At 45.8% G+C, this 70,523-nt stretch overlaps 3 long non-coding RNA genes, 1 other non-coding gene and 2 pseudogenes across 7 annotated transcripts; 1 reads left to right on the plus strand and 5 right to left on the minus strand.

Annotated features, from left to right (window-relative positions):
• Positions 1-5,535: 5,535 nt before the first annotated feature.
• Positions 5,536-10,006, minus strand: LOC138987181 (small ribosomal subunit protein uS2-like; annotated as a pseudogene).
• Positions 10,007-11,175: 1,169 nt separating this feature from the next.
• LOC138987179 (epithelial splicing regulatory protein 1 pseudogene) lies at positions 11,176-14,084 on the plus strand (annotated as a pseudogene).
• Positions 14,085-16,166: 2,082 nt separating this feature from the next.
• On the minus strand, positions 16,167-23,213 carry LOC138987180 (uncharacterized). Its single transcript, XR_011463580.1, has 3 exons — positions 21,418-23,213; positions 16,885-17,049; positions 16,167-16,363 (listed from the first exon to the last, which is right to left on the minus strand). It is a non-coding gene; the product is annotated as an uncharacterized lncRNA (long non-coding RNA).
• Positions 23,214-47,263: 24,050 nt separating this feature from the next.
• Positions 47,264-62,873, minus strand: LOC138987182 (uncharacterized). 4 transcript variants are annotated; one of them, XR_011463583.1, is made up of 6 exons: positions 62,334-62,873; positions 54,670-54,806; positions 53,102-53,336; positions 52,400-52,622; positions 51,987-52,072; positions 47,264-50,677 (listed from the first exon to the last, which is right to left on the minus strand). It is a non-coding gene; the product is annotated as an uncharacterized lncRNA (long non-coding RNA). The 4 variants fall into 4 exon arrangements; XR_011463582.1 differs by lacking the exon at positions 51,987-52,072 and having other exon boundaries at positions 62,334-62,864; XR_011463584.1 differs by lacking the exons at positions 51,987-52,072; positions 52,400-52,622 and having other exon boundaries at positions 47,264-48,212; positions 50,008-50,677; positions 62,334-62,535.
• TRNAC-ACA (transfer RNA cysteine (anticodon ACA)) lies at positions 57,784-57,855 on the minus strand. The gene has a single exon. It is a non-coding gene; the product is annotated as a tRNA-Cys (tRNA).
• Positions 62,874-65,870: 2,997 nt separating the features above from the next.
• On the minus strand, positions 65,871-70,510 carry LOC138987183 (uncharacterized). Its single transcript, XR_011463585.1, has 2 exons — positions 67,568-70,510; positions 65,871-67,127 (listed from the first exon to the last, which is right to left on the minus strand). It is a non-coding gene; the product is annotated as an uncharacterized lncRNA (long non-coding RNA).
• Positions 70,511-70,523: the final 13 nt, after the last annotated feature.

The following is a 70,523-nucleotide window of genomic DNA, read 5'->3' on the forward strand; positions in this document are numbered from 1 at the left end:
AAGTGAGAACATGAATGAATGTAGAACTTCTGGAACATCTGATTTTAAAAGTATTTGTTTATCTTTAAAGTCCAATAAGAAAATTTTACTCATGGTTATCTTGTCTGAGGAATAAACATGGAAAATACTTACTAAAAAAAAGCTACAGAAGAAATGGACAAATTCTTAGAAAAGTACAACTTCCCAAAACTCGACCAGGAAGAAATAGAAAATATTAACAGACCCATCACAAGCATGGAAATTGAAACTGTAATAAAAAATCTTCCAGCAAACAAAAGCCCAGGTCCAGATGGCTTCACAGCTGAATTCTACCAAAAATTTAAAGAAGAGCTAACACCTATCCTGCTCAAACTCTTCTAGAAAATTGCAGAGGAAGGTAAACTTCCAAACTCATTCTATGAGGCCACCATCACCCTAATACCAAAACCTGACAAAGATCCCACAAAAAAAGAAAACTACAGGCCAATATCACTGATGAACATACAGGCAAAAATCCTTAACAAAATTCTAGCAATCAGAATCCAACAACACATTAAAAGATCATACACCATGACCAAGTGGGCTTTATCCCAGGGATGCAAGGATTCTTCAATATCTGCAAATCAATCAATGTAATACACCACATTAACAAATTGAAAAATAAAACCATATGATTATCTCAATAGATGCAGAGAAAGCCTTTGACAAAATTCAACACCCATTTATGATAAAAACTCTCCAGAAAGCAGGAATAGAAGGAACATACCTCAACATAATAAAAGCTATATATGACAAACCCACAGCAAACATTATCCTCAATGGTGAAAAATTGAAAGCATTTCCTCTAAAGTCAGGAACAAGACAAGGGTGTCCACTTTCACCATTACTATTCAACATAGTTTTTGGAAGTTTTGGCCACAGCAATCAGAGCAGAAAAAGAAATAAAAGGAATCCAAATTGGAAAAGAAGAAGTAAAACTCTCACTGTTTGCAGATGACATGATCCTCTACATAGAAAACCCTAACGACTCCACCAGAAAATTACTAGAACTAATCAATGAATATAGTAAAGTTGCAGGATATAAAATCAACACACAGAAATCCCTTGCATTCCTATACACTAATAATGAGAAAACAGAAAGAGAAATTAAGGAAACAATTCCATTCACCATTGCAATGGAAAGAATAAAATACTTAGGAATATATCTACCTAAAGAAAGTAAAGACCTATATATAGAAAACTAAAAACACTGGTGAAAGAAATCAAAGAGGACACTAATAGATGGAGAAATATACCATGTTCATGGATTGGAAGAATCAATATAGTGAAAATGAGTATACTACCCAAAGCAATTTATAGATTCAATGCAATCCCTATCAAGCTACCAACAGTATTCTTCACAGAGCTCGAACAAATAATTTCACAATTTGTATGGAAATACAAAAACCTTGAATAGCCAAAGCGATCTTGAGAAAGAAGAATGGAACTGGAGGAATCAACCTACCTGACTTCAGGCTCTACTACAAAGCCACAGTTATCAAGACAGTATGGAACTGGCACAAAGACAGAAATATAGATCAATGGAACAAAATAGAAAGCCCAGGGATAAATCCACGCACATATGGACACCTTATCTTTGACAAAGGAGGCAAGAATATACAATGGATTAAAGACAATCTCTTTAACAAGTGGTGCTGGGAAAACTGGTCAACCACTTGTAAGAGAATGAAACTAGAACACTTTCTAACACCATACACAAAAATAAACTCAAAATGGATTAAAGATCTAAGTGTAAGACCAGAAACTATAAAACTCCTAGAGGAGAACATAGGCAAAACACTCTCTGACATACATCACAGCAGGATCCTCTATGACCCACCTCCCAGAATATTGGAAATAAAAGCAAAAATAAACAAATGGGACCTAATTAACCTTAAAAGCTTCTGCACATCAAAGGAAACTATCAGCAAGGTGAAAAGACAGCCTTCAGAATGGGAGAAAATAATAGCAAATGAAGCAACTGACAAACAACTAATCTCAAAAATATACAAGCAACTCCTGCAGCTCAACTCCAGAAAAATAAATGACCCAATCAAAAATGGGCCAAAGAACTAAATAGACATTTCTCCAAAGAAGACATACAGATGGCTAACAAACACATGAAAAGATGCTCAACATCATTCATTATCAGAGAAATGCAAATCAAGACCACTATGAGGTACCATTTCACACCAGTCAGAATGGCTGCGATCCAAAAGTCTACAAATAATAAATGCTGGAGAGGGTGTGGAGAAAAGGGAACCTCTTACACTGTTGGTGGGAATGCAAACTAGTACAGCCACTATGGAGAACAGTGTGAGATTCCTTAAAAAACTGGAAATAGAACTGCCTTATGATCCAGCAATCCCACTGCTGGGCATACACACTGAGGAAACCAGAAGGGAAAGAGACACGTGTACCCCAATGTTCATCGCAGCACTGTTTATAATAGCCAGGACATGGAAGCAACCTAGATGTCCATCAGCAGATGAATGGATAAGAAAGCTGTGGTACATATACACAATGGAGTATTACTCAGCCATTAAAAAGAATTCATTTGAATCAGTTCTAATGAGGTGGATGAAACTGGAGCTTATTATACAGAGTGAAGTAAGCCAGAAGGAAAAACACCAATACAGTATACTAACGCATATATATGGAATTTAGAAAGATGATGGCGATGACCCTGTGTATGAGACAGCAAAGGAGACACTGATGTATGGAACAGTCTTATGGACTCTGTGGGGGAGGGAGAGGGTGGGAAGATTTGGGACAATGGCATTGAAACATGTAAAATATCATGTATGAAATGAGATGCCAGTCCAGGTTCAATGCATGATGCTGGAAGCTTGGGGCTGGTGCACTGGGACGACCCAGAGGGATGGTATGGGGAGGGAGGAGGGAGGAGGGTTCAGGATGGGGAGCACATGTATACCTATGATGGATTCATTTTGATATTTGGCAAAACTAATACAATTATGTAAAGTTTAAAAATAAAATAAAATTAAAAAAAAAAGCTACAAAATTTGAGGCTTTTAAGAAGGGAATTAAAAGAGAGTGGGTCATGAAGAGTAACTCCTTTCAGATGGAGAAGCTGAGAGGAGAAAGAAATTGATTTAAGAAAAGATCTTACTATTAGAGCTGAGGCCATCTGTCATTTAGTCAAATTTGCTTTTCTGCATGCAGGGTCACCTTATACAGACTCATACAGACACACAATACAGCTACCATCTCCACTGATACGCAGAGGGGTGCCCTGGCCACTGCTTCAGACCACCTTGTGGGCACTCAGGATGCTCAGGACTCTGTCCTGTGTGTCCCTGTGAAGTGACTTCCAGGAGGTCCATCCACTGAGACGAGTTCGTCTGTTTTCAAGCAGCCCTTTAAATCCCTGAGGCCAGCGCCCCTCTCTCTCACCACATAAAACATCCCCCCATGTGTAAGTGCTCCTCATCAACATGGCTGCTGCTTTTATAATCAGTCTTCAGATATGGTCACCTGATTCTGTTATTTTTTATTATGCTGAAATCAGTCAAGTGTCGTATATCTTACTAGCATATTAATGTGTCAGATTCAGAGAAATAATTCAAGGATGAAATCAACTGATTATCCTCCTATCCATATGAAGTATATAAATATAATCTCTCAGAGTTGGTGAAGGACAGGAGGGCCTGGTGTACTTCAGTCCATGGGGTCGCAAAGAGTTGGACATGACTGAGTGACTGAACAATGATAAAATATTATCTCAATTGATAAAGAATGTACAGTGCATAGGGGAAAGTGGGAGAAAAGTATTTTGAAAACTGGATCAAGCTTAGCTAATAAAATTAGCAGTTGCAAATGCTGTTTGAGGGAAGAACATAATGAATTATGAATTAGGAAATTTTCCTCTTATGTGAAAGGAAAACAGCAAAAGTCACAGAACATCCTCATGAGTAGATATATTTATTTATTTAGAAACTGCTTATTTTCTGTCAACCAATTTCCATTTTAAGAGCTTGTGGGGTTTCCATAATGGCTCATGGTAAAGAATCCTGCCAATGCAGGAGACATGAGTTCAATCCCTGGTCCAGGAAGATCCCACGTGCCTCAGAGGAACTAAGGCCATGCACCACAACCATCGAGCCTGTGCTCCACAGCCTGGGGGCCACAGCCCTGAGCCCACGCTCTGCCACTGCGGGAGCCGTGAGGCATTCCCCTCGTGACAAAGGTCATGAGGAAGGAGGCTCGGCAGGCACCACAACCAGAGGGATCGACTCACCTCAGCAGTCCCTGTGCAGCCGGAAGGACCCAGCACAGCCCCACCCCCAAAAAACCAGAGTCTGCCTACTTTATTGCTTTGTGCTCTCACCTCCACTTTACTGGGGCTGTCCCCTACCACCATCTCGCTCTCTCTGTCAAAGAGTTAACTTACAGCTCCAATTAATAAAGTTCCTGGGCAATTAGGAGTGTTTAAATCCAAACCCCTCTGATGGCTCTCTAACTCACCTGACAAGTTTACCCGGACTCCTGCAGCTATGCATACGATTGTTTACAGTCTCCCAGCTGCCAGAGGCTCTTCCCTTTAAGATATTCAAAATTAGAGCCTCTCAGAGAGTTAAAACTGTCAGAATAAACTAGTAAAGGATTTCATTGATGAGTCAATGCTTGTTGGTGAAGTTTCCACATCCCCTGAATTGTATCCTTGAATATGTATGTCATCTCCAGTGGGTATGTAGAAAAAATAAGTAGTGGCCTTGGTGTTAGTAACTTTATGACCCTTAAGGTAATAAATTCTTTCTTTTGTTGTAAACCCATTACACATCTTGGCCTATAGGAATGCAATTTTATCTTTGGAAGATGGTGCCAAACCTTGAAATAATTACTCTTAGAGAAAGTAAGTCTTTGTTGATAAGTCCTTGTCAAGAGTCATAAAATGTTAGTAGGCCTTCTGGCCAGAAGATGATGTAAATCACCTAAACCATTTGTATACGATACATTTGCAGGAAAGAAACCTTCTTTTTGATAAGAATCAAAGACTGCTGACTTTGCATCCCCTATTATCCTTCTATAGATGTAACTTTGGGAATAAAAGCCCCTGTTGAAAATAAAGCCACTGGGCCTTGTTGACCAGCCTTGGTTCCCCATGTCATTCTTCCTCTAACCTCCAGCTGAGATTCCATCTGTTTGAGCGAAGAACCCACCAGTGAATTACTAATTATGCCTGGGCTTCTAAGAAAACCCGAGAAGATGTCTTTAGGTGAGACACCTTCCGCTATTAAAACAAACTTGACTTTCATTCAGTTGGTGAAAATTCTTGTCTTTTAGTTTTATTGGTTTAAATTTTAAAGAAACCATGCTACTCAGGCTTTTCTCCACTGAATTATCCTACTGAGCTATCCTCATTCTATTGTTCCCTAGATCTCTAATTAGCATATAAATAGTCGCCAGGCCATTCTCTGGATCAGCTGGGGCTGGTCCCCAGCATGCCACCACTGAAGGGGCCCTGTTTTGTTCCATAACAAGATAGTTAACGAGAAGGCCAGGAACCACAACCAGAGTGCTCCCTGTTCACCGCAACCAGAGCAAACCTGTGCAGCAGCAAGGACACAGCACAGCCCCCACCCAAGAAAAGAGCCTGTGAAAGAACAGCTGAAGCCCACGCAGTGTTGTGCCTACCAGTCCAGTGGCCTGAGCAGTGGGCGCTGCAGGCCAGCCTTCAGGGGGAACTGTGGAGTGGGCAGCAAGTTTGCCTGCCCGCCTGTGGACTAGGCCAGCACCTCAGATCCAGTAGCGTTGCACTCAGCTGCTGAAGTGACCCATTCACGGTGAAGTCCTCCTTGGTCAGAGCTTGCTCAGCTGCCACCTGCTCTTCCCTTTTAATCTCTTCAGAATCTGCAGATGTAGAGATCAGGCACGACCTCCCAAGAGTGTTCACAGGAAACGGTGCGCTGGGCAGAACTTCCCAGGTGAGCATCCGCCAAGTCAGACCCACCGACTGAGCTCCCTGGTTGCCGGGAATGGGTCGTCTCCAGAGTGCAGAGGAGAGTCCGTGTCACACAGACCGATGGTAAGAAGTTCACATACATGCCTCTGGGAGAGGCTGGCGGTCAGCCCTGGGCTCGTAACCACCAGGAGTCTTGGCTCCTGGAAGCTGCCTGGGTCTGGTTAGTGGAGGCTCCAGGAGCGAAGCGGCTGACCAGAGGAGTGGTGGCAGCAAACTGCAGCTCAGCTCGCTGGCGAGGGTTCCTGGAGGACGCAGCAGGGACAGCAGCTGGGTTTTCAGTGGCAACGATGGCATGAGCTGCCTACAGAAGCTTCTCCCAGGTTCTCTTCGGATTCCTAGTGTAGACGCCGCCACTTTTCCTTCTGTAGATGTACTGCTCCATTGGGAAGTAAAGGTCGGTGCTACCTAAGTGGGCCCCTGCTGCAAGGAACGTGATGACGTCGTCCTTCATTTGCCGGACATCAAGGACTGAGGATAGTGTAAAAGATTCACTTCAAGTTATGACAAAAATCCAGACAGTGCCCTATGGACCACTGTCTGGGTAGCGTGGGAAAAGCCTGAGAAGATATGTTAGAGAAGCCAGATAATCTGATAAAACAAACTTGACTTTCATTCAGTTTGTAGAAATAACGCTGTGAGTTTTATTTTTTAGAGGTTTAAAATTTTTTCGTAATGTCTTGGCATTTCTGAGAAACTTATAATACATGTACAAGATTCAAGAACCTAAAAATATTTCATATTACATTGTTCTTCCTACCCCCTCCCTTCTTGTCAAGGCCCTGCTGCTTCCACAGTCAGCCACGTGTTTTGTTTCTCAGGAATAGCTTCTGGAGGCTTATTTTTTTTTTTTCTAAGTATTTATTTGGCTGTGCCTGTGGGACCTTTTCCATGGGAACTCTTATCTGTGGCATGTGGGTTCTAGTTTCCTGACAAGGGATTGAACTCAGGCCCCTACAATGAGAGTGCAGAGTCTTAGCCCCTGGATCAGGAGAGACGTGCCCAGAATGTCATTTTATGGATACACAAGCAACTATGAATATCTATTTCTTCTTCACTCCACATGTGGTGCTAATGGTAAAGAACCCACCTCCCTGTGCAGGAGACATAAGGGACTCAGATTCAATCCCTGGGTCTGGAAGATCCTCTGGAGCAGGAAATGGCAACCCACTCTAGTATCCCTGCCTGGAGAATCGCCATGGGCAGAGGAGCCCGGTGGGCTACAGTCCATAGTGTCACAAAGTGTGGGACGTGACTGAGTGACTGAGCACAACCACATTTAAAACCATACATGGTCACACACTGTGCACAGTGTTTTATGGTATCTTGCTTATATTCAGCTGACAATATCTTGGGAATATTCTCTCTTGGGACACTATTTTCCACAAATCAGTCCAGTGAATAGATGATGTACTATAATACGCTTTACTGGTCCACATTGGAAAAACACTAATATAAAATGACATCTTGGCATCACAAAAAACAATGTAATGCATAACCTTAGCCTAATTTATTCCATTGCAGGAAAATGTATCAATTTCTAATGCAATAGGAATTTCACAAATCTAACGGATTTGTAGCCTAAAGTACTTCTAACTGAAATACAGCATCTGATAGGATGTTGCTGATAAACTAGCACGTTGCTGGATTCCTCACCCCGTTACCCCACCCCACTGAGGAGCTATGCAATGATCATTTCTCTTTCCTTAAGACTCGACCTCTCCTCTCCCAGATTTCTCCCTGATCTGTTTTCAAAAACATTCACCAACCTCTTCTGCCCTTGTGACTTCTCTATAATCTGCTCTTCTTAGCACTGTCCTTCATTCTCACACCCTCATTGCCTGGTCTGGTCTCTACCTGCCATCTCAACATTGCCCATCATTGCTCCACCCACTCCCCTAGAGATGCTATCAATACGGCCAGATAGATGGTTGAGTATAGAAAAATGGTTCATGGATGATACTGAATCACTGAGCCTGGATGAGAAGGAGACATCCACAGGGGAGTCTAAGGTAGCTGGGGAAGAAGGAGAATTTAGGTTTTATCTGTGGTCTTCACTCAGGGGAAGATGCTACAGGGCCCACCAGGGAAGGAGAAGTCAGAGTCAGAGGTAAATACTTGGGAGGTGGTGTCCAGAAATTCCAGCAGGAGCTCTGGAGAGAAGAGTGAGGGAGAGCACCTGCTGTGAGGCTGCTGTGAGTGTCGGGCAGGGACACACACGGGGCAGCAGAGAAAGGAGCAGGAAGGTGATAACAGGCTTCCCAAGGGAGGGAGGGTGTCACGGTGATAGTGATGTGCACACAGTTACACATGTCACGGAGATGAGGGAGGATGAAAAGAGCCAGTGAGAGGGAGGGCGGATGCAACTAACACATCCTGTACGCTGTTTCCTGAGAGGCCAAGAGCAGAGGCCAAGAGAGAGGCTGAGCCAGAGCACAGGACACAATGAAGGAGACATGAAAGTTGATAAATAAAAACATAGGTGTTCAAATCAAGATTGTGTTAAAACACTCTTTTAAGGAATACAATTGGGATTTTAAGGAACTCCTTTTAAGGAATACAGAAATAAAATTGCAGGTGAGATGATATTAATTCTTAGATGATGATTCACAAGAATGACTCCCCTGCCTAAAGAGTGACACCATCAGAAGCAGTTCTGTGCAGAGGTGAGTGGGGAGATGGCACAGCACAGTGGTGGAGACACGTGGTCGATGGAGACTCTGGGCCTTCACGGGAGGAGGGGGGTCCTGTAGACCCCACATGCCGGTGTGCTGAGAACATCGAGCAGGAGTTACTTGAGCCATTGAGAGTCACTGTACTTGAAGGGGTTTTTGTTTAAATATAATTTTATTTCTTTTGGCTGCCCTGGGTCTTCTTTGCTGCCTGCAGGCTCTCTCCACTTGTAGTGAGCAGGGCCTGTGCTCTAGTTGGGTGGTTGGGCTTCCCGCTTTGGTGGCTTCTCTTGCTGTGGAGAGCTGGGCTCTAGGATGCCTGGGCTCAGTCTTGGCGGTGTACAGACTTAATTTCTCTGTGGCATGTGGGGTCATCTGGGACCAGAGATCGAACCGGTGTCCCCTGCACTGCAAGGTAGATTCTTAACCACTGGACCACCAGGGAAGCCCCTGTACTTGAAGTTTTCATTGGAGCTACCTAAAACATGATAAAAGTGACCTCAGCAAAAGGAGCACCAAGCACACGGCCTGCCTTCCACCAAAGAGAGCCTGCTGGGTTTGCACAGACCCCTTTCCATTTCTGAACCACAGTTGCCATTTACTCACTTCCTCTTTCTCCACCTAAAAACCACACATCTCTTAAATTCTCCAAGCAATCTTCCTGGTGGCTTTCTTCCATGGAAGTAGAATTTCTAGGCAAAAGATTCTGTGCAATCTTTCTATGTGAATATCAGAAGAAGGTGAACATTTTGTTTGAGGTTATGGTTCTGGAAATTCAGAATTAAATATGTTTCAGCTCACATTGGCCAAACGTGCTGTACCTGGCCTCAGCCTCCTGTATTTTAGTTGGCTCACTGGTGTCATTAAGGTCCTGGGATCCCTCTAGCCCCTCAACTACTGCATCCACCTCCTATGGCATGGCAAAAAAAGGCTCTCTGGTACCATTAAGATCCCTGTTGATTGCAGATCCTGTGATCTTGCTGGTGCCTTGACTTACTGCAGCTTCCTAAGTCCTTACCTAGGATTTGTTGGCATAAAGTTCAACCAGGAAAAACAGAAAACAAAACCTGTTTTAGTGTGTCTCTTGATATTTGGTTTTGTTTTTACATTTGCAAGAGCAAAACAGAGAAAATGAAGCAAAAGATACTTTCAAACATATATGGTTAACTGATTTAGAATTACTGATTCAAAGAGTGTCTGTAAAAATAAAATGTGACTTCCACTCCCAGCTTTAAGAGGAACAGTATCTGAACTTCCTCACCTGGCACTGGTAATTAGAAAGCTGAACAAAATACTGGGAACAACTGTTTTCAGATCCTGGACAGCAGGCCATGCAGGACTAAGTTCCTAGAGTGAAGATGGATACACAAATCCATCTGAAGACTCCTGGCTGTCTGCCTTCAGGCAATTTCCATGCTGCAGGTACAGGGAGGGGAACCCAGATGCAGCCCAGCAAAGCCCTGATCTGAGAACACAGGTGAGCCAGGGAGGTGCAGAAGGTGATATGTGTGGGGCAGGGCATCGAAAAAGAGAGAGCTACTCAGACAGAAAGAATGATTCCAAGTGCCTAATGAGCCCACTGAGTCTCTGTCATCTGATCACACACAGGTGAAATTCCACAAGGCTGGGCAGGAACAACTTTTGAGGAAAGAATTATTACTGGAGAGCTATGCATTGAGTGGGACTGGATGCCATGATCTTAGTTTTCTGAATGTTGAGCTTTAAGCCAACTTTTTCACTCTCCTCTTTCACTTTCATCAAGAGGCTCTTTAGTTCCTCTTCACTTTCTGCCATAAGGGTGGTGTCATCTGAATATCCGAGGTTATTGATATTTCTCCTGGCAATCTTGATTCCAGCTTGTGCTTCTTCCAGCCCAGCATTTCTCATGATGTACTCTGCATATAAATTAAATAAGCAGGGTGACAATATACAGCCTTGATGTACTCCTTTTCCTATTTGGAACCAGTCTGTTGTTCCATGTCCAGTTCTAACTGTTGCTTCCTACAGGTTTCTCAAGAGGCAGGTCAGGTGGTCTGGTATTCCCATCTCTTTCAGAATTTTCCACAGTTTGTTGTGATCCACACAGTCAAAGGCTTTGGCATAGTCAATAAAGCAGAAATAGATGTTTTTCTGGAACTCTCTTGCTTTTTTGATGATCCAGTGGATGTTGGCAATTTGATCTCTGGTTCCTCTGCCTTTTCTAAAATCACCTCAAACATCTGGAAGTTCAAGGTTCACATATTGCTGAAGCGTGGCTTGGAGAATTTTGAACATTGCTTTACTAGTGTGTGAGATGAGTGCAATTGTGTGGTAGTTTGAACATTTGAGCATTCTTTCTTGGCATTGACCTTTCTTTGGGATTGGAATGAAAACTGACCTTTTCCAGTCCTGTGGCCAGTGGAAACTGCTGAGTTTTCCAAATTTGCTGACATATTGAGTGCAGCACTTTCACAGCATCATCTTTTAGGATTTGAAATAGCTCAACAAATAGATGGGGTACCGACGGGCAGCTTCATGTCAGGCAAATTCTGCATCCTGAGGCTTCTAAGAAGAATGTATTATTGCCTGAATGCTTCTATTCCTTTTTGATCTTGAAAAAGAATTCAAGAAGTGTTGCCCTGGTTCACCTGATATTGATAAACTGGATGTGGCAGCAATGACAGAGTGTTTAAATTTTGAGAAGAATAGTTCAGCCTCCCGGTATGGAGCATCTCAAGTTGAAGATATGGGAAATATAATCTTAGCAATGATTTCAGACCCTTATAATCACAGGTTTTCAGATCCAGAGAGAGTAAATTACAAATTTGAAAGTGGCACTTGCAGCAAGATGGAACTTATTGATGACAACACAGTAGTCAGGGCACGAGGTTTACCATGGCAGTCTTCGGATCAAGATATTGCAAGATTCTTCAAAGGACTCAATATTGCCAAGGGCGGTGCAGCACTTTGTCTGAATGCCCAGGGTCGGAGGAACGGAGAAGCCCTGGTTAGGTTTGTGAGTGAGGAGCACAGAGACCTAGCTCTGCAGAGACACAAGCACCACATGGGGAGCCGGTACATTGAGGTTTACAAAGCAACAGGTGAAGATTTTCTTAAAATTGCTGGTGGTACATCCAATGAGGTGGCCCAGTTTCTCTCCAAGGAAAACCAAGTCATTGTCCGCATGCGGGGGCTCCCCTTCACGGCCACGGCTGATGAAGTGGTGGCCTTCTTTGGACAGCATTGCCCCATCACTGGGGGGAAGGAAGGCATCCTCTTTGTTACCTACCCGGATGGTAGGCCCACAGGGGATGCTTTTGTCCTCTTTGCTTGCGAGGAATACGCACAGAACGCACTGAGGAAGCATAAAGACTTGTTGGGTAAAAGATACATCGAACTCTTTAGGAGCACAGCAGCTGAAGTTCAGCAGGTGCTGAATCGATTCTCCTCGGCTCCTCTCATTCCACTTCCAACCCCTCCCATTATTCCAGTACTACCTCAGCAGTTTGTGCCCCCTACAAACATTAGAGACTGTATACGCCTTCGAGGTCTTCCCTATGTAGCCACAATTGAGGATATCCTTGACTTCCTGGGGGAGTTTTCCACCGATATCCGAACTCATGGGGTCCACATGGTATTGAACCATCAGGGCCGCCCGTCAGGAGATGCCTTTATCCAGATGAAGTCTGCAGACAGAGCATTTATGGCTGCACAGAAGTGTCATAAAAAAACCATGAAGGACAGATATGTTGAAGTCTTTCAGTGTTCAGCTGAGGAAATGAACTTTGTGTTAATGGGGGGCACTTTAAATCGAAATGGCTTATCCCCACCGCCATGTAAGTTACCATGCCTGTCCCCTCCCTCCTACACATTTCCAGCTCCCGCAGCAGTTATTCCTACTGAAGCTGCCATTTACCAGCCCTCAGTGCTCCTGAACCCACGAGCGCTGCAGCCCTCCACAGCGTACTACCCCGCGGGCACCCAGCTCTTCATGAACTACACGGCGTGCTACCCCAGCCCCCCAGGTTCGCCCAATAGTCTTGGCTACTTCCCTACAGCTGCTAATCTTAGCGGTGTCCCTCCACAGCCTGGCACGGTGGTCAGAACGCAGGGCCTGGCCTACAGTACTGGAGTTAAGGAAATTCTTAACTTCTTCCGAGGTTACCAGTGTTTGAAAGATGTATGGGAATCCTGAAACCTTCAGACATAAGACAACTTCCAGCAACTTCAGGAGAAGTTTGTCTACACTCAGGCTGCAGTATTCTCAGCAAACATCATTGGACGGTGGGCGAATGCCCTATCTTTTGGTGGAATGAAAAATTTGAGCCAGTGAAGCCAAATTCTCATTGCAAGCAGCATGCTTGGCTCCTTGCTCACTGCAAACAGGCATTTAAAATGTGAATTTGAAATCGGGTGTCTCCACTACTACCAGCTAATATGGCATCATAGGTGTTTCCTAAGTTTTAAGTCTTGGGGGAAAAAATACTCCACTGACATCTGCCATCTCCACCAGGAACTCTTTTATGGAAGCTCCATGTTTGTGTGTTCCCACTCTTCTTCCCATCTTCTGCACAATCATGTGCTCTTCTGAAGTAAGAATAAGGTCTTGGAGTATGTAAGTCCCAGACTTACAGCAAGAAATGGCTCTTGGCCATCACAATGTCTTACAGTTAAAAGCCACCAAAAACTATTTTTAAAACACCTTGGAAAAGTGAGAAGAAATGGCACACCCATCACAAAACATACATAGTTTAAAAGTTGCATTTTTTTTCTCAGTGGGTATCAGTTGTAAATAAAAATGAACTAGGGGCCAAAATATAAAACCAAAAATGAAGCAGCTATGTGTAGTTATTAATTTCTAGTTTGAACTGTAACTGAATACTGTGGCTTCGTATGTATTATTTTATACTGTACTTTCCCCATTATTGATGCTTCGGACTTTAATAAGAAATTCCATAGTTTTTAATATCACAAATGAGAATATTTGAACAATGTATTCTAGAAAGCAATATACTAACTGAAGTGAATGCTTGTATATAATAAGATAGCCTTAATCCTTTTTCTCTAATGCCTTAACTGTCGAATAATTAAAACTTTTAAAAAGCCTAGGGTTATAGTCAGCATGCTAGACTGAGAGGTGAACACTGATGTGATGAGAACAGGTGCTGCTGTCGGTGTGTGGCACTGTGGCTTAGCTGTGTTTATGCTCCAGAAGTGCAATATTAGACACTAGCTACGTAGTACTGCTGCCTCGTGTAACTCCAAAGAGAAGAACCGAATTTGATTAACCAAGTGCACATGTTCCTTTAAGTTCCTCTTAATGTCCTTAGCTTGAATGCAATGCCATACAGATTTATGTGGCAGCTATTTTTATTTACTTTGCATTATTTTGATTAATACCTTAAATGGAAAGCCAAACAGTCCCTCTTCACTGACCAGTAATGTCCATTTAACTGCAGTAGGAAAAATAAGAAAAACCATGTTGTGTGAAAATTGGGGATAACTGGCACTTAAGATCATAAAAATAGTTCTTTATACTTGGCTGCCTTAAGATGCTGTTTGCCCAGAGCTCTGAAAGACTTTAAGATAGGCAGTAATACTACAATACTACTGAATTTTTGTAGAATTGTTACATTTGATAATAAAACTTGCCTGTTTAATCTCAAAAAAATAAAAATAAAAAGCAGAGACAGTACTTTGCCAACAAAAGTCCTTCTAGTTAAAGCTATGGTTTTTCCAGTAGTCATGTATGGATGTAAGAGTTGGACTATACAGAGAGCTTAGCACAAAAGAATTGATGCTTTTGAACTGTGGTGTTGGAGAAGATTCTTGAGAGTCCCTTGGACTGCAAGGAGATCCAACCAGTCCATCCTAAAGGAGATCAGTCCTTGGTGTTCATTGGAAGGACTGATGTTGAAGCTGAAACTCCAATATTTTGGCCACCTGATGTGAAGAGCTGACTCATTTGAAAAGCCCCTGATGCTGGGAGAGATTGAGGGCAGGAGGAGAAGGGGATGACAGAGGATGAGATGGTTGGATGGCATCACCAACTCAATGGTCATGAATTTGAGCAAGTTCCGGGAGTCGGTGATGGACAGAGAGGCCTGGCATGCTGCAGTCCATGGGGTCACAAAGAGTCGGACACGACTGAGCGACTGAACTGAACTGAGTTTGTATTTGGGCCAGGCCTTTTGCAGGGCTAAAATTTCCAGTTTCTGAGAATGTAGCCAAGGGGTGAGTCTGAGAGAGGCTCGGGATGTACCAGAGCTCACTCTTAGACTATCTGCCATAGAATGGGGTACTGAGAGTCAGCGGCTGACAGAAAGGCGTCCCTTTTGTCCCAGTGATCTCCCCGTGTGACTAATGCATGAAAATGGCCGACCGACCCAACAGTCATGCCCGACAGTGAGAGGTGACCCCTAAGAACCGTGCAGCTAGGGCACCTGTGACCTGGGCAGAGATAGATTTCATACTTTTCACAAGTGCACGGGGAACATTCTCCAAAATTGACCATATGTTGGGCCAGAAAATAAGTCAACTCTAAATAGACTCAAATCATACAAAGGAACTTTTTCCTGTCACAAAGCAATGAAACGAAAAATCAATAGTGGAAGGAAAAGTGGGAAAATCCACAAGTATGTGAAGATTAAACACACTCTTAAATAACCAGTAAGCTAAAAAATAATTAAAAAAGGAACTTAGAAAATACCTGGAGACAAATCAAACTATAAACAGAACATACCAGCATGTATGGGATTCTGCAAAAACATCACCAACAATGAAATGTAAAGCTGTGAATGCATACATTAGAAAAAAGCTCAATAAGCAACCTATCTTTACCCTAGGCAGAAAAGGGAGAGCAGACCAAACTCAAAGCTGGAAGAAGGAGTGAAAATAGTAAAGATTAGCTCTCAAATAAATATTCAGAAGAGGAAAACCAAAGAAATCAATTTTAAACAAAAGTTACTTCAAATAGGTCAACAAAAGTAACAAATCTTTAGCTATATTGACTAAGAAAAAAGACAACTAAAATCAGTAACAAAGAGGAAACGTAACTGCTGATAAGACAAAACAGAACAGTAAGGGAGAGCTCTGAGCAGCTGAGCACTGTGAGATGGGATAGTCTGGAGAAATTCTGTTATTTCAGTCTCAGTCTGTGATATTCTATTCTGGCAACCCTAGCAAACTAGCATAGCTTTATCCTCTTTCTTGCAAGTAAAAGTTATGAAAATGATGCCAAAACTCACAAAGTATATAAAGTATCCAAAAGGAGGAAAAAAGAAAAGGACGAACTACCTAGGGTGTTGAGAAAAATCTTTTTGTTTCTTACCACAGTTAAAATAAAAATGTCAAAACCACTAGAAAAAACTCATGAATAGACATTTTAGAGAAGCCAAACAACAACCATGGTAAAATAACCAGAAAGTCATTCAGTTGGTAAAAACAGTAAAATAATATAGTAAAAAAAAAAGAGTAAAATGCATTTTATTCTTTGGAGGTTTTAAAAATTCAATTTACTGAAAATCCCAAAAGGTTATAATACAGGCACATGATTCAAGATACTGAAAATACACTTTGCCTTAATCTGTGCCTCCCGTCATTTAGCCTGTGTGTCCAGGGCCATCTGCCTCCACAGGTAGTATTTTGTTTCTTATGGATCCTTCTAGAGTTCCTTATAAGCAAACATGAAAATATATTTCTCCTTCATGCCCTAATTCAAAACATACATAGTGGTATATTAAGCATGGTGTTTTGTACATGTTGCTTTTATTTATTTGACAATGCCTTGGAAATTGTCCTCTATCAGGACATAATTTCCTGCAGAGCTGTGCACTGAATGGATGATGTACTATTTAATACACTTTGCCCATCCACAGTGGGATGAACACTGATATGCAGCACTCTGTTTATATTATGAACAATGCTGCAATGGAGAACTGTGACCTGTGCTATTCTGCTGCTAGCAAATGTGTAGGATATATTTCCAAAGGATTTGTAACCTGGAATATTTGTAACAGAAAGAGCATTTGATAAGATGCTACCAGTAAGATCCTTCTGAGCCAGCAATGAGCCTTTGTCTTTAAACTGCAACTTCTCCATCACACCACTCCCCCACCTGTGTTTAAAACTGCTTTCCAACGTTTTCTAACCTTGAGAAACCCTCTACAGTCTGTTCTATCATCAGCACTGCCCTTTATTCTTGGTGCAGTTACAACATCACCAGGTACGTACCTGTTGTCTCCACTCTTCTCTGGGTCCATCACTGCTCAACTCACTCCATTAGAGCTGGAGCCAACGTGGCCAGATAACTCCTTGAGTGTAGACAAATGGGTCATGGATGATCTGAACCAGGGAGCCTGGTGCCCAGGAGAGAGGGAGGGTCTGTAAGGGGTGTAACTGCAGAGAAGGAAAGGTATATTAGGTTTTATCCATGGTAATTATTCAGGTGAAGATTCTACAGAGCCCAGACATGGGAGCAGGAGTCTCGGTTGGAGATACATAGTTGGGAATTTGTCCCCAAATATCACAGCTAAAATGGGAGGCGGGGACTCCAAAGGGAACAGCATGTGAGTGAGTCTGCTGTGAACCTGCTGTGAGTGCCAGGGAGAGACACACACGGGCAAGGATGCAGCAGAGAGGCAGGAAGGCAGCAGCAGGCATTCCAAAAGGAAGGGAGCATCATGGCAATAAGGACGTGCCACAGAAGCATGTGCCACAGAAGGGTGGCGGTAAATGGAAAAGGGATCAGAAGTCATTCATAAGTCCTGGCAAGTTGCTTCATGAGAGACTAAGGGCAAAATCAGACCATAGTATACAATGAAAGACAGATAAAATTTGGCAGGTAAAACCCACTCATGTTCAAATTGAGATTTTGTTAAAATGCTCTTTTAAGGAACATAGAAATACAATCTCAGATGGGAGGACGATGACGTTTAGGTGATGGCTGACAGAATGACTCCCTGCCTAAAAAGAGATCCCTCCCTCCCGCCGGCAACAGTTCTGTGCAGCGTCGGGCAGAGAGCCCATGACACCAGTGGGCAGATGTAATAGGAGACATGTGTGGAGAAGGGTGGTGACTGCAGGTCTTCAGGAAAGAGGGGGTTCCTGCAGACTACATGTGCCAGTGTGCAGATAACATCAAGGGGGAGCTATTTGGAACACTTAACCTGAAAAAAATTACTTAAACTGAATTTTAAATTGGCACCATGTAAAGTGCAATGGCTTCCCTGGTGGTTCGGGTCGTAAAGAATCTGCCTGCAATGCCAGAGGCACGGGTTTGATCCTTGGGTCAGGAAGATCCCCTGGAGAAGAAAATGGCAACCCACTCCAGTATTCTTGCCTGGAGAATTCCATGCACAGAGAAGCCTGGCAGGCTACAGTCATGGGAAAGCATGGTAGGAATAATCCCAGCAACGTGAGGAAGTGTGCTGTGTGCTGGGTAGCCACCTTTTCACCTGGACAAAGCCTGCCAGGTTTGGTTTAACCCTTTTTGTCTCAGAACTTTTCTTGTATTTTAGTGTCTTTCTCTTTTATAATTAAAAGTCACATTCCTTAACCTTTCCAAGCAGTTTTCCCGGTGGCTTTCTCCCTTGGAAGTAGGACTTCTAGGCATGGGTTCTATGTATCTTTTCTACATAAACTTTATGAAAATCCCTTTTTTTTTTTTTTGAGGCAACAGTTCTGCAAACTGTAGAAATAAATTCATTTTGGTTCATACTGGCCAAGACTACAAAAATTGCTCTTCAGTCTCCTGAGTTTAAAATAGGCTCTCTGGTACCATCAAGGTTCCTGCTGATCTCAGATCCTGTGATCTTGCTGGTGCCTTGACTTACTGCATGCACTCTGTCTGACTGCCAGGGACCTGTGTCATCCATCTGTGTGGGGACGGGGCATCAGTGTTCTGTATTTATGTGAGAAGTATTCAGAGCAGGATCAAATCCCGGGATCAGGGACTGGCAGCACTGAGCTAGCACTGACTCCGCCCCTCTTCTCCCCGCCCCTCCCTCCCGCCCCTCCTCCCCAGCCCCTCCTTCCCTTCACCACGTTTGCACTCACTCATGTCAACTCAGCCCCCATGTGTTTCCACCCTCCAAGTTGGTGCCCATCTCAGGACCCTTGTCCCTGCTCTTCCCTCTCCTAGAATGCCGTTGTCCTAGAGCTTAAAGTGGCTGCTGTTTTCTGCTCATCTGGATGGCAGCTCAGATATTAACCTCTCGGATGGGCATTCTTGGACCAGCCTGTCTAATGCTGGTGTTTCCCCTTTACCATCCCTCGTGACCCTGATGTTTTCCATCAAGTGTTGTTTTTAGTCACTAAGTCATGTCTGGCTCTTGCGACCCCAGGGACTGCAGCCTGCCAGGGTCCTCTATCCCTGGGATTTCCCAGGCAGGAATACTGGATTGGGTTGCCATTTTCTTTTCCAGGGGATTTTCCTGACCCAGAGATTGAACGCATGTCTCCTGCTTGGCAGGTGGATTCTTTACTGCGGGGTCCTGCCCGGCTGATCCAGGGTATTGAAGCGGGAAGGCGTCGGCGACCTATTTATTTAAATATTTTATCAAAGATATAAAGAGTAATAGGATGAGGATAGCTCAGTAGGAAAATTCAGTGGAGAAAAGAGGCTGAGTAGCTTGGTTTACGCTGGGAGACCAATAAAACTTCAAGACAAGAAGTTTGCACCACTTACCAGGCCGCAGGCGTCCTTCCGTTCTCCCGAAGGAGAGGAGACACTGAGGCCTCCCGGTCGGATCTTAGAAGCCCAGGCATAATTAGTAAGCATGGTGGGTTCCAGGCTCCAGATGGAGACTCAACCAGAGTGAGAGAGAGAACGACATGGGGAGACCAGTATTTTGAGAAACTGATCCCAATTCTTTATTTTCCATGGTCTACTTTTATACACTGAGATGTTATGCAAAAGTCACGAGGGGTCAGCAGTCCTGACTTTTATCAAAGTCAGGTGCTTCATACAAATGTATACAGAGGTCTTAGGGGTGTTACATCATCTTCTGGCCAGGGGGGCCTGCTGACAATTTGACCCTCTCCTTGTGACAGCGGGTCAGTCAATCAGGACACTTATTTCTCCAGGGCTGATTATTCTCAAAACAGACGCCACCCAAATAAAGTTACATTCCTACAGGGTGAGGGTGTAGTGGGTTTTAGTTAAGGAAAGAATTTACTTAGCCTAAGGTCTAACGTGATTAATATCAAAGGTTAATTCTATATATTCATTAATGTGTGTAAGGGCAGGGGATATGGAGACTTAGCAACAAACATTGGCTCAACAAATGAAAAACCCTTCACCAATACAATTTCTAATCAGCCCATTATACTTATACTAATAGTTTTCTAACTTTTCTAAGGAACCTGTTTTTAGAAGGTTTAAAGCATCTTGTGCCTCTCACGGTTGGGAGGCTGTGAGGATCACATGTGGCGGACAAGCCTGTCAGGCAGGCCAGAGAACCTTCAGAGGAGTTTGTAGGTTAAAACACTCTTATCACGCCCAGGAATTATTATAAACTGGAGCTCTAAGTTAACTCCTTCTCCAAAGAGGTGGTCAGCCCCGTAAAGTCAGAGGTGTAGGTGAGCACAAAGTAGTAAAGTAGGCAGGCTCTGGTTATGGGGGTAGATGCTCGAGGAGTTCCAGGGGACTCCTGAGGCTCTATCCCGCTTTGCGTATGTCGAGCCTCCTTCCTCATGACCTTTGTCACAGGCGGAGTACCTCACTCTGGCTACCGGCAGTGATAGAATTCCAGTTGAGCTATTCCAGATCCTGAAAGATGATGCTGTGGAAAGTGCTGCACTCAATATGCAATATGCAATAGGAACTCAATATGCAATATGCGGCTCCCGGCACTTTACCACTGTGTCACCTGGAAAGCTCAGTTTTTTCTTTATAATGCTAATCAAAACATTTTCCCCAATTAAAATTTTTATTTATAAGAGTCTGCATACTCCAGAAAGTCACATGAAGTCAGGGTCCCTATCTGTTCACTTATTAATGTGCCTCCAGTGATTACAATTCTCAGTTGATAAGTATTTATTGAGTAACAAATGTAAGAGCCTTAAAGTCCCTTTAATTCAAATTCATGGATTAGAAATGAGATGGGAGCTGCCAAGTGTCACACAGGTGGTCACCTCAAGCCAATCCAGAGACAGTGAACTGCACACTTTAGAGCAGAATGAACTGCTAGTGGCTGAAAAAGAAGATGGACACTGGGATTTGGGAGAAAAAATAATTCTCCACAATATAAGCCTTGGGAAAATTTAGTGTGACTTATTACACTAACAGGTCTTATGAAAACAGAGCAAAAATTGCCACAGTGACTTGATAGTACCTGAAGGATTCAAACTCAGAGACTCTAAGACCTTACCCAGGATTTATTGGCATAAAGTTCTTCTAGGGGGTGGGAAAAACCATCTAAGTGTGTCTCCTGATAGTTCATTTTATTTTAACATGTTCATGAGCAAAACAAAGAATATGAAACGAAAGACACCTTCAAGCATGTGTGGTTAGGTGATTTTAAATTATTGATGCAAAAGTATAATTTTCTCTTAAAATAAAATGTGATTTCTGCTTCCAAATAAATACAAAGAGTGTCTGGACTCTCTCACCAGTATTAACTGGCAATTAGAAAGCTGAGCAAAACACATGAAATGAACCCTGAGTCAGAATGCTTGGCCAGAGACAACCCGGAAACCAACCCCATCACCATAAAACCTGAGACTGCAGGTCACATGGCAGAGAAGTCCCCTGGGCTTCCTCACCCTGCTGCTGTCCTCCTGGGTGCCCCTTTCAATCAAGTCTCTTGCCTTGTCAGCACGTGTGAGCCCACTCTAGGGCCCTGGAAAGGGTTCCGCTTCCTGCAATGATAAGAGGAACAGCGTCTAGACTTCCTCACCTACCACTGGGAATTAGAAAGCTGAACAAAATAGGAAACGGTTCTCAGACCCTGAACAGCAGGCAGTGTTAGGGTTCCAGGACAAGGTTCCTCGAGTGAAGGTGAGCACACACATCAACCTGATGACTCCGCAGCTCTCTGCCTTCAGGGGGTTTTCACGCTGCAGCTGCAGGCAGAGGAACCATAAACATTCTGGCAAAAATCTGAATTGAGAACACTGGTGAGCTGGGAGGCCAGGGAGGCTATAATCTGTGTGGCAGAGCATCAAAAAGGAGGGAGCTACCCAGAGAAAAAGTTCCACCACTGCTTAATGATTCCTTTGAGTCTTTATCGAATATCAATCTGAGGACATACAGGCGAGATTCCATAATGAATAAAAACACAAAAACATAAAATATTGGTCTCACAAGCAAAAAATAAAACAATTCCTTCCACATTAATTTTTTTCAAAGTATGGCAATTAAATGAAGGCTAGTGCACAGTACACACATACATAAATGGATATGTTTCTAGAAAGCAATTTTTAAAGATGTCAATAAACCTCTTGTCATTCCAATTTTAGAATTCTACTAAAAAAGTGAAAAAAGTAATGTGGAAATATGTCTTTGCATACAAAAGGCATTCGAATAGCTTTAGTATTCTTTCTCAAAATTTTTTTTAATTGGTGGAAAATTGTTTTACCATTTTGTGTTGGTTTCTGCCATACAACCATGCAAATTAGCCATAATTATTTATATATATGTATATCACTTGCTTCTTGAGCCTCTCTCCCCTCCTTGAATAGCTTTAGTTTTGGAATGGAAAAGTTATAAGGAGCCCTACATGTAATGTCTAAATAGTAAGGAGATCGTTAACAATGTCACACATGTTCCTGACTCAATATTATGCTTCCATTACCATGTTTATGAAGATTTTAAAATACAGATCAGTAGGTAAATTTAGCAGCTACTATTTGCATTGCAAGGGGTCAGCCAGCACCACTTGCATTAGGCTGAGACTAGGAGTACGCATAGGAGCGGTAGCAAAACAGGAAGGCAGGTCCTGCTCAGAGCTTGTGATGTAAGAAAGCTGGAAGCAGGCTCATGGGACGAGGGGCACTCATGGGATTGCTTAGAGGAACCTGTTCCCACTGATTTGTTTCTAACTGGAAAGGATACAGAAGGAAACAGTCACTGACCCAGACCGGACCTTGAGGCCTATTGCAGCAGAGTTTGGGGGTGTGGATTGCCAGAATGGTTGCTGGGGGGTATGGCCTCGTGGGTTGTAGAGTTCCCTCTGCTTTGAAACAAATATTTAGACATACTGAAACTCCTCTTTGGTCATCTTCAACTGAGCAGCTGGTTTGTGGATAAACTTTATAATTACAGACAACGGTAATAATTACAGTAACGTCGAGTAACAACGATAATAGTAATTTTCATTATTATAGATTTCAGTACTTTCATCTACTAAAACCTCCTGCTGCTGCTGCTCCTAAGTCGCTTCAGTTGTGTCCGACTCTGTGCGACCCCATAGATGGCAGCCCACCAGGCTCCCCCGTCCCCGGGATTCTCCAGGCAAGAACACTGGAATGGGTTGCCATTTCCTTCTCCAACGCATGAAAATGAAAAGTGAAAGTGCAGTCAGTCGTGTCCGACTCTTAGAGAACCCTGAACTGCAGCCTACCAGGTTGCATTTGCATTTCTCGCTCCCGCGTCCTCCCTTTCACGCGTGTTCAGAGGCTCTTTTGAGACTAAAGATGCGCCAGGCTCGCGTCTCCCCAAGACCCTCACGGGACGGCCCCGGACGCTTTCTGTGTCTCAAACATTTGGCGCTTCTGACCGCCGAGCCCAGGCAGGACTGGAGCCGCGCATTGGGCGACCTCCTTGCTCGCCTGCCACGTTCCCTGATGTGACCCTCGGTGAGGGGGCACGTGTGTGGGGTCCACACAGCCGCCGAGGCCGCAAGGGGAACAGAAGGGACCACAGGCGATCCCCACGAAGACGCAGCCCAGCCTGCGGACGATCACAGAGCTTGGAGAAACGACAGTGGCTGTCGTGGAGCAGCTACCCCGCTTCCGGCCCTGGTGCGGACCTGAACTCCAGGTCATGAGGCCCCGTGCACAGGGACTGTGGTGCCGCGGGGATGGCCGGGCGCTCCGTCCAGCGCCACCTTGTCCCGCGCGTTCGGCCCGTCCCCACTCCAGAGGAAGGCCGGGATTCAGGGACGGCTGGCGGGAACCCAGCGCCGTCCGCCGACTGAGACACACGACCACTCCCAGCCGAAACCGGAAAACTGGACAATGTGGCCTCAGGACACCGCTCGGGGCACGGTCACTCTCATTCGCGAGCTATAGCCCAGCGCTGACCACGGGCAGAGGAAACGTCCCGACCGCCCTCCCGCTCCTAGAGACACGGCCCGTTCTCACCACGCAAGCCTGCACGTTCGATTCAAGCGGGAGCAGGGCGCGTCCAGGCCCGAAGACGGGGCCCCGGCGCGCACGGTAACGAGCTCTACGAGCACGGACTCTGGCCGGCTGGCCAAGCCCCGGAGCCTAGAGCGGGTGTACCGCGGAGGGGAAACGAACGCCCTAAACGGTGACCCAGGAGCCTGGCCGTTGAGCCACAGGCGCTCTGGCGCTGAAGACCCTCTTCCTGCCCGCTCCGAGGCCCCGCGGATGGAGGGACGAGGGAGATGCTGGTCGACCAGAACAAGCAGCCACCCACCACCGAGGTACGAGACCGCCGCCACCCCGAAAACCTGCGGTCCAATCTTCAGCAGGAACAGGCAGGCCCAGGTCTCCGCAGCACCGCTGTTATCGCCGCCCTTGTGATGCCGGCCTCTGGAGCTCTGCGCCGGGTTTGCCGGCTGAATCGCAGCCCTTTGAAGGTCGCCGAAGGAAAGGAACGCTCTGAAAGCGGCCGCCAGGGGCGCCCGACAACCGGTTCGAGTGTCCCCGGGACGAGGCGCCGTCGCCGGCAGGCCGCAGCGGCGACGACCGCCCGAACGCCCGAGCTCGCCGGGGGCCTCAGCCTCGGAGGGAGCTCCCCGCTCAGGGAGCACGGCGCGGAGCGGCCCAGGCGGCAGAGGCCCAGGTGGCCCAGGGCGGGTGGAAAGCAGGAGGCCGCGGCGGAGAGGCCCTCCCCGCGAGATTGCAAGGCCCAGGCCAACCTGAGCAAGGGAGATTCTGCAGGGGGCTGGGCTGTGTGAACTGTGAGCTGGAACCGTGAAAGTAAAACAGAAAGAACAAAAGCACGGAATACGTTTTATTCTGTAATTTCAGAGTTGAGATGTTGCTAAAGCACAAAAATACAAGGCTCAGAAGCCATAAAGGAAACGACTGAAAACTTGACTATGTAATTGGACTTTTAGTCTTTACCAAGCAAAGCCAGGTGACAAAAAACGGGTGTGTGAGAACATTTGTGCAACTAAATATATATTAAGAATGTTGATATCAGCATTACGTAATAACAGAATATTTAGAAAACACGGCAAGGGACCAGTTAAGTAAATTTTCAGTGCATTCACATAACACAAGATTGTCAATTTGCTTTTTGGTTTATTGCTGTTATTTAAATGAGTTAGATCCATAGGTATTGACTTGGAAAGATGTCGATGGCAAACTGTCAAATGAAAACAGAAAGTTTTAGCACTTCCAGTGGTATATATATATACCTTTTTAAAAAAGTGAAGTGGAAAAATAAAGAGTTAGAATAGCTAAAGCGGTTTTAAAGAGCAAGAATCAAGTCTTCCCTGTAGCCTGGTGTCTGGACAGAAAGACGTGCCAGAAACAAAGATGGGCCACACTACGTGCTTTTCTGCTCCCTCCTGCTATAGTCTTGGGACAGGCAGCTGGCATCTCAGCCCCTCCACGTCTCTGCTCCACTAACACCCACAGCCCCTGCAGGCAATCAGAACTCTGACTCTGCAGGCCTGGGATCCCTATGTCCACAGTCTCTTCCTTCACATCAGAAGCCTCGAGCAATTCACTTGGTTTGCCCAATCATCCATGCCCAGAGCTGCTGGCTCTAACATACACCTGTGTAGTCCTTCTCTCCATAAGCTTTGAGCTGATATCCCAAGGGAAGACCATTCCCCTCACAAAACAGGTATGAACCACGGGAACAACCGGAAGTTTGCACCTGGACCCATTATACAAACTCTGTGTGCACACTCAACTCCCAAAGACACTACCCTTTTCACTGTGCTGTTTGCATGGCATGACCATTGCTTACTTGAAGCATCCAGGCTCACTTATGTGGCAGGAAGAAATACACACACACACACACACACACACACACACCCACGTACAAACATAGAGGCACACACACACCCCAGGAGCTAATCTGGACTCCTGCTAGGGCTGGCAATGGTGGGAGCAGAAAAGAGATCATTGTTGCTGCTTCTCGGGTCCTCTGCGCTGGCAGACCCTGGTTGCTTTGCTGACTTCACCGTGGGGAGTGCGGGCTTGGGGCGCCCTAGTCTGCAGTTTGCTGTCCAGCGCCCTGCACTTTATTCGGTCCACTCTACCCTCTCTCCTCAATGCACAGTCACCATTAAGAAATAAGAATCAACACATATTGCATTCAATTTTCAAACTTGAACAAAGTTTAAGAACAGAGAGAAACTGAGTTATTGTCAAGAAGGTAGTGAGAAAATTTTATTTATCTGTTTTATAGCTACCAAAATGTTCAAATATAGTCTATAAAAGCTTAATATTTTTTAAAATTAGGAAAAATAAATAATCCCTCATTACTCCTTCTTGCCCATCACCACCTCTGCCCCAGCTTCTGTCACACTGGGCTCACCTGATGACATGCCTGTTCTCCTGGTTTGGAGACTTCTTTCACACTCATCACTATCCTCTATGCTCACTACACACCTGAGGCCATTGTAGCCATTCACATGGTAAGTCAGGGGATTTTTCTCTAGTGAGCCTGAAGGTTGTTTTTTTTTTTTTTTTTTTAATAGAAACCTCTCCCATCTGTCCTCTAAAGTCACAACCTTTACAGATGCTGTAACAAGTGGGTGTGAATGACAGAAAGAGGGTGTTTCCATATCAGTCCCTGAGCTGCCATATGCCTAACAGAGTGGTGGATGTTACTGGCATTAGTATTTCCTGGGTGGTGTTAGAAGATCCAAGCTGAAAGGAGAAACCGGACAATTTGGCAAGACACAGATCAAACCTGGACTGAGAGCAAGTCCCTCTCATTGTTTCAAGGTCAAGAACTCAGCCACCACTGTCCTCCTCTGCATCCTCATGCAGGATGGTTGAAACTGACCAGATAAAGCTGGGGAGATGGAAAGAAGTCATGAGAGCCAAGCCTTTAAAGCCCTGCTAGATACTCCAGGCATGAGTCCCCAACCATTCACCTGGGGGTGACTCCTCTCACCAAACCACGGGCATGCAGAGAAATAGGGAACCCTCCTTTCTCTGGGGTCAAAGGTAAAACACTAGGGGCTGCTGCTACTGCTGCTAAGTCGCTTCAGTCGTGTCCGACTCTGTGCGACCCCATAGATGGCAGCCCACCAGGCTCCCCCGTCCCTGGGATTCTCCAGGCAAGAACACTGGAGTGGGGTGCCATTGCCCTCTCCAAAAATACTATGGGCTACTCCCCGCATAAACAATGTAGTAATATTTCCATTTTACACAGAAAAAAATGAAAGTCATGAGCTTTATACTCTGATTAGATCTACTTATTCAGAGTTATTTAATTAATACTCAATTCCTATGATTTACATCAAATCCCAGGAAACCCTCACAGTGATCGTTTGGGGAATTTGACTCCACAGAACAAACACCACTCTCAAACATTTCCATAACTAATTCTTGATCAAATGCATCAGGCTTTGTTCTCTGATACCCACTGAAGTCATTTAGAGTCCCCACCCTTCCTGCTGTGCCCTTCCCTGACCCTCTGGATGCAAGTGCCTTCAGTCATCTTGAGTCCTCCCCATGTGGGAATCAGGCAGCTTTGGAGCCCTAACCTTAGTTCCATCATCCATGGCCTCAGATATGTGGCCAAGCGACTCTGAATCTTTTCAATGGTGGGTGAAACAATCTAAGGAGTCATGTCTTGGTGGAAGGTCAGGCACTCTGGCCGCACAGATAAGCTCTTAAACCCCCTTGCACAGGAAAGAAGCAGGAGCACATACATCATGAGTCCCCTGGTGGGTGTCACAGTCCCACAGGGCAGACACACTCATCAAATGAAGAGGAAGTTTAATTTGGGGTGAAATCTAGTTGACACCTTCAGAGACATGGTGAAATACTACATGGATTTCTGCCCTACTAACTATTATTGGCAGAAACAGTCATCATTTCATAATTTTTGTTTAGGAAAGTATTTGTCTTTAAGGAAAAGAAAAAATAAACTAATTACATTCTTCATTGAACAAATTTATGTGCCCACTCAAAGCATATTCTGACATTAGTTGACACTCTCCATCTTCTAAAAAGATAAGAAATATAATCATTTGTTTCATTTCACCCTGCTCATCTCCAGGTTTCCCATTTTCCCAAAAGGGTGTGCTTCCTCTGAGTACAAGTCCCACCTACTCTCTTGTCTTCATAAGAGAGCTCAGGCCTCAACCATAAGTTCGCCCTTGAAATAAATACCTCAGATGATCTAGTGGCCACAGGAGAATGAGAAGCTATACCTAGTATGGTGAGAATCCTTGAGTTCCCTCCCCAACTAATCTGCCAAGTCTCCCCCCCTCAGAGGTTATTATCCTAAATGATGTCTGTGGGCAGCAGCTGATGTGAAAGAGAAGAGGGTGCCCAGAGGCCCAGCACCGCCCCATTCTGTCCCCAGCAGCTCTAATTCTGGGTCTGGTTTTTGTTTCATTTATTTTACCATGGGGGCTCTTTCCAGCCATCCTAGGACTTCCTTTAGAGTAGTTCTTGAAAGATCCCCAACCACCATTGACCTTGTTTGCCACTTCTATACTTCCCTTCTGAAACTAAATTCAGTTCTTTCAAAAAGATTGAGTCCAGGGACTTCCCTGGAGGTGCAGTGGAGGGGACACAGGTTTGATCTCTGGTCTGGGAAGATCCCACATGCCACAGAGCAACCAAGCCTGTGCACCCCGAGTACTGAAGCGTGCACACCCTGAAGCAGGTGCTCCACAACAGGAGAAGCCGCCACAGTGAGAAGCCCAAGCACCACAGTGAGGAGCAGCCTCTGCAGGTCACACTGCAGACAGAAAGGGTGTGTGGTGGCAGTGACGGCCCAGTGCAGCCAAAAGAAATCAATCAGTTAAATTTTTAAAAGACAGAGTCCAGCAAAAAAAAAAAAAAAAAATAACATTTCATTTCTCTTTATTTTCATTCTTCTTCTGACATTTTGTACCTGATTCTGTTAGATATTTAGGATGCTTACAAAACTCCAGGTCACAGAAAAGGAGGAATTCCCAGTGTGTTCAGTGTCTCAGGGAACAGGCACACATCACTTGTGCTGAATAGTCCAAGGAGATGTGAGGGGAGCAATGAACCAAAACCACCAGAAAACCCCAAGAGGAGAGCAGCCCATGGACCCTGGAGCAGCTGTCTGCAGGGGCTCACTCAGGGGCAGCAGAGGGCCCGCAGGCTGGCCAGGCTTCCTGAGCCCCCAGACTGCTGGGGAAGGTTGCCATCTTTCAATGATGATTCAGACTCCCCATCAGGAAAACCAGGCCTGATCTCAGCATCTCTGACTCAGTAAATACCTTCAGGACCCACCCCAAGTCCACCCTCTCCTCCTCTCTCTCAGGCAGAATGAATCAACTGCATTCAGTGCGGGCTAGGTCGGTGATCATCCTGGGGTGCTAAGGCCAGGGCTGGCCACATAACTCACCACCTGGGGATTCTCGGGGTCATAAGAACTTACCTACTTCCTCATTCAGGGTGAGGAACAGCAGTGGCTGTCACAGGCAAGACGTCCCAATAAGGCAAAGGGACAGGAGGAGTCAAGGTGAAATGACAGGAGGTTGTCTGTGTGGGAAGCTGACCAGGGCAGCGTGGCCAGCCCTCTGTTCAGAGACAGGCAGGCGCCCTTGTCATCAGAAGCAAATGCAAATCAGCCAGGGTCTCAGGGCTGTGACTCATAGCAGGTAATGACATCATCTTCTTGGTCCCTGTACCAGATGCACACTTGTGAATCTGGGGTGGCCAAGGAGAGCCAAGCCAGGTTGAAGATTGGCCCATGGAGTCTGCAGACCTTGTCACCCACTGGGTGGAACACAGAGAGAAGGGCTGACTGGTCACCAACTCTCAGTGAGGGGAGGCAGCAGGAAGCTTTGGCCTGAGTCTCATTCCTAGGACCTACCTACAAGGTTAAAGACTGACCTGACCATTACTAGATTCTTTTTAACAGAAGCCCAGGGTTCCTACTATACCCAGTTTCTAATGGGCCATGGTGAAGATGGAAGAAAATGTTAGCATCATTCCTTCTTGGATTCATTTGTAAATTCATCCAATATTTACTGGACATTTTTATCACTAGTGATAAAGAACAAAATCTCTCTTTGAGAAGCTCATTCTCTGCTGGTAATACAGAAAGTTACCCCCATCACAGGGCAGTGGAGAGTCCACTCGCTCCACCCAGGAGTCTGGGGGCCCTGACAGTCTCATAGAGGAGGGGAGGTTCAGGTGAGTCTTTAAAAGTGAGACTTTTTTACCTGGAGGTGGAGGCAGCTCATGTGAAGAACAGGAACGTTTGTGAAAATGAACCTCATCCCCCCCCCCCCCCCCGCCTTCTCCTCTCAGGTGCTGGACCACATGGCACCCCGGGCTGTTCTTTGAAATCCCCACGCCCCCTCAGTCACAGAGCATTTCCCTTCTCTCTGATTCCCCTGAAACACACTTCTCTTCCAGCGACAGACAGCTCATTCCTCCACTGGCTTCAGGCCTTTACTTAAACGCTCCTCCTGGGGAGAGACCCCACACCTCACATCGGAGGGCATCAGCTCCATCCTTCTCTTCCACTCGTCCTGCTCTCTCTCTCTCTCTCTTATTTCTTGCATCTCTGACAGCCTCTAGGGATGGGGCTGTGGGTGAAGGGAGATGTGGGGAGAGGGTAGGGTGCTATCTTCTCTCCACAGGCTTTGCTGGAAAAGAAGCTGTTTTTCTTCAGAGACAAGGCATGAATATAAACTGCAGGTAAATTGAAACTTAAATTGAAGGTATTAATAAATTAAACATTAAGTGTGAAAGACAAAAAACATGAAACCTTTTGGAGCATACCTAACAGAATGCTATTATGATGTCTGGGGGATGAAGAACTTCTTTAAAAAGCCAAACAAATGGGTAAGCAAAAGATGGATAAATATGATCATGTTACAAGTAACAACTGCTGCTCATCAAAAGACATCATAAAATGAGGAAAGCAAAAGCCAGGGAGTGGGAAGTGACATGTGCAACAAGTGTAAAGATCTTTCACCAATAAATATTTTTTTAAAGTAGATGTCAAAAACACGTTAACAGGCATTGCATGGAAGGTGAAACATGGAAGTCCAATGAACATTTAAAATGTGATCAATTTCATTTGTGATAAATTAAATACTAGTTAAAATTGCAACAAAACACCATCTCACAGCTCACAGTTGAGCAAACATTTGTGAGTGACTATGAAAAGGCTGGCTCAGATGTGGAACAGAAGAAGCTGTCATTCCTTGTTAATCGGAATGGCAACTGTTGTAACATAGCACAGCTGCACAAGTGCACACCCTAGGTTTCATTAATTCCCATCCAGCTCATAAAGCAGATACATGTGAATGATATTCTTAACAGCAAAGAGCTGTAAACAGCGCCAACATCCAGCAACAATAGAATGGGTAGATTTGGTACATTTAAAGTATGGACTACTATATAGCAGTAAAAGTAATTCAATGGCATGCATATGAATGAATGAACCTCAGAAACCGATACCACACACAAAATAAATATTATGTCACAAAAGGATAATCACTGTGATTCTACTTACATAAAGGGACAAAAGAGGAAAAGCCTGTGTACTGTTTAGGAACTCATATGCATGTGAAAATCTCAAATAAAAGGCAGAGAATGACATAGAATTGAGATATCCAGAAAAATTAGATCTTTTTAAATGAGAGTGGGTGTTGAGAACATGAGAATTTGCTTTACTATTATTCTGCAAATTATGTACTTATATTACCTACAAGCTTTTCTTTGTATAATCTATTTCTCAGTAAGATTTGTGCCACATATCAAAATAAATTCCAAGTGGCATTTAATATAAAATTTGATACCATAAACCTTAAGAATAAAGTATAAACATGTATGCAGTCTTGAGATGGGGAAGACCTTGATAAACTCGGATGGACTGGGTTGTGTCCCCCCAGGGAGATGTGTTGAAGTGCTAACCTGCAGGGACTCAGAATGTGACTGTATCTGCAGACAGAGTTTTTAAAGAGATAAATAAATTGAGGCCTTTAAGTTGTGCCCTAATCCAGTATGACTCTTGTCCATGTAAGAAAAGGAAATTGAACACAGAAAGAAACCCCAGGAAGGGTGCACACAGAGGAAGGGGCAAGTGAGGACCCAGAGAAAGTCATTGTCTGCAAGTCAAGGAGCAAGTCCTTGGGAGAATCAACCCCAACCACACTATGATCTTGGATGTCCAGCCTCTGGAGCTGTAAGAAAACAAAGTACAAAGGGGATGGGCGCTGCCTAAAGGACAGACCCTCTTCTGTTTCACACCCCAACTCCCCTGACCTTCTCCTCCTCAGTATCCTACCCCCGTATTGGGCTTTCTTGGCCCAGACACTACAGAAGTGATCATTAAGTTACTCAGTATTTAGTGGAATAGCCACGAAGTGACTTCAAGTGTAAAAAGAAATAAAATTGAAAATAAAATCCACCCAGACTATTAATGTTTTGGATGAGGTTAGTGTCAGAGAAGATCCCTGGGCTCCTGGTAAAGGTCCCCCTGAAACTCTGGCTCTGGAAGGAGGGAGAAGAAGATGACCTTTGGTGAATGTGACCTAAGCCTGGTTTGTGTTTGACCAGCTCATTGATTTGATTATTGATCATCATCACAGTTTCTGAGCCCCGTTCTGCATCTGTTCAATGTCCTCACAGGGTTCACAAACTGGAGAGCTCATCGCAGTGTGCTTAAAGACTTAAGGGGTCCTGGGTGAGGCAGAAAATGGTGCGGGCAGAGCATGGGATCAAGAAAGGCATCCTGGACCCGGTGAGGTCTGAGCTGGGTCTCCAAAGGTGAGTTTGGCAGGGCCTGGCTCTGAGCAGGACTCAAATACATGATGAATGACGAAATGAATGAAAATGGAAATCTTCCCCCCCAAAAGCAAGACTGTCAGCTCTTCTGTAACTGAGTCCAAGCTTGTCCTGCTCACCTCACGAGAGGCCAATAAATTGAGAGATGAGTTCTTGGGGCAAGGAATAGTTACTTTATTCAGAAACCCGGGACTCTTGTCCTAGGACCCATCTTGCCTGAGTTAGAATTCAGGTTTCTTTTATATTAATTCTCAAAGGTGGTGGGGGAGGAAGGTCAACTATTTCCTCATTCTGATCAGGCTCCAGAGGGGATGTGTTAATGTCTGCCTCCCTGCTGTGATTCACAGGTGAGTCTGGTCAGGAACTTTCCTGCAAGCTAAACAAAGTTATTATTTTGGCTTGGTGCTCATTACCTGGGATGCAGGGCTCCCAGAGATGGGACTTTATGTACAAGCTTATAGGCAACATTCCTTTAGTGGTTAACTCGTAATAGGTAGAATACAAAGGGTCCTTCTCTATGACGCTTTCAGGCCAAAGCTTGGAACTGCAGGGTACCCGGGGACAGCGGGAGAGGCCCCATGGGGTGCCCACTCCACTTCCTCACAGCTGTCTTGCTGACTAAGCAGCCTGTGTCTTGACTTCTAGGGGGCACCTGTTTGCTCTCTTCTCTTGGACAGTGCTGGTTGTAAGGTATAGATTGGACTGAGGCAGAAAAGGAGAGACGACCTCAAAGGAGGTAGGTTACCTTTATTCAGACAAGGAGGGGTGGCAGTCAGCCTAATGACCAGGCTGAGCCTGAGAGGGATCAGGGAGGCTTCATATTTAATGGGAGGTTTGTGGGAGCAATAAGGGAAATGTTAGTCTGGCGGGATGTTTTGGGTATTCTGTAGCTGAGATGGCATTTGTAGCTGGGCAGAGGGTGATAAATCCTCAGGACAAGGGGTGATAAGTCCCAGGTGGATGCAACCAGCCTGGAGCATCAGGGCAGGACCTAAAGTTTGGTTTTGTTTTCCCAAAGTTAGATAATTCAGCAAGGGCCTTTGAGACTGCTGTTTTCTTTTCTAGGCCCAAAGCCTCTTTCACTTGTCAGAAGCCACACTCACCTGTGCCCCACTCTGATCAGGCCCAAGCAAACCGGCTGCCCTCACCTGAAAGGGTGTTAGTCTCTCAATCATGTCCCTGCGACCCCATGGACTGTAGCCCACCAGGCTCCTTTGTCCGTGGGATTTTCCAGGTAAGAATACTGGAGTGGGTTGTCATTTCCTTTTCCAGGGGATTTTCTCGATGCAGAGATTGAACCCAGGTCTCCTACATTACAGGTGTATTCTTTACCATCTGAGCCACCAGGGACATGCATAAGAAACTGCTACCTCCCAAAACTGGGGTCAGAAGGCTGGGCATATGGTTCAGGCTCTACAAGGCATTTCACATCCTCCTAGTATCTCCTCTTGTGTCCCTAAGAAGCTCTTACATCTCAGGACACCTCTAACCAATACCCTCTTTTGGTGGGAGCTAGTGCTCAGCAGTTAATATTTTCAGCCCAGAGAAACACAGCCTTGGCAAACCCTCCCAGCTAGCCCAGTCCATCCAAATCTCTCCTGTTCCTCAGATCCCGTGGCCAACAGACAGTCCTTGAGTCTGTTCAGCAGACAAGCTCCCACAGTGTCCAGCACTGAGGCTTCTCCCGCCCTTGTGTCCCTTCGGCCCTGCACGATGAGCCCGCACTCCTGGGAATGGAGGGTCCCCTGTGTGCTTCTTCTGGGGCTGCTGCTGGGCCTTCTTCCTCCTTCAGTCAGAGCAGGGAGCTGGCTCGTGCAGGCCTATGAGTAGGGGGAGGAGGGGACGAGCTGTCAGTCCCTAGGGCTCCTGCAGGCTGGGCCCTGCAGGAAGAGGTGCTGGGGGCTGAGAGCGGGCTTGGCTTGCTCAGCGGTCAGGATTCAGGGCGCATTCGGGGGAGGCTGAACCTACTGGGGAATGGTGACAGTGTTGATGGTGACAAGCTGTTTCCATCTCTGTACGAGCTGGTCCGGTTCATCAAATTCTCCGGAAACTAACACCCATATATAAACACTCTTCCTCTGGCAAAAGGGGGTGGACTGAGTGTTTCCCAGGAAACTCCTCACTAACCTCTGGGAAACATTCTGACAGAGTCTCTGATGAAGCAACAAATGTCCGCTTTGGTTAGGAATCAACAAGGACTCCCTGTGTGGCACATGGATGTCAATGCTATGTAGCAGCCTCGATGGGAGGGGAGTGTGGGGGAGAAAGGACGCATGTGTGTGTTTGGCTGAACTGTTCCCCTTGGTGTTCACTTGAAACTGTCACAACACTGTTTGTTAACTGGCTACACCCCAAATACAAAATAAAATTAAAAAAGAGAACGTGTGACCAAACACAAAGAGAAGACACTGAATGACCTGAACGTTGGCTTCAAAAGTGCATTTTGGTAACACAGAAAACTACAGTATTTTAAAATCCTAGTTTATGATTTAGAGTCTATGATATTTAGGTGACTGATCAATTGTTTAATACAGGCACTGATAAAAATACAAGCTAAAGGCTAACCAGTTTTAATGTCATAAATTTCACACTACAGTCTAAAGCCAGGGCACATATGTCTATTTATCTGTCTCCCTCCCTCCAACTCCCTCTCTCTATCATTTTAAGATTCGTGTCACCAGTGAGCTCACTCCAGCTCTCCTGCAACACACACCCTTCATTCTGTGGGAGAAGTGATAACACTCGTTTACACTAGTGTAAGTGAGGAGGTGACACACGGTGACAGAAAGAAGGAGACTGTAGAGGGCTCGGCCTGGCCTGGGCCTGGGGGCTTTGCCCAGACCCTCACTCCCTCTCTCACTGCTGACCATGACAGGGGCTTGGAGAAGTCTGTGAGAAGCCCTGGCTAAGAACCTTCATGCACATCTCACCATTTACATCCTGAGCATGGAGTTTTCGCAAAGATCTTCAAATTTCTGTTTTTTTCTGACTTCTTTAGTCTTCATTAGTCTTCTCACCAGGGTGTTGTTAACTAAATCAGCCTATATATTATTAATATTAACATATATCATGGATATATAAATATTTTATTAAAATAATAATACTGAGTGAATGAGTGAAGTTGCTCAGTCCTGCCCGACTCTTTGCAACCCCAGGGACAGTAGCCTGCTCCAAGCTCCTCCATCTATGGGATTTTCCAGGCAAGAGTACTGGAGTGGGTTGCCATTTACTTCTCAGGGAATCTTCCCAACCCAGGGTCAAATCCAGGTCTCCCGCATTGTAGACAGACGCTTTACCATCTGAGCCACCAGGGAAGTCCAGTATATAACATTTAATATTTATTTACATTATATATGCATGTATTTATTTAGCATTATATTATAATAAATTAAATTAATACATATAAATAAACTAGCATAACAATATGAGTATACATTTCTCCTCAGAGGCAGACTTTTGCCTTTTATGCAGTCAACTCTGCCTGCTGACCATATTTTGTTTGCCAGAAAAAAATGAAAACTGAGGCCAGAGTGAAAAGTGAGGGGAAGGCAGGCAGAGAAGACCCAACCTGAAATTACAGGGAGGCATAATTGAATCACTCAAGTGCAACAAGAAGTGTGTTCCCAAGACCAGCCTGAAGTGCACAGTCTTAGTGAGGGGAGCGGATGCGACCCTGCCCCCGGCCCATTGCACCTTCTGGGGTGGGGTGAGTGGGAGGGAGCCTCCTCCGGGTGTCTCTCCGCTGGCTCCTTCCGTGGACCCCTGTCCTCCCCAGGCCCTGCTGCGCCCTTTGTGCTTTGCCTCCAGGAGGCCCGTTTCCTGCCCTCCACTGTTCTCCTACCCTCTCTCTTTCCTGGATTCTCTCGGCTGCTACCGGCCAGGCTGGAGACACAGGCATCACAAGACCTTCCCCCAGCCCGTGAGCTGTCCTCGCCCGGCCCTCCTCCTTTAGCGCTGGGTTAACGGGGTGCCTGGTGTTCATTGCTGAGACTTTCCTTGCTCGCAGTTTCCTCCATTCCTGATGGTGGGATGCGCAGGGCAACTAAAGCCATTTCTGAATTTCCCTGAATGTGGATGCTAGATGAACCTAGTTTGCTTATAGCAGAATTGTGTTGTTCTAAAGAAAGATTTTTATATTCCTATTGAAAACCACTGGAAAACCCCCAAACAGGAAATGGTGACACCTCAAAGTCATACTGTTACATGACAAAACCAAGTTGTAAAACAACACACATTATTTGTCTGACTTAACTAAAAATGAACCTATATTATCTGTGTGTAAATAAATATATATTTGAAAATGTTTTTTAAAACTCTGGAGGAATATATACAAATGAACCACAGATACTTTGATAGGATGAAAGAGAAATTTTACTTTTACTCTAAATTATTCAGTTTTGTTGTGTACTTTTAACTCAGGAGGAACTTGAACAAGAGTGTATATTGTTTGTATTTAAATAAACACTTTACATATGATTGTACAGAACCAGCTTATCATAAAAACCGAACCAATGTATTTCAGAGTCAAGCAAATGATAAGCTGTGTAGAAGAGAGTGAATATCTGCTGAAGGGTTAGGGACAGAAAGAGCACACGAGCAGCACAAACAGTGAAACTCTGGCTGCACGCTGCTGTCCCCTCCAGTCACTGGGTCATTCCCTGAACACTGGCTGGGTTTAAGGCAGCCTGGAAGTCAGTCACCTGTCCAAGGCAAGTCTGAATTGATGCCAGGCCCATAGTAAAGACATGTTTTAATTAGTAGCTCTCAGAGGTAGAAAATGCACACTGTATTCTCTACACTTATTTTGGCCCGTTCTATAATGGATTGTTCCACTAAAAACAAAACACTCAAACCAACATTAAAAACCACCCTTTTGGTGTACCTGAAAGCTTTTGCCATTTTAGAGCTTTCTCTTTTGCTGTCATCTCTTAAACATGTAAAATAAATACAGTCAAGTCCCCTCAGGAGGGGCTACTCAGGGAGCTCTGGGCCTCAGTCCTTACTAGGAATAAAAGTGGCAAAGAGCAGTTTTGCTCCAGAACTCTCAAGGCATTTTGGTGTGGGATAATCGGGACCCATGGAAAGCATATGAAAGCCTGATACTGTTTCTTACATCTGCCACAGCTCAGTGATTTTCAATATCTTACTTTCTGTAACCAAAGATTGAGAATGCTCAGGAGAGAGCGTAAATATAATTACATAACTTGTTATAAATAGCATATAACTGGAAAGTATAGTTAGATGTGAGTCTAATTTAGCTTACTATTCTAGTTCCTGTGGCTCTCAGTCCCTAAGGCTCAGACTACATTCCTCGGGCACCTCTGCAGATTGGACAGTAGGTGGCGCTTTCAGCCTGTTTGAAACACAGTTCACAGGCTTTGACTTGTTTGCTGCTGCTGCTAAGTCACTTCAGTCGTGTCTGACTCTGTGCGACCCCATAGACGCAGCCCACTAGGCTCCCCCATCCCTGGGATTCTCCAGGCAAGAACACTGGAATGGGTTGCCATTTCCTTCTCCAATGCATGAAAGTGAACTTGCTTTTAAACTGTTTTACCAACATTGCACAGAAAACAAAGTAATTTGGTATATAAGTGTATGAAGTCCAGATCAATGTCAAGGGAGCAATTTCAGAAGAACACAAAGCCACATAACTGGATCTGTAGGAAGCATTTACAAAAATCCACAGAAAAGACTTTACCTCTCTGCAGATCCAAACTGAAAAAAGAAAGTGAAAGTCACTCAGTCCTGTCCGACTCTTTGCAATCCCTTAGACTGTACCCTGCCAGGCTTCTCTGCCCATGGAATTCTCCAGGCAAGAACACTGGAGTGAGTTGCCATTCTCTTCTCTAGGGAACCGTCCCAACCCAAATTATCCAGTAATAAAACACTTTTAGCGTTTGTGTCACAGATGCTCTTTGCTACTTTGATTCCTGGTAATGACAGAATCTCAGGCTGACCTGGGACCCGCCCTAAAGTAGTTTGTGTCCTGTAACCCTGGTCAGACACATAGACTTTAGTTCGGTTTTCTTGTTTGGAAACAATTTGACCTAGCTGCTCACAAGCGAAAAGCAAACTACTAGACGTTAAAATGTTCCAGTAGAGTACAGTCAAGTGCTCTTGATTCTAGGAACTTCAAAGGATGTTTTTAAGCCTTGTCAGCCACCAGCTTCTCTTGATTCTGAAAGCTGGGTTTACTAGGGACCGGCAGCAGTGGAAGTGTGATGAAATCACTGCAGCGGTGTTGCGCTTCAAAGCACAGGGTCTGTACAGACTAGGAACAAAGATAAAATATTCTGAAGGGGTGAATCCAGGGCATTTACTCTTATCTGAACAAAAGCTGGTGCACAGACGCATTTTATGCATCACTTCAGGGAGGGCACAGGCTCCCTGGGCTCTCCAAATCCCTCAGGTGAAGAGCTCCTGGCCTGGGAGTGAAAGAAAGCAAAGGCAGCCCTTCCCTCTTCCCCATTCCGACCTCTGGTCCCATGAGAGGGACGGTGGACGCTCAGCGCTGTCCCAGCCGCACGGCTGCCAGAGGAGTTACAGGAACAGACCTGCCCAATGGCGCCTCTGCTTCCTGCCTGCTGCCGGGCCTTGTGAGAAGGCCCCAAGGAGATCTAGGAAAAGCAAAGGGGAGTCCAACTCAGCAGAGCAGCCCCGAAGCACAGGGAGTTAAAGAAACAGGAAGCACGAGTCAGGTCAAGGAAGGACCCCTTTGTGAAGGCTGCGCTGATAACGGGTGTGGCTGAAGCATTACTCTCCAAGCACATGGGGCTCTGAGTCTGCAGGCACTTCCAGTTTGCCTCACCATGAGAGGTGCCTGCTTGTCAGAAGGCAGATCTTTTCTACCATCAATAAACTGTGTTTTCCCCGTTGTCAGCCCTGTAATCTGGCACTATATACGCCTTGCTCCATTGGCTGCTAACACTTCCATAAAAGGAGATCTAACAGTCGAGAGTTGAGAATTCCAGGGGTCTGTGGAGTCCCGCCACCAATTCACCCCCCAGACTTGTGTTTCAATCAGGTTCAGTTCAGTTCAGTCGCTCAGTCTTGTCCGACTCTTTGCGACCCCATGAATCGCAGCACACCAGGCCTCCCTGTCCATCACCATCTCCCGGAGTTCACTCAAACTCAGGTTCATCAAGTCGGTGATGCCATCCAGCCATCTCATCCTCTGTCGTCCTCTTCTCCTCTTGCCCCCAATCCTTCCCAGCATCAGAGTCTTTTCCAATGAGTCAACTCTTCGCATGAGGTGGCCAAAGGACTGGAGTTTCAGCTTTAGCATCATTCCTTCCAAAGAAATCCCAGGGCTGATCTCCTTCAGAATGGACTGGTTGGATCTCTTTGCAGTCCAAGGGACTCTCAAGAATCTTTTCCAACACCACAGTTCAAAAGTATCAATTCTTTGGCACTCAGCTTTTTTCACAGTCCAACTCTCACATCCATACATGACCACTGGAAAAACCATAGCCTTGACTAGACTGATCTTTGTTGGCAAAGCAATGTCTCTGCTTTTGAATATGCTATCTAGGTTGGTCATAATTTTCCTTCCAAGGAGTAAGCATCTTTTACTTTCATGGCTGCAGTCACCATCTGCAGTGATTTTGGAGCCCCCAAAAATGAAGTCTGACAGTGTTTCCACTGTTTCCCCATCTATTTCCCATGAAATGATGGGACCCGATGCCATGATATTTGTTTTCTGAATGTTGAGCTTTAAGCCAACATTTTCACTCTCCACTTTCACTTTCTTCAAGAGGCTTTTTAGTTCCTCTTCACTTTCTGCCAAAAGGATGGTGTCAGCTGCATATCTGAGGTTATTGATATTTCTCCCAGCAATCTTGATTCCAGCTTCTGCTTCTTCCAGTCCAGCGTTTCTCATGATGTACTCTGTATATAAGTTAAATAAGCAGGTTTCAATATACAGCCTTTACATACTCCTTTTCCTATTTGGAACCAGTCTGTTGTTCCATGTCCAGTTCTAACTGTTGCTTCCTGACCTGCATACAGGTTTCTCAAGAGGCAGGTCAGGTGGTCTGGTATTCCCATCTCTTTCAGAATTGTTCACAGTTTATTGTGATCCACACAGTCAAAGGCTTTGGCATAGTCAATAAAGCAGAAATAGATGTTTTTCTGGAACTTTCTTGCTTTTTCGATGATCTAGTGGATGTTGGCAATTTGATCTCTGGTTCCTCTGCCTTTTCTAAAACTAGCTTGAACATCTGGAAGTTCATGGTTCATGTATTGCTGAAGCCTGGCTTGGAGAATTTTGAACATTACTTTACTAGCGTGTGAGATGAGTGCAGTTGTGAGGTAGTTTGAGCATTCTTTGCAATTGCTTTTCTTTGGGGTAGGAATGAAAACTGACCTTTTCCAATTCTGTGGCCACTGCTGAGTTTTCCAAATTTGCTGGCATATTGAGTGCAGCACTTTCACAGCATCATCTTTTAGGATTTGAAATAGCCCCTCTGGAATTCCATCACCTCCACTATCTTTGTTCGTAGTGATGCTTTCTAAGGCCCACTTGACTTCACATTTCAGGATGTTTGGCTCTAGGTGAGTGATCACACCGTCGTGATTATCTTGGTCATGAAAATCTTTTTTATACACTTCTTCTGTGTATTCTTGCCACCTCTTCTTGATATCTTCTGCTTCTGTTAGGTCCATACCATTTCTGTCCTTTATCGAGCCCATCTTTGCATGAAGTGTTCCCTTGGTATCTCTAATTTTCTTGAAGAGATCGCTAGTTTTTCCCATTCTGCTGTTGTCCTCTATTTCTTTGCTTTGACTGCAGAGGAAGACTTTGTTATCTCTTCTTGCTATTCTTTGGAATTCTGCATTCAGATGCTCATATCTTTCCTTTTCTCCTTTGCTTTTGCTTCTCTTCTTTTCACAGCTATTTGTAAGGCCTCCCCAGACAGCCATTTCAGTTTTGGCTCTTCCAGAAATGAAATCTTGAACCAGTCAGCCAGGAATCTTCTGATTATCACTAGTTAAGTCATCTGCCTGAGAAAGCTTTCCAGCCTCTATTGGAAAGTAACCTCACAGTAACCACTTGGATTCTTTGCCCAGTACAACTTCCTTGTTCCTGATCCCTTATGCCTATAAAAGTCTTTTATTTTGTGCAACTCCTCAGAGTTTCTAACTGCTAAATTGGATGCTGCCTGATTCATAAATCTTTAAATAAAGGCACTAAGATTTTAAAATTTTACTCAGTTGAATTTTATTTTAATAGGGCATATAGCTTATTTTGGAGAAGGCAATGGCATCCCACTCCAGTACTCTTGCCTGGAAAATCCCATGGATGGAGGAGCCTGGTGGGCTGCAGTCCATGTGGTCGCTAAGAGTCGGACATGACTGAGCGACTTCACTTTGATTTTTCAAATGGCAACCCACCCCAGTGTTCTTGCCTGGAGAACACTGCAGGAAGTGTCATAAGACGTATATCCCTGGGACATGCAGGAAGTGTCATATGTGATGCATATCCCTGGGACACGCATCACAAGAGGGCATGTCCCAGGGATGGGGGAGCCTGGTGGGCTGCCGTCTATGGGGCCGCACAGAGTTGGACACGACTGAAGTGACTTAGCAGCAGCATAGCTTATTTTAAGATTATATTTGGCTTTTAAGAGATTGTTATAGATTCAATTGAGCTTACTATGAACGATGTCGGATTCAGGATCTCCGAAGAAGATTTAGCTTCAGGACCAGGGACCAGGATTGATCACTCAAGAGCGTTTGTGTAGCAGAGTTTTATGACAGTGGGAAAAGGTCAGAGAAAGCTTCTGACATGGACAGCAGAAGGGGGTGGGGAGTGCCCCCCCTTGCTAGTGTTAGCAAGGGAGGTATATACTTTTTAAATTAGTTACTACATTAAATCAAAAGAATGTCTCAAGTTTGTGAAAGTTTTACCAGACCCACTCCCACAATTAACATTTTAGGATAACAGGATTAGAATTTAACAGAAAGATCCTACCAGACCCATTCCCATAATATACATTCTAAGATATCAGGATTAATCAGAAGGTTTTCAGGAAGGAGAAACTGTCCTCAAGCAGGATACATTGTTGTTATATGATCCCTAGTACAGAGTTTAAGTGGCTCAGATGGCAAAGCATCTCCCTACAATGTGGGAGACCTGGGCTGGATCCCTGGGTTGGGAAGATCCCCTGGAGAAGGAAATGGCAACCCACTCCAGTACTCTTGCCTGGAAAATCCCATGGACAAAGGAGCCTGGTAGGCTACAGTCCATGGGGTTGCAAAGAGTCAGGCATGACTGAGCAAGCTTCACTTTCTTTCACAGAGTTTAAACTGAGTTGTGTAATCATCAGTTCTGGGCCTAAAGAAAGAAAGAAACAAAAACAAAAACAAATGTTTTAAGTGACTAAGACTAAGGAATGTAGAGAGAAAAAAAAGATGTTTGTCCTTTCCTCCTCCTTGAGAACTCCAGACCCTCTCTCCTCAGCTTCCCCCAGACTTCTTATCAACCTGCCTAGGAATTGACTCTCTCACTTTGAGCACCTCTTCAGCCTGTGAGCTCCATGAGAACATCAGGCCAGAAAGATAAAAGACCTTGAGTAAATGTTATGATGACTGAATAACTGTACAGATAAAATGATTAAACAGAGTCCATGTGAAGGTTACATTCACTGAAGATTAGCTTTTTCTTCCTCCTCCCTCCCTCTTTCCAGAACAGAAGTTCAAGGGACCTTATATCACCCTCACCTCATATGGAACTCCAGTGGTCTGGGTGAGTTTTATCTTTTCTCTATTTGTACACTGGAAGACATTTCATGACTGTACCCCTCAAAACTGAGAAAATTACTACTTGAGGGGCAGGGACCCTCCATGTTGTCTGAGTCAAAACAGAACAATATGTGAACACAGGATATTGAGGAGGTGGCTGGGCCCCTGGGCAGCTGGAAGGAGGGAGACAAAGGCAGAGGGGTGTTGTTTCCACCTCCCTCCTCCCAACATGACACACTTGTCCCTCTTTGTACTTAATCAATCTGATCCTGATTATCTGGAGATTGACATGTCTGCTGGCAGATGGTGTGGTCTTAGGTCACAGCATTGCAGGCCACCAGACCTCAGTTCTGAGCTGTTTGCCAGACCTAGGACGAGTCTTCAGCATCTTAGATCTGCTGTTTTATCCCTAAGCATTGACAGCGGTACTCCCTGTGTGAGGCCCAGAGCCAGAGGCATCGGCACTTGGGATTGGTCACGGAAAGGCTGCAGCCCCGTGAAGGCTGCCCCTAGAACCCCAGCCGGAACACGAGTGGTACGTGCAATATCTGGATGAAGCAGTGAAGATGTCAGCGAGAGACACGCAGTTGGTGCCAGGACAGCATTGAATTAGAGCACTGGGCTTTTCTCCACTCACTTCCAGAGGGTCAGGCCCTATTGCCACTGGCCACATACCCTGAGTGATAACCATCTCCTGGGAACTCCAAGTCACAGCCTGATGGCTGGGCCTCCACAGGGCTGAAGGATGTGTCAGGAGCGGTTTGCCCACAGATGCTGGGCACCCCAGGGCTCTGACAGGGGCTGGTGAGGCTGGCATGGCAGGGCCCCACAGCACAGAGTATCGGGGTGCCTGGTTGGGGCTGCCATCATCTAGGGCCATAGCACCATGAAGGCCCCTGGTAATTTCTGAGCTCAGAAGCTAAAGCAAGGTTGAGCCTGATTAGTACTTGGTTGCAAGACCAGCTGGAAAGACCAGGTGCTGTGGACTTTCCCGCTTGTCTCTCCTTTCATCTCTCTCACCCTTGTCCACCGCCCCCTGCTGGCACAGTCTCTTCTTTGGCCATTGGGAGGTGGACCTATTGTTGAGCCTTGGCCTGGGTGGGTGCTGTGGGGGTTCTGACAATGGGCAGCACAGTTGGGCTGGCGTCCTCTGTGCTTGCTGGCCGCTCTGGGTTGGTGGGCAGGTTGAGTGCCTACAGGAAGGCAGTACTTTATGCCATGGAACTGTCTGCATAAAATGGTTCTAATGGTGACATTGGACCTCTGTGTATTTTCCACATTTAAAAAACTGTATGTCTGTGTGTGTGTGTGTGTGTGTGTGTGTGTGTGTGTTAAAGACAGGAAAATTCTGAAGTCAAACAAAAAATTGGATCACATGATAAAATATGAATAAGCTTCAAAAACATGACACTGTGTAAGAAACTGGACCTAAATGGCCACAGTTGTACAAACCCATGTGCTTGAAATACACAGAATAGGCAATTCCATGAGGATGAAAGAGTGAGGAATGTGGAATTTAAAGTGACTGATTAAGGAACATTAGGTGTCTTTGTAGGGAGATAAAATATAAAATCTTCTGGATCAGATAGTGATGATGGCTACACAACTATATAAATAGGCAATCACTAAAATATAGTGCTCAAAGGAGAATTTTTGGGTATATGATATATATTTCAACTTAAAATGATTAATTTGATTTTTTTTCAAAAATAACAAAACCCACATATTATCCTCAGTGCTTTATTTGGTTCTCACTCTAAGCTCTGTAGACATAAACAAACATGCCTGTGTCTGTGTGTGCATGCTCAGTCGTGTTTGACTCTTTGTGACCCCATGGCCTGCAGATAGCCAGGCTCCTCTGTTCATGGAATTTTCCAGGCAAGAATACTGGAGTGGGTGGCCATTTCCTACTCCAGGATATTTTCCTGATCCTTCACTGTTTCTTCAGAATTTGTCTCCAGAGCAAGGAGTCAGCCACCACCACTCGCCTAGGCTGAGACTCAGGGCACACACAGGAGTGGGGACATGCTCTGGTGGGAAAGAGGGAAAGTGTGTCCTGCTCAGAGCGTGTAATATGGGGAAGCCAGAGGCAGGCTGGCAGGAAGAGGGCCATCCCAGGTGACAGCTTAGATGAGATTTGGCTTCCCCCATTTGGTACTAAATTGAAAGGAAGAAAAATAAGGAAGGTGACAGTCACTGACCACGCACTGAATCCTGGAGCCCATTGCTGCAGGGGCTGGGGTCTGGTTTTCCAGGTCGGTTGCTGCAGGGCAGGGCCTCGTGACTGGAAGGAGAGGTTCCCCAACTTCCCAGTGTGTTAAGAAAGTTCTTCATTTCAACATCCTTCTCTGGTCGTCTTCAATTGGATACTCTGTGGATAAACTTGAAACAGTGTTTCTTAAATTAATTGCAAACAAAGGTAATAATTACGTTATTGTTGAGTAACAATGATAATGTTAATTTTCATTATAATTAATTTCAAGATTTCTCATTGAATACCTACATTACAATACAAATATTAACAAAAACCCCCAACAACCTGTCGGGCCATCTGGTCGACCTCGCCACAGCAGCCACCAATCTGTCAGCTTTGTGATCCTCACACAGATGTATCCGTGTCTCATACCCGGGAAACACAGCGCCTCCACACGGACACCATCCTTTCCACTTCTGAGCCCGAGGAGAATAGAAGGGACTCCTGGCGCCCCTGGAATAGATGCAGCCCGACCTGCAGGAAACCCGTCTGCGGAGTCCTGAGCACGTGACCGGGAACCGTGGCCGCCTGGGGGACGACCGTGAAGGCAGCGGGACGACCGTTCCCCCAAGGAGGCAAGGAAGCGCTTCCGGCGCTCTTTGGGGAGGAGGACGGGCGGCCCGTGGTCCCTGCCGGTGCCTCCTGTTCTGGACACCAGGGCCGGCCGTCTCCGGGGAGAGGACACACGTTTGTGAATCGGGACTATCGGGGTCCATGGGGGAGGCTGGGAAGACTGGACATGTCTGCGTGCGTCCGTGTGGTCCGCACCTCCGGGCGCGTGGGAAACATGGAGAAGGTGTAACCCCGCGGACGCCGGCGCCGTGACCTTTCCTGCTCGCGCTCAGCTGCCCCGGCGGTGCCCGCGGGCAGAAGGGGCCCCGCGGCGCTCTGGTCCACCCGGCCGGGCAGCGACACCGACCGCCGCCGCCCGCCCAGGCCGCGGACCTGCAGCCCGAATCTCCGGCGACAGCAGGCTCTTCCCGGGTCTCATGGCACCGGGAGCGTTGCCGCTGTCACCCCCGGCCTCTGGAGCTCTGCCCCGGGCTCGGCGGCCGAACCTTCGCGGGAGTCGCCAACGTTCCCCAGGAAGGGACGGGCTCACGGCGGCCGCTGGGTGGCTCCCGACGGGCGGCGCACACGGCCCCGGGCGGACCCCGACCGCCGGGCCGCCCTGACGCCCCGCTTGTCCCGCGCGTCCGCCTGGGAGCCGGCTCCCGGCCCGGCAGGGCGCGGAGACCCAGACACCAGACGGGAGGGCGGGAGCTGGGAAGACCTCCCCGGGCAGCTGCGGGAGAAGGCGCGCTCCTCAGCGATTCCCGAGGCTCGGACCCAGGCGGCCCAGAGGGCAGGTCCCTGCTCCCGGGCGGACTTAGGAATTTAGTGAGACTTAGACTGTGTGGACTGTAAAACTGAAACCATGAAAGGACTGGGTAAAATCATGTATGAATGATTTTTATTCTGTGGAATAGAAAGAGTGGAATCATGATACAACAAAAAAAAAAAACAGTCTCTTCAGAAGCCATCAAAGAAATGAATGATAAACAGCCATAGATCACCTTTTCATATTCCACACGGAAGGTCCAATGATAACAACTCAGCGTGGGAGGAACATTTGTGCAAATACTTGTGTACTAAGATTGTTGATATTAGTATCACTCAGTATAAAAACAGAACATTCAGGAAACAGCCATTAAGAGGGATCTGGGAAGGAAATTTGTATCGGTACTGACTTGGAAAGATCTGTATGATGAATTGTTGGATAAAATAGCCAAGTTATAGGATTTCCACTGGTGCTAAAAAAAAAAAATATATACATTTGTACATTTATCTTTTAAATGAACTAAGATGGAAAGGCAAATGAATTAGAACAGCTAAAGCAGTTTTATAAAAAGAATACAATCTTTCCCATAGCTTGGCACCTGGTGCCAGAAAGAAGTGTCTTCAGAAACCAAAAGGAGCCACACTGCCTGCTTTTCTGCCTCCTCCTCCTGTGGCCTCCAGGCAGGCAGCTGGCATCCTAGCCCCTTAAAGTCACTGCTCCACTCAGACAGACGCAGATCCAAGGAGGGGTTGGTATGACCTTGGCTCTGCAGACTTGGGCTCCTCAGCCTCTTGCCTCATCCTGGGAGCCCCCAGCCAGTCAGTCATCACCCCAGTCTTCCCCACCAGAGGCTACTGGCCCCACTCTGCAGGGGGCAGCCCTTGTCTCTATGAGCTCTGAGCTGTTTTCCCAAAGGAAGGATTTTCCCTTTGCACCGCAGGTATGAAGCAAGGGGATGACTGACTTTTTGCACCTGGACCCATCGCACACTTTGTCCTCACATCTGGCCCCAATTATCCCCATGAGGGTAGAAGAAGGCCATTCCCTTTACATAGGAGGTGTGAGTCAATGGGACGCCTGAGCTTTCACATCTGGACCTTTCATGCACATTTGGTATGCACTCAGCTCCTGAAGACACAAGACAGAGACAGGGTTAGGCCTCTTAGTGTGGTGTGGCCATTGCTTTCATAAAATATCCAGGGTCTCTAAGCAGCACCAGGGAGGCAAGAATAAAAAAAGCATGCAATCATTCAAGCCACACACACACACACACACACACACAGGAGAGACTATAGAATCCACCTGATCCTAAGGGAAAATGCAACTCTGGAATCAACCATGTCAATGTGTTATGCAGAAGATAATCTAAATGACCTGATTCTTTAACAAATTTTCAATTATTAATAAATATTTGTTGTCCTTGTGTTTATTCTGAGATTACTGAGAGTAACATGGCCAGTTTTACATTTACTTAAAAAAGATTTATTTCATGGGGCAAAATTTAATAAAACTTTACTTTTCTTCAAGTAAAACTCCAGCATACAGTATTTAAAAAAATACTACTTTCCTGAGCCAGAGCTGGCAAGTTTTTCTAAAGGGCAGATAGTAGATATTTTAGACTGTCATATGACCTCTGCTGCATCTACTCAATTCTGTTATTGCAGCAGGAAAGCAGTCTTAGATATCTTTATAGACACTGAAATTTGACAGCCATATAATTCATATGTCTCAAAAAACTTTATAACATTTAAAATAATAAAAATCATTCTCAGCTTTTAGGTCCAACCAGCACAGGTTGTGGTAGAATTTGACCCAGGGGATGCAGGATGCTATGGCCTGATCTATAAAACCACAGTGGAACTGTGAGGGGAAGCATGCTGACTGAAACTGCCCACCCTGGCCAGGCACCACAGTAACCATTTGCATGAGTTGTTTTATGACAGGAGGTCCTGGTAAGGAACAGGGAACTAACAAGCCTCCAGCAAGCTGGAAGAGTTCGGGAAAGGTCAAAAGGAGACATCACAGGTCCGACCACCTCCCAGAATCCTTCTCTCTGGCATCCATCTTGGCTGAACCAAGATGTGCACCAGCAGGAAGGACTCTGAGTCAGAATGATTGGCTAAAGACAACCCCAAAACTAATCCCATCACCATAAAACCCGAGACTGTGAGCCGTGTGGCAGAGCTGTTCTGGGTTCCCTTACCCTACTGCTCTCCATGTGGGTGCCCTTTCCCAATAAAATCTCTGGCTTTGTCAGACATGTGTCTCCTCAGACAATTCACTTCCGAGTGTTCGACAGGAGCCCAGTTTCGGGCCCTGGAAGGGTCCCCCTTCCTGCAACAGTACCACCTGATGTGGAACACCCACTTTGTTCTCAGGAATCAGTGACCTGTAAGGATGTGGTTGTGAGCTTCATCCAAAAAGGCCAGCCCTGTCTTGTGATGCTGGAAACATCAGTCATCTGTGGGTGAGACTGTCACCATTTAATAGAGAATCACCCAGAGCAGCTTGGCCGGAGTCAACTCTCATCCCCACCCCCCACCTCTTCTAAGGCTCACATTTACCTGAAGGACATTTTTAACAAATTATATTTTAAACTAGCCCTGAAAGAGAAGACACTTTTCAGACAAGCACAAATGAATAAATGAATTATAAAACTTACTACAATGTTCTCAAGCAGTTTAATATTTCACTATATGGGTTTTTTCCTCTATAAACTAGCAAGTTCCATAAGGGTGAAGGACATCTAAGAAATTACATAAACAAGATCAGAGCCCTGGGAAGTCCTAAATATCTGTCTCCTTGAACTGAGAGCTTAGGGCAAAACTTAGCAACTTCCCATATTTTAGCTTAATACTGAAAATGGATTTTAGTGATATTTTCAATTAAAGTTTTCAATGCATCAGTTTAGCAGGGGACTTACCAGAGTGAAACTCATCTTTCTTGCAATAATCCAGTTACTCCACACACAAGATGCCTGTGCCTTGAGGCTGTGCAGTTAGAAACTGCCCATATTATCAGGGAAAGAGCACACATTTCAAAGCAGGTTATGTGTTTAGGAGAGAGTGGGGGGGGGATGATGCGGGGAAAGGAACAAGTCCATCTCCCTGGAAGGTAGAGGAATCAGGTCCTGATTCACTGAATTGGGAGCATCTATTTTCCACATAGATTTTCAGAGACGCAGCTGGTGAGGACAGCGGATTGGAGCTGAGCTTGGCTGTCCTCCCACAGAAAGGAGAGCTGAAAATACCAGACTACTGCACGTTGGAGCAGCCTGACAAGGCCGCTGCACAGAAACCCCCCTCAAAGCCTGATGTGCCAGTCAAGGTTGTGGACAAAAACAAAAAGTCCCCACAAAATTACAGCCAGGAGAAGTGTGCATCCGTCTCCCATTTAGATGCGGAGGGAGGCAGCCCAGGGTTGGTCTGGCAGGGCTGTCCCAGAAAGCTCCATTCCCATCCTAGGAATACTGTTCTGTCATCCCAGGGGCGTTTGCCCCTCCAGGGTGGACAGGGAGCAGAATGGAGCCTCCCTTTCTAGGCTGACGTTCCCAGCAGCAAGACAGCAGGAGAAGAAGAGCCAGGTTCTTTCACCTAGAAAATAGTCAACAAGTTGCACAAATTGTTTTCCCTCCATCCTGGAAGGACAGCTTGTCTCATAAGCATCCCAGCTTCAGAGGATGATGGGAATGTCTGTAGTCTCGGGCAGCCATGTGCTCAGTTCAAAACTGAGTGTGCAATCACCCTAGGAGAGAAGTGACCAGACTCCTAGGAGCCAAATGGGCGTGTCTGCCATGTTCCCTCTACCCACCCTTCCCAGAGCTCTTGCTGTATGAGAGTTTGTCCTTCAAATTGCATCCATTCACATTTCAGGAATGGGCTGAAAATCATGAGTTCATGGGTGGTTCTCATTAGATTTGCTGGTAGGCCATTGATTGAACTCCACTGCTAACTCACAGAGTGTCTCTGGCCAGGGGTGGCACTGGGGCAGGCAGTGTGGGCGAAGAATAATAAGGTACCCAGTGGGAGCACCAAGGTGTCAGCAGAGGCATCAAATCACAGGGGAAAGGAAAACACGGGGATACACTTGGGGTCAACACCCACATAGTGTTGTAGGAAAATAACTAGAATTAAGTAATTACTTCCCTGATGGTTCAGATGGTAAAGAGTCTGCCTGCAGTGCAGGAGACCCAGGCTTGATCCCCAGGTGGAGAAGATGTCCTGGAGAGAGGAGTGGCTCCCACTGCAGTATTCTTGCCTGGAGAACCCCGTGGACAGAGGAGCACGGCAGACTATAGTACATAGCGTTGCAGTCAGACCTGACTGAAGCGACAGCATGTATGCACACAGATACCTTAACAAGAAGACTAGTGAAGACCAGAGACATCAGAAGAGCCTAGACCTTTGAAGAGCTTCGAGAGTGCTCCATGCCCAAGATGTAAATGGAGAGTACATGGAAGGCGCCGACTACAGCTCCCCCTACGGCTCCTCTTGTCTGTCTCCCCCATTAGTAGGTCAAGAATGAACCAGGGGACCCTGAGTGGGCAAAGCAGAAGCCCGAGGGCAGGACCCACCCTCCCTGGCCAACCCCCTTCCTTCTGTCTCCACAGCCCAGGGGCCCCAGCCACCTGTGCTCCATGCCACACACAGGTGTAAACAGGTGTTATCACTTCTCCTAAAGACTGAAGCACACTGGCGGAGAACTAGCACCTCCCAAACAGTGACACCCAACTTTAGACTAATGTGAAATTTAGGAAAATACAAATTGATGTTAAAACAGCTTATAACATAGCTTTTATTTTCACCAATGCCTGCATTATACAATTAGTCATAAGTAATCTTGTTCTAAACATAGGCTTTTAATTTAGAAATAATGCTGTTTTCTACTTTTTCAAAAATGTACCTTTGCAGCCAATGTTCAATTCCTCCCATGTCTTCTTAACCAAAGCAGACTTTTTTTTTTTTTTTTTTTTTGCATCTTCAGAGACCCTGTCAGAGTGTTTCCTGAAGGTTAGGTGAGAGTTTCCCAGGTCACAGTCATCCCTTCTCCTGTTGCCAATCCCTTCTCCTGTGCCAATCAGCACAGGTTTTTTAACCATAAACGCTGGTTCTGAGAGCACTCACTGAGTGACTGGCTCGCATAGACACGGAGCACTTTGTCCCCATCAGCGTCTGTGGCTGGTGTGGCAACACTTGGAAGCAGCCTGGCGTCCCGGCCCTCACGCTGGGTGAGCCACCCTGCTGGCCCCTTCCCTCACCGCTTCCACCCCCAGGATCCCAGGGCGTTGGGCCCTCAGGGCCGCTCTGCACTCCTACCTGACCCCTCACGGGTATGGACAAGTCATCCTTGTGCCGGTCCAGGAGGAAGGAGGTTCTGTCACAGCCCAGGGAGACCCACGGAGGAGGCCCCATCCCCTCAGAGGCTCAGGACTCCTCACGGAGGTGTAGGGGGATCTTGGCAGCTGAGGAGCCTCAGTGCCTGCCCTCTGGGTTCTCACCCGCTGAACAAAGACTGCAAATGCCTCTGGAAGTGGGGTGGCTGTGGGGCAGGTGAGACTCAAGTGGGTCCAGTGTGGAGGGCAGGGGTTTCTAAGTTGCAAAGCACAGGCCAAGTCTTTTCTGAGCTGGAAGTATGGACCGCTCAGAACCTGCCCACCAAATGGAGGGATTGGTTGGCATCCTTGTTGAGGCAGTCTGAGTGTGGGCTGGAAAGGAATCTCCAGGCACAGCATTTCAGAAGGCAGTGGGTTGATTACAAACAAAGAGATAATGTGGGCATTGCCAGCACAGTGGGCTGACCTCCTGGCAGACCAGGGAGATTTGGCAGTTTTTGTGGGTTTAATAACCAATTTTTATGGCCTCAAGACAAAAAAATTCCTGCTGTAGGGCTGGCATCAGGTGATTGATTAGGGTGCTATGGGGTGTTTACTGGAGTGGGCATCTTTGCCTAATTGGGAGTCAGGAAGCTTGTTAGTGATGATTGGGGGTTTTGGCAATGGTTACAAAGGGCTGAGTTACCTTCAGAAGTGTCGTTGGTCCTGGGCTTGGCTTCTGTGGCCTTGGACAGGACTCACCAGTCCTGAGTGTAGGTTTCTTAGAGAGAAATGAGGCGATGGTGGAGGAGGAGAGCTCCTGGTGAGAGCCTGGACCTGACATCCATCCTTCTTGATCTCAGCACAGGAGCTGCGGGTTTCTGTGTGTGCAGCTGTCCCCAGGTCAGAGCAGCTGCCTTCTCTGGGCCTGATGTTCAATCCTGATTACATAAGACAGATGCAAAACATGAGAGTTAAGACCTTCATCAGGTTGTCCTCTGACCCCTTCATTCACAGCCTGGAACAGTGCTTCATGACACCTGCTGTCCCCACTACACACTCAGGGCTCCCTCCCCAGAGCACGTTCATGGAGGCCCACTTTGTTCCTGGCCCATTCCAGACATGGGCTCAGCTGTAGGTCAAGCAGGAGGCTGCAGACCCCAATTCTTATATGAAACTAACAGGCTCAGAGACAGAAAAAATAAAATGTACACAAAGTCCAATGGTAATATGTATCTTGGGGAAAAATAAAATCAGGAAGTTTAGGTGAATTTCAGAATGTATTTAGAGAGTAATCAATGGGGATGGCAGAGTGTTCTGAGCTGGGAGTGCAGCAAGTGCCAAGACCCTGAGGCCACAGTGGAAAGCATGTTCAGGGTTTTAATAGTGTGGATTCTTTGATTTTTCTTGAGTCTATTTTCCTTTCTCTTTTCTAGCTCATTAATATAAACCTGGGCACCAGTTTCTTGAATTCAGCATATTATATTGTGGTGAGTCAAAGTGAAAGCTTCAGTGATTTTGGATCAAGTGAGCACCTGTTTATTGAGTGGTCTCTCTGGGCCTGGCACTGTGGGAGTAACCAGGAGGCTGTGGAATGGACATGAAAGTCTCCCCCTTGATGACCTTGGTCATGAATTTCCACCATGTCCTGAGGCCACTTTCTCCTGCCCTCACCTGGGTCATGAATTCTGGTCCAAATACTCTCATATCTTCATCCTCTGTAATTCCTTCCAAATGTTTCTAACCAAAGATCCACCAAACCGCTCAAAGGCAATGTGGCCCCAAACGAGTCCATCCTCTAAGGGTAGCCACTAAGCGCCCTGCCCTCAAGTCCCAGGAGTGGCATCCGCCTCGTCGCACCCAAGCACCTCCCACCGTGATCCCACCACTGCAGAACTCCCCACCGTTGTCTCCAGCCTCAGACTGCACACTGTCCTTCACCTCTGCACCAAGCCACTCCCCTCAAGTGGAGGGCAATTGCACACAGAACACCATGTGTGGTCATTGCCCGTAAAGAGGAGCTATGCCAGAGCAGAGGGCAGAAAGGTTTCCCTGAGCAGGTAGAAACAGGCCAGTGTGGCAGCAAAGTTCACACAAGGGTTGAGGCCGGCAGCACACTGCAGCCCCTTCCCCCAGTTCCCCAGGGGGGCCTGTGATCTCAGGCTACCGTCTTGGTGGGCTGCCTCCTGTGTTAGAGGGATGCCCCGTTCATTCACTCATCTTGTGTTTTGTCTTTGCACCCAGTGCCAGTCTTCAGCTAGATAACTAACTCACCCTTAGAGACCCAGTTCAGAAGTTGCCCACTCCATGAAGACTTGCTGATGGCCACCCCTTCTTCTTGGTGCATCTGGGCTCATCTGAAACTCCCCAGGGCTCTGATCATGCTTGATTACCTCTCCAGCCTGTGAGATCTGTGAGGAAGGAACTCAAACTGTGATGATGCCTCAATGAGCAGTAAAAGAAACACACCACATGTGAGTTCATCAAAGGTCTCTTTCTTCTCTTCCCTCTTTCTGGGACCAGGAGCTGAGGGGCCGTGTCTCACCCTCACCTCATCTGACACTTTAGTAGTTAGCAGGATTTTTATTTTCAATTGAATAAAGAAAGTTCATGACTGTACATCCTTGAGAAACAAATGGCAGGACTCCTTCCAGATACCCGAGCCAAAAGATGACATCCTGGGAACATAAGCTGTCTGGGCCCCTGGGCAGCAGGAAGTAGGAAAACAGAAACAGTCTTTACCCTCTGCCACCAGGACACGCTTGCTCCCTCTTTGGACTTAACCAACATACCTCATTACAATTAGCTGACTACAGCTGTAATTCAAGGTCTCTCCTTGGATGGTCTGTCTTTTGGAGACAGATTTAGAGGTCACCAGACCTCAATTCTCAGAGAAGGCAATGGCACCCCACTCCAGTACTCTTGCCTGGAAAATCTCATGGGCAGAGGAGCCTGGTGGGCTGCAGTCCACGGGGTCACTAAGATTTGGGCATGACTGAGTGACTTCACTTTCACTTTTTACTTTCATACATTGGAGAAGGAAATGGCAACCCACTCCAGTGTTCTTGCCTGGAGAGTCTCAGGGACGGAGGAGCCTGGTGGGCTGACGTCTATGGGGTCGCATAGAGTCGGACACGACTGAAGTGACTTAGCAGCAGCAGCAGAAATTCAACTTACCCAAATCTGGAAACACTATTTTAGACAGACATTCCTAAAATATAATTATTCTTAATAGAGCCTTTCTTTGTTTTTTATGATATTGTCATTGTTAAAGAATACTGCCCCTACTTTTTTTTTTTTTTTTTTTGACAGCTTTAATTTTTCAGCACTTTATTTATTTTTTTTTTTATTTGATAAATTTAACACCTTTTATTGCCATACCTCATTTTACTGTGCTTTTGCTTTAGTGAGCTTTATAGATACATGTTTTTTTTTTTCCCTTGTTAATTTTCTGTTTAGTTGATCTATCCATAAGTAAAAAGTCTCCCACTATTATTGTGTTATTGTTAATTTCTCCTTTTCATACATGTGCTCCCATGTTGGGTGGATATATATTTATAATTGTTGTATCTTCTTCTTGGATTGATCCTTTGATCATTATGTAGTGACCTTCTTTGTCTCTTTTCACAGCCTTTGTTTTAAAGTCTAATTTATCTGATACGAGTATTGTGACTCCTGCTTTCTTTTGGTCCCAATTTGCATGGAAAATCTTTTTCCAGCCCTTCACTTTCAGTCTGTATGTGTCCCTGTTTTGAGGTGGGTCTCTTGTAGACAACATATTAGGGTCTTGTTTTTTGTATCCATTCAGCCAGTCTTTGTCTTTTGGTTGGGGCAAGAAATTACTAATAAGTATGATTCACCATTTACTTTATTGTTTTGGGTTGAGTTTATACACTATTTTTGTGTTTCCTGTCTAGAGAATATCCTTTAGTATTTGTTGGAGAGCTGGTTTGGTGGTGCAGAATTCTCTCAGCTTTTGCTTGTCTGAAAAGCTTTTGATTTCTCCTTCATACTTGAATGAGATCCTTGCTGGTACAATAATCTGGGCTGTAGGTTATTTTCTTTCATCATTTTAAGTATGTCTTGCCATTCCCTCCTGGCTTGAAGAGTTTCTATTGAAAGATCAGCTGTTATCCTGTGTTATTTGTTGTTTTTCCCTTGCTGCTTTTAATATTTGTTCTTTGTGTTTGATCTTTGTTAATTTGATTAATATGTGTCTTGGGGTGTTTCTCCTTGGTTTTTATCCTGTTTGGGACTCTCTGGGTTTCTTGGACTTGGGTGATTATTTCCTTCCCCATTTTAGGAAGTTTTCACTATTATCTCCTCAAGTATTTTCTCATGGTCTTTCTTTTTGTCTTCTTCTTCTGGAACCCCTATGATTGAATGTTGTAGCGTTTAATATTGTCCTGGAGGTCTCTGAGATTGTCCTCATTTCTTTTAATTCGTTTTTTCTTTTATCCTCTCTGATTCATTTATTTCTACCATTCTATCTTCTAATTCACTAATCCTATCTTCTGCCTCTGTTATTCTACTATTTGTTGGCTCCAGAGTGTTTTTAATTTCATTTATTGCATTATTCATTATATATTGACTCTTTTTATTTCTTCTAGGTCCTTGTTAAACCTTTCTTGCATTTTCAATCCTTGTCTCCAGGCTATTTATCTGTGATTCCATTTTAATTTCAAGATTTTGGATCAATTTCACTATCATTATTTGGAATTCTTTTCTTTATCAGGTAGATTCCCTATCTCTTCCTCTTTTGTTTGGTTTGGTGGGCATTTATCCTGTTCCTTTATCTGCTGGGTATTCCTCTGTCTCTTCATCTTGTTTAAAATCTGGAAACACTATTTTAGACAGACATTCCTAAAATATAATTATTCTTAGTTGTCCTCTGTGCTTCCAAACAATGAAACGGAACTCCATCCCTCCCTCTTTTGTCTCTTTTATTAGTTTATATCTCATTTACATTTTTTACAGTTTTTTTTTTCTACAGGTACTTTCCTTGTTGACAAACTTGTAACAGATATAAAAATATAACAATATTTAACTTATAATAAACCTAGGCACAATGAAAATATTAAGCTTAATGTTAACAACTCTTAGACATGTCTATATTAGATTAGCAAAGAAACATTAATACTAGATATTTCATATTGAATATTTCCCAGTTCACGTGAATCTGATATTCTTTTAGGTTAATTTCTCTTGTATTTAGAATTGTCTGATTTGTAAGTACTTATTTTTCTTTGAAGTGAAGTGAAGTGAAGTCGCTCAGTTGTGTCCAACTGTTTTCAACCCCATGGACTGTAGTCTAACAGGCTTCTCTGTCCATGGGATTTTCCAGGCAAGAATACTGGAGTGGGTTACCATTTCCTTCTCCAGGAGATCTTCCCGACCCAGGGATTGAACCTGGGTCTCCTGCATTGTAGGCAGATGCTTTACCATCTGAGCTACCAGGGAAATGTGACCCTCAAATGTATGGCCAGCTGGCTTTCAACCAGCATCCTGAAAGGACAGTCTTTTCAACAAGTGGTGGTGGAACAACTAGAGAGCCGGTAAGTGAAACAAACCACCCACTCCCCCCAACCCTTACTTTAAGAATTTTTATTCTTCAACTTTTCTTTGGGCAATTAAATTAGAACTCATTTACCATTTTGGCAATATTATTAAAACAAACAAACAAAAGACACACACTGAGACAGACAAATTGAGACAGACAGACAGAAATCTCATAGTTTTCCACTTGACATTTAAAATGTCTCTTTGACCACCCCCCCCCACCCATTTTTTTGAAGTTCTAATTTGCCCAAGGCTGAGGTCTCAGGCAAAGTGGGCTGTGTATTTCAGGGACATGAAAAGGGTTAACTTCAAGCTTTTCCCTAGGCAGTCTTTTTAACAAACTTGTTGTTTTTAATTGCATATGCAAAAAGAACTGGTTCTGCAGTTTCCAAGAAAAAATTTTTTCAGTTTAACCAATTTTCTCCAGAGTCTAAAGAATATCATGGCCATCCTGTGTCAGAAAGTCACCTTTCCTTTCTGTAGTCATAGTTTTATATCTAAATTATAGGCCAAATGGTGCTCAAATTGACTCTGATGTTAGGGGCAGATCAGCTGATAAAAATCATGGATTGTCCCTCTGGTTGGGAGGTCTTTGTCCCATGAGAAGGATCTGAAGGGTTAAGGGAATTTGCAGAAGTGGGGGAAGCTTGGTCCTTCCCCACCCTGAGAAACAGGAGTAGTTAGAAGGGAATTCTTTAGGATGTTCAGGGGTTGGGGGAAGTTGGTTCCCTCCCCACCTGAGAGATAAGCATAGTTAGAAGGGGAGCTTCAGAATGTTAGGAGAGCTTTTGATCCTTCAGGCTTTTGAATATAGGAGAAAGACCTGGACCGAAGGGAACCTCAGAATCCTCTCCAAGAGATCATGTGGGCATGAAAGGTCGAGTAGGGGTCGTCTAGGAAACCTGATGGAGAGAGACAGAGGGGGACAGGAGACAGGAGGCAACAGGAAGACATGTGGCATGAGTCCCTGAGACCCGGATTCCAACTGAGGGCCCCGAAGGACTGAACGTAAGGAGATTCTGAGTTCTCTCACTGCTTTGGGCAAAAGCTAGTGTGCCTTTCAGAGGCCATTTTTGGGGTTCCCCACAGCACAGGAGTGTGGCTGTGAGGAGTTACCTCATGTCCAAGGTCAGGGGCGGCAGCTGAGAGGAGCTACCTCACATCCGAGGTAAGGAGCAGCGGCTGTGCTTTGCTGGAGCTGCCGTGAAGAGATACCCCATGTCCAAGGTAAGAGAAACCCAAGTAAGATGGCAGGCACTGAGATAGGGCACCAGAGGGCAGACAGATGGAAACCACAATCACAGACAGCTAGCCAAGGTGATCACATGGACCACAGCTTGTCTAACTCAATGAAACTAAGCCATGCCCTGTGGGGCCACCCAAGATGGACGGGTCATGGTGGAGAGGTCCACTGGAGAAGGGAATGGCAAACCACTCAGGATTCTTGCCTTGAGGACGCCATGAACAGCATGAAAAGGCAAAAAGATAGGACACTGAAAGATGAACTCACCAGGTGCCCAATATGCTACTGGAGATGAGTGGAGGAATAACTCCGGAAAGAATGAAGGGATGGAGCCAAAGCAAAAACAACACCCAGTTGTGGATGGGAATGGTCTTAGAAGCAGGGTTTGATGCTGTAAAGAGCAATATTGCATAGGAACCTGGAATGTTAGGTCCATGACTCAAGGTACATTGGAAGTGGTCAAACAGGAGATGGCAAGAGCGAACATCAAGTTGGACTATAGAGAAAGCTGAGCACCGAAGAATTGATGCTTTTGAACTGTGGTATTGGAGAAGACTCTTGAGAGTCCCTTGGACTGCAAGGAGATCCAACCAGTCCATTCTAAAGGAGATCAGTCCTGGGTGTTCATTGGAAGGACCGATGTTGAAGCTGAAATTCCAATACTTTGGCCACCTGATGGGAAAAGCCCCTGATGCTGGGAGAGATTGAGGGCAGGAAGAGAAGGGGACAACAGAGGATGAGATGGTTGGATGACATCACCAACTCAATGGACATGAGTTTGAGTAAGCTCCGGGAGTTGGTGATGGGCAGGGAGGCCTGGCGTGCTGCAGTCCATGGGGTCACAAAGAGTCGGACACGACTGAGCGACTGAACTGAACTGAGTTTATATTTGGGCCAGGCCTTTTGCAGGGCTAAATTTTCCAGTTTCTGAGAATGTAGCCAATGGGTGAGTCTGAGAGAGGCTCCCAGGATGTACCAGAGCTCACTCTTAGCCTATCTGCCATAGAATGGGCTACTGAGAGTCACCGGCTGACAGAAAGGCGTCCCTTTTGTCCCATTGATCTCCTCATGTGACTAATGCACGCAAATGGCTGAGGGACCCAACAGTCTCGCCTGACAGTGAGAGGTGATCCATAAGAACTGTGCAGCTAGGGCACTGAATGACCTGGGCAGAGATAGATTCCACACTTTTCACAAGGGCATGGGGAACATTCTCCAAATTGACCATATGTTAGGCCAGAAAATAAGTCTACTATCAGTTCAGTTCAGTTCAGTTGCTCAGTTGTGTCCAACTCTTTGTGACCCTATGAATTGCAGCATGCCAGGCCTCCCTGTCCATCACCAACTCCCAGAATTCACTCAGACTCACGTCCATCGAGTTGGTGATACCATCCAGCTATCTCATCCTCTGTCGTCACCTTCTCCTGCCCCTAATCCCTCCAATAGACTCAAATCATACAAAGGAATGTTTTCCTGTCACAATGCAATGAAACAAAAATTAATAGTAGAAGGAAAAGTGGGAAAATCCACTTTTATGTGAAGATTAAACACACTCTTAAATAACCAGCAGGCTAAAAAATAATAATGAAAAGGAACTTAGAAAATACCTGAAGACAAATCAAAATATAAATGGAACATGCCAACATGTATGGGATTCTGCAAAAACATCACCAACAATGAAATGTAAAGCTGTGAATGCAAACATTAAAAAGAAAGCTCAAATAAGCGACCTGTCTTTACACCTAGGCAGAAAAGGGAGAGCAAACCAAACTCAAAGCTAGAAAAAGGAATGAAAATAGTAAATATTGGCTCTCAGATAAATATACAGAAGAGGAAAACCAAAGAAATCAATTTTAAACAAAAGTTACTTCAAACAGGTCAACAGAAGTAACAAATCTTTAGCTATACTGATTAAGAAAAAAGACAACTAAAATCAGTAACAAATAGGAAACATAACTACTGATATCAGAAAGTAGCACAGCAAGGGAGAACTCTGAGCAGCTGAGCGCTGTAAGGTTGGATAACCTGATGAAATTCTGTTATTTAAGCCTCAGTCTGTGGTATTCTATTCTGGCAACCCTAGCAAACTAGCACAGCTTTATCCTCTTTCTTGCAAATAAAAGTTATGAAAACAGTGCCCAAACCCACAAAGTATATAAAGTATCCTAAAGGAGGAAAAGAGAAAAGGATGAACTACCTAGGGTGTTGAGAAAAATCTTTTTCTTTGTTTCTTACCAAAGTTAAAATAAGAACGTCAAAACCAACTGAAAAGACTCATGAATAGACATTTTAGAGAAGCCAAACAACAACCGTGGTAGGACAACCAGAAAGTCATTCAGTTGGTAAAAACAGTAAAATAATATAGTAAAATAAAAACAGTAAAATGCATTTTATTTGGAGGTTTTTAAAAAATTCAATTTATTGAAAATTCCAAAGAGGTTATAATACAGGTACATGATTCAAGATACTGAAAATATGCTTTGCCTTAATCTGTGCCTCCTGTCATTTAGCCTGTGTGTCCAGGGCCATCTGGCCTCCATAGGTAGTATTTTGTTTCTTACAGGTCCTTCTAGAGTTCCTTGTAAGCAAACATGAAAATATATTTCTCCTTCATGCCCCAATTCAAAACACAAATAGTGGTATATTAAGCATGGTGTTTTGTTACATGTTCCTTTTATTTATTTGACAATGTCTTGGAAGTTGTCCTCTATCAGGACATAATTTCCTGCAGAGCAGTGCACTGAGTGGATGATGTGGTAGTATAATCCTTCTTGGCCATCCACATTGGGATGAACACTGATATGCAGCAATCTGTTTATATTACAAATAATGCTGCAATGGAGAACTGACCTGTGCTCCTCTGCTGCTAGCAAGTGTAGGATATATTTCTAAAGGATTTGTAACCTGGAGTATTTGTAACTGAGAGAGCATTTGATAAGATGCTACCACTAAGATCCTTCTGAGCCATCAATGAGCCTTTGTCTTTAAACTGCAGCTTCTCTATCACACAACTCCCCCACCTGTGTTTAAAACTGCTTTCCAATGCTTTCTAACCTTCAGAAACCCTCTACAGTCTTTCCTATCATCAGCACTGCCCTTTATTCTCAGTGCAGTTACAACCTCACCGGGTATGTACCTGTTGTCTCCACTCTCCTCTGGGTCCATCACGCTCAACTCACTCCTTTAGAGCTGGAGCCAACATGGCCAGATAACTCCTTGAGTGTAGAGAAATGGGTCATGGATGATCTGAGCCAGGGAGCCTGGTGCCCAGGAGAGAGGGAGTGTCCATAAGGGGTGTAACTGGGGAGAAGGAAAGGTATATTAGGTTTGATCCATGGTAATTTTTCAGGTGAAGTTTCTACAGAGCCCAGACATGGGAGCAGGAATCTTGGTTGGAGAATTTGTGCTTGGGAATTTGTACCCAAATAGCACAGCTAAGATGGGAGGCGGGGACTCCAAAGGGAACAGCCTGTGAGTGAGTCTGCTGTGAACCTGCTGTGAGTGCCAGGGAGAGACACACACGGGGACAGGATGCAGCAGAGAGGCAGGAAGGCAACAGCAGGCATTCCAAAAGGAAGGGGAGAGTGTCATGGCAATAAGGACATGCCACAGAAGCATGTGCCACAGAAGGGTGGCGGTAAATGGAAAAGGGATCAGAAGTCATTCATAAGTCCTGGCAAGTTGTTTCATGAGAGGCTAAGGGCAGAATCAGACCATAGGATACAATGAAAAACAGATAAAATCAGTAGGTAAAACCCATTCATGTTCAAATCGAGATTTTGTTAAAATGCTGTTTTAAGGAACATAAAAATACAGTCTCAGATGGGAGGACGTTGAAGTTTAGGTGATGGCTGACAGAATGATTCCCTGCCTAGAAGAGATGCCATCAGCAACAGTTCTGTGCAGAGTCGGGCAGAGAGCCCATGACACCGGCGGACGGATGTGATGGGAGACACGTGTGGAAAAGGCTGGTGACTGGAGGGCTTCAGGGAAGAGGGAATCTTGCAGACTACATGTACCACTGTGTAGATAACATCAAGGGGGAGCTATTTGGGTCTTAGGAATTACTTAACCTGAAAAAAATTACTTAAACTGAATTTTAAATTGGCACCATGTAAAGTGCAATGGCTTCCCTGGTGGTTCAGGTGGTGAAGAATCTGCCTGCAATGCGGGAGGCACAGGTTTGATCCCTGGGTCAGGAAGATCCCCTGGAGAAGAAAATGGCAACCCACTCCAGTTTTCTTGCCTGGAGAATTCCATGCACAGAGGAGCCTGGCGGGCTATAGTCCATGGGAAAGCATAGTAGGAATAAACCCAGCAACGTGAGGAAGTGTGCTGTGTGCCGGGTTTTTCACCAGGACAAAGCCTGCCAGCTTTGGATCAACCCCTTTTGTCTCTGAACTTTACTTGTATTTTAGTGTCTTTCTCTTTTATAATTTAAAAGTCACATTCCTTAAACTTTCCAAGCAGTTTTCCTGGTAGGCTTTCTCCCATGGAAGTAGGATTTCTAGGCATGGGTTCTATGTTTCCTTTCCACATAAGCTTCATAAAAAGCCCAACATTTTTTTGAGGTAAAAATTCTGCAAACAGTAGAAATAAATTTATTTTGGTCCATACTGGCCAAGACTACAAAAATTGCTCCTCAGTCTCCTGAGTTTAAAATAGGCTCTCTGGTACCATCAAGGTTCCTGCTGATCTCAGATCCTGTGATCTTGCTGGTGCCTTGACTACTGCATGCACTCTGTCTGACTGCCAGGGCCCTGTGTCATCCATCTGTGTGGGCACATGGCATCAATGTGCTGTATTTATGGAGAAGTATTCAGAGCAGGATCAAATCCCGGGATCAGGGACTGGCAGCACTGAGCTAGCACTGACTCCGCCCCCCGCCCCGCCCCCTTTCCGTCACCACGTGTGTGCTCACTCACGTTAACTCAGCCCCCATGTGTTTCCACCCTCCAAGTTGGTGCCCATCTCAGGACCCTTGTCCCTGCTCTTCCCTCTCCTAGAATGCCGTTGTCCTAGAGCTTAAAGTGGCTGCTGTTTTCTGCTCACCTGGATGGCAGCTCAGATATTAACCTCTTGGATGGGCATTCTTGGACCAGCCTGTCTAATGCTGGTGTTTCCCCTTTACCATCCCTCGTGACCCTGATGTTTTCCATCAGTGTTGTTTAGTCACTAAGTCATGTCTGACTCCTGCGACCCCAGGGACTGCAGCCTGCCAGGGTCCTCTATCCCTGGGATTTCCCAGGGAGGAATCCTGGAGTGGGTTGCCATTTTCTTCTCCAGGGTATTTTCCTGACCCAGAGATTGAACCCATGTCTCCTGCTTGGCAGGTGGATTCTTTACCACTGAGTCACCTGGAAAGCTCAGTTTTTTCTTTATAATGCTAATCAAAACTTTTCCCCAATTAAAATTTTTATTTATGAGTCTGTGTACTCCAGAAAATCACATGAGGTCAGGGTCCCTATCTGTTCATTTATTAACGTGTCTCCAGTGATTACAATTCTCAATTGATAAGTATTTATTGAGTAATGAATACAAGAGCCTTAAGGTCCCTTTAATTCAAATTCATGGATTAGAAATGAGACGTGAGCTACCAAGTGTCACACAGGTGGTCACCTCAAGCCAATCCAGAGATAGTGAACTGCACACTTTAGAGCAGAATGAACTGCTAGTGACTGAAAAAGAAGATGGACACTGGGATTCAGGTGAAAAACATTCTCCACAATATAAACTGTGGGAAAATTTAGTGTGACTTATTAGACCAACAGATCTTATGAAAACAGGAGCAAAAATGGCCTCAGTGACTTGATATACCTGAAGGATTCAAACTCAGAGACTCCTAAGACCTTACCCAGGATTTATTGGCATAAAGGTCTTCGGGGGGGGAGCCATCTAAGTGTGTCTCCTGATATTTCATTTTAACATGTTCATGAGCAAAACAACAAATACGAAACAAAAGACACCTTCAAGCCAGTGTGGTTAGGCGATTTAAAATTATTGATTCAAAAGTACAATTTTCTCTTAAAATGAAATGTGATTTCTGCTTCTAAATACAAGAAGGAGTGTCTGGACTTCCTCACCTACTAGTGGTAATTAGAAAGCTGAACAAAATCCATGAAATGAACCCTGAGTCAGAAAGCTTGGCCAGAGACAACCTGGAAACCAACCCCATCACCATAAAACCTGAGACTGCAGGTCACGTGGTGAGAAGTCCCCTGGGCTTCCTCGCCCTGCTGCTGTCCTCCTGCCTGCCCTTCCCAATCAAGTCTCTTGCTTTGTCAGCACGTGTGAGCCCACTCTAGGGCCCTGGGAAGGGTTCCCCTTACTGCAACGATAAGAGCAACAGCGTCTAGACTTCCTCACCTACTATTGGGAATTAGAAAGCTGAACAAAATAGGAAACGGTTCTCAGAACCTGAACAGCAGGCAGTGTTAGGGTTCCAGGAATAGGTTCCTTGAGTGAAGGTGAACACACACATCAACCTGATGACTCTGCAGCTGTCTGTCTTCAGGGGGTTTTCACGCTGCAGCTGCAGGCAGAGGAGCCATAAACATTCTGGCAAAAATCTGAATTGAGAACACTGGTGATCTGGGAGGCCACGGAGGCTATACCCTGTGTGGCAGGGCATCAAAGAGGAGGGAGATACTCAGAGAAAATGTTCCACAACTGCTTAATGATCCCTTTAAGTCTTTATTGAATATCAATATGAGGACACACAGGTGAGATTCCATAATGAACAAAAACACAAAAACATAAAACATTGGTCTCACAAGCAAAAAACCAATTTCTTCTACATTAAATTTTTTTCAAAATATGGCAATTAAATGAATGCTAGTGTGCAGTACTAGAGAGAAGGAAATGGCAACCCACTCTGGTGTTCTTGCCTGGAGAATCCCAGGGACGGGGAGCCTGCTGGGCTGCCATCTCTGGGGTTGCACAGAGTCGGATACGACTGAAGCTACTTAGCGGCAGTAGCAGTGTGTAGTACACACATACATAAATGGATAAGTTTGTAGAAAGCAATTTTTTAAAGATGTCAACAAACCTCTTGTCATTCTAATTTTAGAATTCTAAAAAAGTGAAAAAAGTAATGTGGCAATATGTCTTTGCATACAAAAGGCATTCGAATAGCTTTAGTATTCTTTTAAATTTTTTTTAATTGGTGGAAATTGTTTTACCGTTTTGTGTTGGTTTCTGCCATACAACAATACAAATTAGCCAATAATTATATATATATATGTATATATATTTATATCTCTCGCTTCTTGAGCTTCTTTCCCCTCCTTCAATAGCTTTAGTTTTAAAATGGAAAAGTTATCAGGAGCCCAACATTTAATGTCTAAATACTAAAGAAATCGTTAACAATGTCACACATGTTCCTAACTCAATATTATCCTTCCATTATGATGTTTATGAAGATTTAAAAATACAGATCAGTAAGTGCATTGAGCAGCTACTATTTGCATTGCAAGGGGTCAGCCAGCACCACTTGCGTTAGGCTGAGACTAGGACACTTAAGTGGAGAAGGCAATGGCGACCCACTCCAGTACTCTTGCCTGGAAAATCCCACGGACGGAGGAGCCTGGTGGGCTGCAGTCCACGGGGTAGCTAAGAGTCGGACACGACTGAGCGACTTCATTTTCACTCTTCACTTTCACGCATTGGAGAAGGACATGGCAACCCACTCCAGTGTTCTTGCCTGGAGACTCCCAGGGACGGGGGAGCCTGGTGGGCTGCAGTCTATTGGGTCGAAGAGTCGGACATGACGGGAGCGACTTAGCAGCAGCAGCAGCAGGACGCTTGAGTGGTAGCAAAACAGGAAGGCACATTGTGCTCAGCTTGTGATGTAGGGAAGTTGGAGGCAGGCTGACAGGAACAGGGGCGCCCACGGGATTGCTTAGAGGAACATATTCCCGCCGATTTGTTTCTAATGGAAAGGATAAATGAGGAAACAGTCACTGACCAAGACCGGACTTTGAGGCCTAGTGCTGAAGACTTTGGGGGTCTGGGTTTCCACAATGGTTGCTGCGGGGCATGGGGCAGGGCCTCGTGGGTTGTAGAGCATTTCCTCTGCTTTTAAACAAATATTTAGATATACTGAAACTCTTTGGTCATCTTCAACTGAGCAGTTAGCTATTTTGTGGGTGAATTTTATTAATTACAGACAATAATAGTGATTTTTATTATAGATTTCTATATTTCTCATCTATCAAAACCTACACTATTAGAAACTGTAGAGCACCAAAGTTGTCTGGCCATCTGGTCGACCTGTCGGCGGTGCTCGCCTGACTACAACCAAACGTGAACACAAATCCGGATCGCAGGGCAGAGAAGGCACAGCACCACCACTCCGCACTCGTTTCTCACCTAAGCGTTCTCCCGTCCGCGCGTGTTCAGACGCCCTTCCAGGACTACACACCGCGCCAGGCTCGCGTCTCCTTGGTACCCTCAGCGGAGGGCCCGGGCCGTTTTCTGGATCTCAAACATTTGGCGCCTCTGACCACCGAGCCTGTGCAGGACTAAAGCCGCGCATTGGGCCGCCTCCTTGCTCGCCCACCGCGTTCCCTGTTGTCACCCGTGGCGAGGGACTCGTGTGTGGTCCACACAACTTTCGAGCCCGTAAGGGGAACAGAAGACTACAGGCGGCCCCCGCGAAGACGCAGCAGGGCCTCCGACGAACGCAGAGCTTGACACGACAGCGGCCGTCGGAGAGCAGCTCCCCCGCCGCCCAGCCCTGGTGCGGACCTGGGCCCCCAGGCGATCAGGACGCGGGGTTGGGAGAGCCTAGCCTGGGGATCGCGGTGCCGCTGGGAGGGTCGGGCGCGCAGCCCAGCGCCGCCTTGTTCCGCGTGTCCGGCCAGGCTCCACTCCGGGGGAAGACGCCCAGGATCCAGGGACGGCCGACGGAGACACACGGCTACTCCCAGCCGAGGCGGGAAAACAAAAATGCTGATCCAGGACACCGCGCGGGGCACTTTACTCTCCTGGCTGCGAGCCGTACCCCAGGCGGCCCCGCGGGCGGAGGAAACGTCCGGATCGCCGTCTAGCTTCTAAAGACACGGCCCGTGCTCGCCACGCAAGCCTGACCGTTCAAGAGGGAGCAGGACGCGTCCAGGCCCGGAGACGGGGCCCAGGCGCGCCCGCCAACGAGCCCTGCGAGCCCATACTCGGCCGGTCTGGCCAAGCACCAGAGACTGGAGCGTGGGGACCCCGGAGGGAGACGAAGGCCCCTAACGGTGATCCAGGAGTTTGGCCCACGAGGCACAGGCACAGGCACTCCGGCGCCGCAGACCCTTTCTCTGCTCGCTCCGAGGCCCCGCGATGGAAGACCGCGAGGAGATGCTGGTCGACCAGAGCGAGCGGCAACCCACCCTTTAACGCCGCAGCGCCAGGCCGCTTCACGAAAACCTGCAGATCCAATCTTCAGCAGGAGCAGGCATGCCCAGGTCTCCGCAGTACCATGGTTATTGCCACCAGTGCTGCCGGCCTCTGGAGCTCTACGCCGCATTCTCCGGCTGAATCTCAGCCCTTAGGAAGGTCGCCGAAGGAAAGGAACGCTCTGAAAGCGGCCGCCAGGGGCGCCCGACAACCGGTTCGAGGGTCCCCAGGACGAGTCGCCTGCAGGCCGCAGCCGCGCCGAACGCCCTAACGCCCGAGCTCGCCCGGGGCCTCTGCCTCGGAGGGGACTCCCCGCTCGGGACAGCGCGACGCGGCGTCGCGGAGCGGCCCAGGCGGCAGACGAGGGCGGGCGGAGAGCGGGAGGCCGCGGCGGAGAGGCCCTCCCCGCGAGACTGCAGGGCCGCAGGCCAACCTGAGCAAGGGAGATTCTGCAGGGGGCTGGGCTGTGTGAACTGTGAGCTGAAACAGCGAAAGGAAAACAGAAAGCAAGCAAGCACGGAAGACATCTTATTCTGTCATTTCAGAGTTGAGATGTTACTCAAGTATAAAAATACAAGGCTCAGAAGCCATAAAGGAAACGACTGAAAACTTGACTATGTAATTGGTCTTTTAGTCTTTACCAAGCAAAGGCAGGTGACAAGAAATGGGTGTGTGAGAACGTTTGTGCGACTACATATATATTAAGAACGTTGGTATCAGGATTACATAATAACAGAATGTAGAAAACACGGCAAGGGACCAATTAAGTAAATTTTCAGTGCATTCACATAACACAAGACTATCACTTTGCTTTTTGGTTTATTGCTGTTGTTTAAATGAGTTAGATCCATAGGTATTGAGTTGGAAAGATGTCGATGGCAAACTGTCAAATGAAAACACAAAGTTTTAGCACTTACTACTGGAAGTGATTTTTAAAAAATGAAGCGGAAAAATGAAGAGTTAGAATAGCTAAAGCGGTTTTAAAGAGCAAGAATCAAGTCTTCCCTACAGCCTGGTGTCTGGACAGAAAGATGTGCCAGAAACAAAGATGGGCCACACTACGTGCTTCTCTGCTGCCTCCTACTATAGTCTTGGGAAGGCAGCTGGCATCTCAGCCCCTGCACCTCTCTGCTCCACTAACACTCAGAGCCCCTGCAGGCAATCAGAACTCTGACTCTGCAGGCCTGGGGTCCCTATGTCCACAGTCTCTTCCTTCATGTCAGGAGCCTCGAGCAATTCACTTGGTTTGCCCAATCATCCATGCCCAGAGCTGCAGGCTCTAACATACACCTGTGCAGTCCTCTCCATAAGCTTTGAGCTGATATCCCAAGGGAAGACCATTCCCCTCACAAAACAGGTATGAACCACGGGAACAACTGGAAGTTTGCACCTGGACCCATTATACAAACTCTGTGTGCACACTCAACTCCCAAAGACACTACCCTTTTCACTGTGCTGTTTGCATGGTATGGCCATTGCTTACTAGAAGCATCCAGACTCACTTATGTGGCAGGAAGAAATACTAAGTACACACACACCTGTGCGCACACACACACGCACGCACACACACCCATGTACAAACATAGAGGCACACACACACCCCAGGAGCTAATCTGGACTCCTGCTAGGGCTGGCAGTGGTGGGAGCAGAAAAGAGATCACTGTTGCTGCTTCCCGGGTCCTCTGCGCTGGCAGACCCTGGTTGCTTTGCTGACTTCACTGTGGGGAGTGAGGGCTTGGAGCGCCCTAGTCTGCAGTTTGCTGTCCAGCGCCCTGTGCTTTATTCAGTCCACTCTACCCTCTCTCCTCAATGCACAGTCACCGTTAAAAATAAGAATGGACACACATTGATTTCAATTTTCAAACTTGAACAAAGTTTAAGAACAGAGAGAAATTGGGTTATTGTGAAGAAGGTAGTGAGGAAATTTTGTTTATCTTTGTCTATA

The sequence above is a fragment of the Bos mutus genome, unplaced genomic scaffold (assembly GCF_027580195.1).
Source record: "Bos mutus isolate GX-2022 unplaced genomic scaffold, NWIPB_WYAK_1.1 CTG967, whole genome shotgun sequence".
Taxonomy (NCBI): Eukaryota; Metazoa; Chordata; class Mammalia; order Artiodactyla; family Bovidae; genus Bos; species Bos mutus.